Genomic DNA, 65,949 nt, shown 5'->3' on the forward strand with positions numbered 1-65,949 from the left:
TAGTGCCCGAATCAATTATGATATTACCTTCTTCAACTTGGTTAACATTTTTAAATGGAAATCGCTTGTTATTGTCTCCACCAACACTAATCGATTCCAATGTGAGGTAATAGAAAGTTGACGGGCTCTTTGAGACCATTGGAGTGGTGACCACGTCCGAACCGGATACAATCGCGTTTGAGCCAAAACTAATATTGCTACTCACACCAACTTTATTATCGGACATCAAACAATAAGAGAATTTTCCGGCTATCGATTTTCCAAGTTGCCCAACTAGCGAAAGGGAACCACCTCCAAGCCCTACAATTCCGGCAGCATCTGGCCGAAAGGTGCCTTGGCTGTCGTGTGAGCATCCATAAACCAATTTTGGGATCGATGTTCCCCCCATGGTATAAGTTTCCGTAGCCAAGACTCCAAGGCTTGAGGAACTATCGCCATAACCTAATTGGTATTTACACGTTCCACTTGTACCCGAGCATGCACTCGAGTCTTCTAGGGCTTGACATAAACTTGAACCGCAAGTCAATGGACGAAAAGTTGACGAATTCTCCGAATTAAAAATTGGTTGATTCTGCTTGAAGCAACTTACGCATGGAAGGCACTGAGTCCATGTAATATCGCTTCCAGTGTCAGCGATCGCTAGTTGCTTGAAGGGTGGGGTGCCCACGTAAAACTCCATGAGATACTCTCCACTACCCGAAACGATTTTGGTGTCCACATCTTCGGTTTCCTTGACATCGTCGTTTAGGAGGTTAAGGGCCGACTTGAAACGAGACAAGCGAGAGATAGAACGACGAATGGCTTCAGTGGTTCGATCGCCTTGACTTAAGGAGGGGTCGTAAAATGGAGATGCTGGTGAATCTCTATGAATGAAAGGGGTGGTAAAACCACGTAATGCGTCTGTAGGTGATGTGGCCGAAAGTTGTAACAAGATGTATAAGACTAGGGTTGCATGGTAAAAAGAAATGTTAGCCATATTGAAACTAACCAAAGGATGAGGAATGGTGGATGTAAAAACTATGGGTAATTGTGATATTTATAGTGAAGGAAATGAACAGTCAATAAAATGTGAAAGGAATGATTTCAAATCAATTCGTTTGAATATTACAGCCGTTTAATTTGCATAAAATAAAATATAGATCATTAAATTAGGAAAGAGATCAGATTTACTTAATTCATTATGATTCATAGGTTCATTACAAAATTTATAAAATATTGACTATACATTTAATTATATATTTTCCATAAAACTTAATTAGTCTGATTCAGTGTTTTTGGACAGTGAATCTCTTCAATATTCATTTAGATTCAAATACTAATTTAATTTATTGGACCATTTAAATAAATGTTTTGGAATAGTTTTATTTAATAGAAAAACATTATGAATTAAAAAGGATCACTCCTAAATCCTAAGAATAAATATGCATAAAATTTTATTTCAATTAATATATTTTTTCAATTTTATTTTTAATATGTATATCTATATATTTATTCATTGTTTATAAAAAAATTATTTGCAAAATAATAATAATGATAAAAAAAATGAGTAATATTTTTCAAGTTCCAAAATATTGAATCTTAATTTCTAAATTCTAAGGATTAAGGAAAATAATTGGTCAATGTAATTAATAGTTAAATTCGTTAATCAATAATCAAGCAATTAAGTAAGTAAATTGCATATGTTTAAAGAAGTTATTGTTTCGGGATTTGCTCAATATTAGATGTTTAACTCCTAATTACAATTTAATTTAATTCATTTTCCAATGCTGTTTAGGATCCGTATACACCATAATTCAAAGAATCTAAAATTTGATTTTATATTAATAACCATAATAATCTATTCAAATAATCTAAATTTTGATTTTATATTAATAACCATACTAATATTATAATATTATATTAATAACCATACTTATAATATTATAATATTAGTATGGTTATTAATATAAAATCAAATTTTAGATTCTTTGAATTATATACAATATATTATTATTTATTATTTTATAATAATAATTTATTATGTTAAAAAATATTGACTTTTCATTTATGTATCTGATAAAACTTATGAATTTTTAACTGTAAATTTATAAATATATAATAACGTTTAAATCTTAAGTCTCAACCAGTCTAGATAGCGGGTTCTTGTTCAGCAGACCAGCACACCGCCCAACTTGTGAGTCAAAACAAATCGAATTAAGGAATCGGTTAACGGCAAAACAAATAAGTTTAAAAAAATTAAATTAAATTAAATTATATGAAAGAGTCTCTAAGGAAAATAAAATTAAATTAAAAGAAATAAAAATTTCATATCAAATTTATCTTTTAAATTATTAATCTCCATATTTATTAAATTGAACATTAAATATTTTTTATTTTGATTAAAATATATTTTCTTACTTTATTATATACACTATTATTTTAATTCTTTTTTTATTTCATTTTTTCACTATAATTTTATTTTAATAAATAATTTTATATATACATCAATAATTATATTGTATTAATTATTTTATAATATATAATTATATATTAAATTTTAAAATTATTTTCATCTTATTCTTAAATTTTTCAAATAATTTAATAAAAATTATTTTTATATATTCTCTTTACATATTAATTAATCTTATTTTATTCATTATATCTTTTATCTATTATTCACTAACAATAATTATATATATATATATATATAAATAAAATTATAAATTGAATTCAATAATAAGTCTAGTGGCAAAATGTTACATTTGGTTCGATCGTCAGTTGGTATGAATTTATAAATTATATGTGAGGATGAATGTATTGAATGCGTATTTGAAAGGATAAAAATTTTTGCAACCTTGTATTTTTGAAATATATGGTTTATCTTTCCTGTCTAAAGTTAGAGAATAAATAAAATTATTCATGAATTAAGTACATGTTTTAATATGTCAATTTAGACATGCTTTACTATTAATTTGAAAAATATTTAAGATAATTTGAAAATGTCAGTTATAAGATTATACAATGAAAATGTTGCGATGTAAGGATAACTTTCCAATATATTTTATCATTTTTTAATATGTTTTTATATATCTGTTTTACTATTATTTTGTCAAATATGTAGATAACTTGAAAGTGTCAATTAGAATATTATATTGATAAATTAATAAAATCATCCTAACAGGTAAACTAGATGTACGTCCATGTACTTTAAAATTTTAATATGCTTAATTTATCTAACAAAACAATATAAATTTAATGTATGTGACTATAAAAATTTTTTGTCTAAAGACAAACAGAAAATTAGATAATAAATATTAAAATGCATCTAAAATGAGATAAAATATTTGTTTATTTACTATAAACTTTGATATATTTATTTTTTCAAATAAAATAATATAGTTTTAATTTATTTATATATATTTATTTTTGTTCATTTTACATATTTTTATGTAAGTTTTTTCTATTTTACTATCATTTTTACCATATAATACTTATTAATTTAGTTAAATATTTATTAAATGATTTTTTTGAAACATGTGATCTTATTATTAAATCGAAAATATATTTTTTTAAATTATAATATAAAATACTGATGTTCAAAATTTATTTGATTAATCTTTCCAACGCAAGAAAACTATTCTAGTTAGAATAAGTTTTAAATATTTTATTTATTTACAAAATATAACACTAGTGAAAAAAGACTTTTACCGACAGAATTTATCGAGGGTTTTATAAAACTCTCGGTAATGGTCCCGAGAGGAATAAATCTTTCGTTATTAAAAATAAATTTCGAGAGGTGTATAAAACCTTCGGTGATATGAGTTTTCACCGAAAGTTTTTCACAAAACCCTCGGTTTTGACTCTTCTCAAAAAATCTGAAAATTATTCTAAGTGTTGGGAAGGGGTAATTGCGAAGGTTTTTCAAAAAACCCTCGGTTTTAACTCTTCTCAAAAAATCTGAAAATTATTCTAAGTGTTGGGAAGGGGTAATTGCGAAGGTTTTTCAAAAAACCCTCGGTTTTGACTCTTCTCAAAAAATCTGAAAATTATTCTAAGTGTTGGGAAGGGGTAATTGCGAAGGTTTTTCAAAAAACCCTCGGTTTTGACTCTTCTCAAAAAATCTGAAAATTATTCTAAGTGTTGGGAAGGGGGTAATTGCGAAGGTTTTTTCAAAAAACTCTCGGTTTTGACTCTTCTCAAAAAATCTGAAAATTATTCTAAGTGTTGGGAAGGGGTAATTGTGAAGGTTTTTCAAAAAACCCTCGGTTTTGACTCTTCTCAAAAAATCTGAAAATTATTCTAAGTGTTGGGAAGGGGTAATTGCGAAGGTTTTTCAAAAAACCATCGGTTTTGACTCTTCTCAAAAAATCTGAAAATTATTCTAAGTGTTGGGAAGGGGTAATTGCGAAGGTTTTTCAAAAAACCCTCGGTTTTGACTCTTCTCAAAAAATCTGAAAATTATTCTAAGTGTTGGGAAGGGGTAATTGCGAAGGTTTTTCAAAAAACCCTCGGTTTTGACTCTTCTCAAAAAATCTGAAAATTATTATAAGTGTTGGGAAGGGGTAATTGCGAAGGTTTTTCAAAAAACCCTCGGTTTTGACTCTTCTCAAAAAATCTGAAAATTATTCTAAGTGTTGGGAAGGGGTAATTGCGAAGGTTTTTCAAAAAACCCTCGGTTTTGACTCTTCTCAAAAAATCTGAAAATTATTCTAAGTGTTGGGAAGGGGGTAATTGCGAAGGTTTTTCAAAAAACCCTCGATTTTGACTCTTCTCAAAAAATCTGAAAATTATTCTAAGTATTGGAAAGGGGGTAATTGCGAAGGTTTTTCAAAAAACCCTCGGTTTTGACTCTTTCCAAAAAAACTGAAAATAATTTTAAGTGTTGGGAAATGGGTAATTGCGAAGGTTTTTCAAAAAACCCTCGGTTTTGACTCTTCTCAAAAAATCTGAAAATTATTCTAAGTGTTGGGAAGGGGGTAATTGCGAAGGTTTTTCAAAAAACCCTCGGTTTTGACTCTTTCCAAAAAACTTGAAAATAATTCTAAGTATTGGAAAGGGGGTAATTGCGAAGGTTTTTCAAAAAACCCTCGGTTTTGACTCTTTCCAAAAAAACTGAAAATAATTCTAAGTGTTGGGAAATGGGTAATTGCGAAAAATTTCTATGTATTTTTCGGTTTTGACATCTCAAAACCGAAAGATATTTAGAATACTTTCGGTATTTCACTTCTCCATTTGTTAATTTAATTGGTGTTTTACTTTCTAATTAGCTTGTTTAAACTTCTAACTAAGCTAATAAAGTGTGTGTTATTTTTGAAGAGTAGAGATTGTAATTAATTATATAAATGTATATAATTGTGTATGATTATATAAACAAGTGTATGTTTTGTGTTTGATTATATTAAGGATGTGTGTAAAATTTGATTATTAGATGTGCGGGGATTGTGTAAGGATATGAAATGTGTTAAATTAATGTTGTTCAAGCTAATTAGAAAGGTAAACACCAATTAAATTAAAAAAATGAAGAAGTCAAATGCCGAAAGATATTCAAATATCTTTCGGTTTTGAATGGTAATACCGAGAGTTATAGGTATACCTCTCAGTATTTGACTTCTTCATTTTTTGATTTCTTCATTTATTTTAATTTACTTGGTGTTTAATTAGCTTGTCTAAACTCTTAACTAAGATAATAAAGTGTGTGTTATTTTTGAAGTGTATGGATTGTGATTAATTTTATAAATGTATATGATTGTGTTTGATTATATAAAGGAATGTATATGTTTGTGTTTGATGATAATAAGAATATGTGTAGAGTTTGATTATAAAAAGGATGTGTTTAATGCTAATTAGGTTGTGTTTTAAATAGATGAATGTGTGTTGTTGATGTTTTAAGTTAAAAAATCTAAGGTCAAAACCGAGAGATATACACAATTCTCTCGGTTTTTTTTTTATTAAAATTTGTGTGAGATCCATCAAAACCGAGAGATTTACTCATATCTCTCGGAAAAAATAACCAAAACCGAGAGTTATATATAAAACTCTCGGAAATATTAAAAATCAAAACCGAGAGTTATACCTAAAACTCTCGGAAATATGAAAGGGTCAAAACCGAGAGTTATACCTAAAACTCTCGGAAATATGAAAGGGTCAAAACCGAGAGTTATACCTAAAACTCTCGGAAATATGAAAGGGTCAAAACCGAGAGTTATACCTAAAACTCTCGGTAAAACCCCTTTTTAATTAAAAAAACATCTTTCCCTTTCCAGATCACTATCGCTCGCTTCTTCCCTCTCCCCTTCTCCCGATCGACAGTCGCGCTCACCCGAAAGACGATCCACGCCGATAACGACCAACGCCGCCCATGTCCACGTCGCCGATTGATCCTTCCGCCGTTTGTAGCTCTCCGTCGATCTATCTACCGCTGTGTCTCTAGCTCGTCGTCGATCTTCCTGCCGCCGTGCTTCTTCTCTTCAACTTCTAGGTTAGTTTATATTATATGGTTAGATTTAGGTTTGATGTTGGTTAGTTTTAGGTTTGATTTAGGTTACAGTTTCTTGGGTTTAAGTTTGATTTATGTTAGATTTAGGTTTGAATGATATTAGTTTTATGTTTTATTTATGTTAGATTTTGTTAGATTTAAGTTTGATTGATGTTAGTTTTATGTTTGATTTATGTTTGATTTGGTTAGGTTTATGATTTATGTTAGATTTAGGTTTGAATGATGTTAGTTTTATGTTTGATTTATGTTTGATTTTGTTAGATTTAGGTTTGATTTAAGTTTGTGAATGAATTGATTAATATTGATGTTAGTTTTAGGTTTGATTATTATTGATGTTAGATTTATGTTTGATTTAAGTTTGTGAATGAATTGATTATTATTGATGTTAGTTTTAGGTTTGATTATTATTGATGTTAGATTTAGGTTTGATTTAAGTTTGTGAATGAATTGATTATTATTGATGTTAGTTTTAGGTTTGATTATTATTGATGTTAGATTTAGTTTGATTTAAGTTTGTGAATGAATTGATTATTATTGATGTTAGTTTTAGGTTTGATTATTATTGATGTTAGATTTAGTTTGATTTAAGTTTGTGAATGAATTGATTATTATTGATGTTACTAATTTCATAAATCATTTATTTCAGAAGGCGGGTGAAATAAGACGAACCCCCTCTATCGTTGAAGTTTTCAAGGGGACCTGTACCCCAAAAGCTACAAAAGAAAACCTCAACCCGATCCCAGACAAACGAGCGCAAAAGAAGATGGTAAGTTAATTGAATTTAATAAAATTATATATAACTTATTTATATAAATGAAAATTAATTTCAAATGTGTAGGCAGAGATGGAGGAAGTAAGAAGCAATGAACCAGATATCTTTGACTTCGACTTGACGAAGAAAGTGTACGGACGCCAAATGCATGGGACAGTGATCGGTATGGGATCCGACGTCCGACCCACACAAGAGGATCGTCAGAGTGGAAACAATTCTCAACGATCCACTGATCGGTTGTTGGAGGAGAATGAATAGCTAAAGGCGGATGTGAGACACATGGCGTTGACAATGGAGGAAATTCAAATGAGGAATATAGAAAGAGCGGAAATGATTAGTGAAATGGAAAAGAGTGATAGAGAAAGATCGCAAAGGAAGAGTCAAATGGAAGCGGAGAGGATGCAAATGACGCAAAGAATGGAGAAATATGAACAACAAATTGAATTCTTAATGACAAACCCTCCCCCAGCTAGTTAGTACATTATAATTTTTGAACAATTGTAAATGTTTTGGTTCGACTAATGACAAGTTGTTTGGATGATTGGGTTTGGTTTAGAATTTTGGAATTATAACGATCTTTTGGTTTATGAATATTATTGTATATGTATTGGTTTGGTTGAACAGGTTTTGGTTACGCACAAAACGATCACCCTATTTGAGACATTTATAGAGACAATACCGAGAGTTATTTAAAAAACTCTCGGATTTTTCCTCGCAAGAAAAACCGAGAGTTATTTGAAAACTCTCGGTTCTTCCTTAAAAGAAAACCCGAGAGTTATTTGAAAAACTCTCGGTTTTTCCTTACAAGAAAACCCGAGAGTTATTTGAAAAACTCTCGGTATTTCTTGTGAGGGAAATCCAAGAGTTTTTCAAATAACTCTCGGGTTTTCTTTTAACGAAAAATCGAGAGTTATTCAAATAACTCTCGGTTTTTCTTGCGAAGAAAAATTCGAGAGTTTTTCAAATAACTCTCGGGTTTTCTTGTAAGGAAAAACCGAGAATTTTTAAATAACTTTCGTTTTTTTCTCTGGTATCTAAACCGAGAGATTTATGAAATTTCTCGGTAAACACCTAATTAGATTTACCGAAAATGGCAATACCGACGAATGCCGAGAGTTACCCAAACTCTCGGTATTATATCTATACCGACAGATATAGGGCCATTACCGAGAGTTTATACTCTCGGTAATGACCCTTTTTTCACCGGTGTAATGATAAATATAAAAAAATAAAAACAAAACTTACTAAGCTAAAATTTGATTTCACATTGAAAACACCCACACAATTATAACTAATACCGACTACCTTTTAAACTGTTATAATATAAAATAAATTTAAAAAAATATTAAATGACATTTCCTACATTGAAATTGCGCAACTATTCTTCAGAGTAACTTATAATAGTTTATTTTATATAATTAATAAAAATAATATTGAAAGATGGAAAAGAAATTTTTGTTGACTTTTATATTTATTGGGTTATTGGGTTGATGTCGATGCTCAGTAAGTTCGTTCTAACTTATTAAATAAAATAAATATAAGAGATGAAACATAGGTTGAATTAAAGATGATAAATTTATTATTCAAATACTTAGTTTATTCTATAATTTTTTACATTGTCAAATCTAAATATTTCATTCCACACATCCTAGAATATATCTTGGTACCATATTCATTTAAATAAATTGATGGATTAATTAGTTTTATTCTATATTTGAATAGAATAAATATATGATATATATCTCAAAATTCATCATATATTATATGGTAACTTGTTACAAATGGACATGATTTTAATATGATCTTGAGAATTGTCTCCTTGTCCTTGATGGACATATGATCTTTGCACCATTTCTCTATACATTCCAATCCTTTCAAATTAAATTTTAAATGATTTATGTATATTAAAAATAGAGATTCTTAATTACTTTATATTTAACTAAAATATATTATAAAAAAAACTTAATTTTTTTTTTTATATTAATTCACTCCTAATATAAACATTAAAAACAATAATATTTATCTAATTTAAATTTCCTCATATTTTTTATAATGAACCATTGGAAGTCTAAATTTTCATATCAACAAATTATATATATATATATGGTCAAAAAACAAGACATTATATTTCCCATATATCTATTTTAGTTGTTTAAGCATGGTGATCTTCGTTAGAGAGTAATGAAGATAATTCTTTTTCGGGATGAACAAAACATGATTATGTTCAATAATAAATTCTATAACTTAAAACTTTTCTTTTCTTGATCGAGATTTTATTATCATCCATGCAAGACAACTTAATTTTGTTTGTGCATGGTGAGATTTCACTGTTTATAAGGTCTATACGTATATGTTTTGACTAAAAACAAAATGTACCATCAATTTTTTTTTATCATCTCCTTTATGTCTAGTTTTCTTTAATTTGAATTGCTAAAACTTGTTAAAATCATAATTGTTTTCTATTTCAAATTTAATTTCAACAAATTTAACTTATCATGAGATATAGTTTTAACTTCGCTTATTTTAATTTTTTACATCAAAATTCACTTTCTTTTATAAATTTGTAACTTCTACTTATCTTCAATATTCAAATAAAGTACTATAAAGATAATAATCCATGAAATTAGATTATATTATTTACTTTATTATAATATAAAATTAATTTTGTATATTTTTATTTTATAAAAAGTTTGTAAGATATTATATAGTTGACGTGGTTTAAAAACTAACGTTTACACATTATAATTTGTTATTTTATAATAATAATGAATTTTATAGTAATTAATTTTAAAAATAATTAGTATAAAATATTTTTTTTAAAACAAAATTATAAATAATATTTATAGAGAGAATTTTAGAAAATAAAAAGATATTTTATATAATTAATAAGAATATAAAATATTAGAGCTTGTTCGGTTTGAGTTATTTTAAAAATCTAGAGGGAGAAAAAAATAATTATTGGTGATGATTATTTTTGGTAAAAAGACTTAAAAGGTATTTATATATATAAATAAAATATAAAATAATAATTTAAAATAAAGGGTACTTTAGTATTTTGTTTAAAGATTTGAGTGATGTGATAGATAAAAATGAGTGATGTGATGGATAAAAAGGAGTGATGTGATAGATAAAAATGAATGAAGTGATATTTGATTTTGTATGGGTATTTTAAAAAACTCATACCGAACAAGCCTAAATATTTAATATTTTAACAATTAATTAGTAAAAAGAGATGAATGTAAGAATAGTGATGGTGTTAACCATAACAAAATAATATTTTAATTAAATATAATGTGGTTTGAGATTTAAAAGCTCTTGTTGATAGTTAGTTAAAAAGAATTGACTCATAAAGATTGAACAAGATTATAATAACATTATTATAGTAATTATTTAACTAAATTAATTATAATACAAAATTATATATATATTTAATATAAGTTAAATAAGAAATAAGCTTTAGGACATTCTAAAATTCGAACTGAAATTAATTACCTAAATAACTTAGCGTTTGATACGTGGTACAAATTATATATATATATATATATAGTATAAGTTGTATAAATGTATAAAGTATAACGAGGTATAAATAATATAGGGTAGTATAATTTATTAATGTTTTTGATAAGAATTATAAGAAACGGTATAAATTGTATATGGTTTATAATTTGGTGTTTGATATATAGTATAAAAATGTAATATAAGTTGTGTATAAAATTATTATTATTATTATTATTTTTTATATTTATTTATATTATAAATAATATTGTTTATTATTATAAATTATTGTATTGTCGTTATTATTTAATAATTAATGTAATTTTAATTAAAATATAAAAAAAATAATTATAATAAAAATGATAAATTATATTTATTTAATTTAAATATTATTAATAATTGTAATAAAATAAACTAAAATAAAATTATCTTTATAAAAATAAATAAATATTTTTTAATTAAAATATTGAACTATTTAAAAATAGAGGAATAATAGAGAGCGGCTGTGAGACAGCGACTGGGAGAGCGATGCCTACGTGGGTTGACAAGTGAAATTAATAAATAAATAAAAATATAATAATAATTAAAACACGTTTTGTAGAATATTCTCTCCTCTTATTAATTAATTTCAATCTCCTTTTGTTAAATAATTTATCTCTCTTATTAAACCATAAATCCTAAACTCTAAACCCTAAATCCTAAACTCTAAACCTTAAACCATAAACCCTAAACTCTAAACTTTAAAACCTAAATCCTAAATACTAAATTCTAAACTCTAATTAATATAACTGATTATTTAAATTATGAATTTATTTCTTTTATTTTTATTTTATTTTTATGACTTTTATCAATTCCTTTATTTATCAAATATTTTTTATGGTTTATTTTTTCTTTTTTTTTATTATTTTTTTCTATTGACTTATTAATATTTTTTTAATTTTATTACTTATAAATAATTATAAATAAATGTTTATCTAATATTTTTATTCTCACGATTAATAAGAAAAGAGATAAAATAATTAATAATAAGAGAGAGAAAAATAATAGGAGAAAAAATATTCCACCTGTCAACCCACGTAGGCATCGTTCTCCCAGTCGTTGTCTCAAATCGCGCTCTCTGTCATTTTTTCTTAAAAATATATGTATTAAATATATTATATATAATAATAAAACTAAATAAAATATATTTAATATATTATATAATAATAATAATATATACATATTTATATAGTATTAATAAAAGGTATAATGAGAAATTAAAAATTAAATAATATAAAAATAATATTATCCAAGACTAGTTACTATTTGGTAATAAATTATATAAGTTATAAATTTATATTAAAACACTATTGGTATATTTATACTATACCAATAGTCTAGTATTCTTTGTACAACCAAACATTGCCCTTATAATATACTAATAGTGCCCTTATTAAAATTATATTTAAGAAGGATGCAATTACAATAGGAAAATAGTTCTTAAAATACCTATAATCTAAAAACAAGTTTTGTGTAGGAGATTAAATATTTCGAATTTGATATTCAGTAAAAGAAAACATTTTAAATTTAGTTGTAATAGTTTTCTAATTAAAAAAAAAAATATTACAAAAGTACTATTTTATGTAGTTTTAAGTACAAGGACATATTTCATTGTGTCTAATCACTATCCAAAAACATTGAATCTTTCTAATTAATGTAATTAATTAATATTTAAATTAGTAATGTATCAAGTATCTGATCTCATTCTTAATTCAAAGAATCAAACTTTGAATTTTATGTAAATAGTATTTAATATACAAATGAATTTATTTGAAATCATCCCTTTCACATTTAATGACTTTTCATTTCCTTAACTATAAATTTCACCATTACCTATACCTTTTATATCCACCATTCCTCACCCTTTGATTAGTTTCAATATGACTAACATTTCTTTTTACCATGCAACCCTAGCTTTATACATATTGTTACAACTTTCGGCAACATCACCTGCAGATGCATTACGCGGTTTTACCACCAGTTTCATTCATAGAGATTCACCCGCATCGCCATTTTACGACCCCTCGTTAAGTCAAGCCGATCGAACAACTGGAGCCATTCGTCGTTCTATCTCACGCTTGTCTCGTTTCAAGTCGGCCCTTAACCTCCCCAACAACGATGTCAAACAAACCGAAGACGTGAACTCGAAAATCGTGTGGGCTAGTGGAGATTACCTCATGGAGTTTTACGTGGGCACACCGCCCTTCAAGCAACTAGCGATAGCTGATACCGGTAGCGATATTACATGGACTCAGTGTCTTCCATGCGAAAACTGCTTCAAGCAAGATCAACCTATTTTTAATTCAGAAAACTCGTCAACTTTTCGACCATTGACTTGTGGTTCAAGTTTATGCCAAGCCCTAGGAGATTCGAATGCATGCAAGGAGACAAACGGAACTTGTCAATACCAATTAGGGTACGGCGACTTTTCCTCCAGCGTTGGTGTCTTAGCTATGGAAACTTATACCATAGGGGGAACATCAATACCGAAATTGGCTTATGGTTGTTCTCATGAAAGCCAAGGTACGTTCCAACCAGATACTGCCGGAATTGTAGGGCTTGGAGGTGGATCCTTTTCGCTAATCGGCCAGCTTGGAAAATCGATAGCCGGGAAATTCTCTTATTGCTTGGCGTCTTATCATAAAAATCGTGTGAGCCAGAAAAGCAGCAATATTAGTTTTGGCTCAAATGCGATTGTGTCCGGGTCGGGCGTGGTCACAACTTCATTGGTCTCAAAGAGTCCGAAAACTTTCTATTACCTCACCTTGGAAGCGCTTAGTGTTGGAGGAGACAATAAAACGAGATTTCCATTTAAAGGAGTTAATGCTGTTGAAAAGGGTAATATCATAATTGATTCAGGCACGACACTAACTATTTTACCCTCGAATATGTACCAAAGTTTGGAGGATTCAATGAAAAGAGCAATTCGGGCCGACCCGGTTCAAGATCCACAAGGACTTTTGAATCTTTGTTATAAAAATGTCGAGGGATTTACTGCCCCAACAATCACTGCCCATTTTGCTGGTGGTGCTGATTTGGTGTTGCCGGATACGAGCACTTTCGTTTTGAATGGAGATTTATTGTGTTTGGCGATCGTTCCTAACGATGGGGTGGCCATATATGGAAATTTATCGCAAGTCGATTTCTTGATTGGGTATGATCTTGAGAACCGTACTGTCTCTTTTAAGCCAACTGATTGTTCAAAGGAGTAGAGCAATCTAATCTACTTGAATGTAACAAATGATGAACGGTAGAATAATTTATATGTTTCTTGATTGAACAAAGCTTTAGAATTTTATTTATTTATAAAAAAAAACATAATAGTAAAACTATTATCTTTAATTATCACTAAAAAAAAATAGAAGAGTAATAGGAGGAGAGAAATTGAGAGAAGAAATGATGTGTCACTATATAAATTTGAAAAACGATAAAGGATGAATAGAGAGAAGAGTGAGAAATTTTGTTATTTTTTTCGCAAAATCAAATTGCTCATTTTCTTTAAAATTCTCTCACCCAAATTCCTTTTTACAATCATTTCTAAAAAAATATGATTTGTAGGAATAGTGTTATTTTTCTAAAATATATAAAATAAAATAAAAAAGAAGAAGAATAAGAAAATGGGTTAATATATATAAGGATAAATTTGTCATTAAAATACTTAATTTTAATATAGAATTCATTACCTTCAAAAATAAAATCTAAATATTTTATCCCACAAACCTACACTCTATCTTGTTACAACATTTGTATAAATAAATTGGGAATTAAACTTTATATTAATAGAATACAAGAAGTATTACTATATAAATAATTCAACAAAAATATCTCAAAATTGATCTGAAAGAAAAAAAAATTCTTAACACATAATTTGTTATAACCACTGATTTCATTGCACTTTAATTCTCAATTCTCAATTGTCATATTTTTCTCTCTTTTTTTTTATCTTATTCAGTTTGAATTTACTCGATTTCCTTTGAACTCATCTAACTTCTTTGCCTTTTTATAGATTTTATTATATTGACGCTACGTCGTCTTTCAAAACAAATCTTAATATTTTAGTGGTCGGGACGGATAATTTAGTGTTACGTAGAATAGAGCATATTAACTTAATATTTTAGTGGTCGGGACGGATAATTTAGAGTTACGTAGAATAGAGCATATGAACTTATATTTTTAATTTTATGGGTTCAAATTTTAACTCTAGATAGTTTTAAAAGAATAATATTTCTCGTATCTTAGAAAAATACACATCCCTAAACTTGGGTTTTATTTTACTATTCAAACCCGATCTCAACGGGTATCTCTATTTTTAATTCTATTCCCGATTCGTTGGGTACCAAATCTTTGAAGAATACCTAATTTCCCGATTAAATAATTATAAAATTAAAGAGAGTAAAAAAAACATAATTTTATTAATTTTTAAAATTAATAATATCAAAATGTCAAAAATACAAATAATTTTTTTTACTTACTTACATCCTTCTAACGTTGAAAAAGATAATAATTTTATTGAATAAAAAGTTAAAAGAATAAATTTGAAGAGTGAGATAAATAATATTTTTTTATTAAAAAAAATGTTTAATATTTAGATTAATGAAGAGAAAAATAATTTTGGGGGAATATTAAAAAATAAAGTTAAAGACTAGATTATGAATAAGAGCAAAATAAATATTGTAGTCATGATGATGTTTGTAATGATGTGACATTTGAAATGTCAAATTAAACTTTAATTTTAAAAAATGTATTTTATTTTTTAATATTAATATAGTCGGGTATCAGATTTGAGTTTTGCGTGTCGATATAAAGAGTCATAAAAATAGTAATGCGGAAATGATTATTTTTATTTTAGCATCACGTTTATAAACATATCAATATTCAATCGAGTAAAACCCTTTCAACAAAAGTAAAAATTACGGGACCCTTTCAATAAAATTACGTTTATAAAGTAATGATAATTGTCATTTAATGTGATCGTTTAATGTATGTGACAATTCTTTTATCATTGATATATTAGTTTGGCTGAACAGGTTTTGGTTGCGAGTAAAATAATCCGCACATTTTTAAAAATTTACGGGAAAAAACCGAAAGTAATATTGAAGTCTCTCAGTTTTTCTTCAAATGGAAAAACCGAGAGATATTAGAAAACTCTCGGTTTTCTCCATTTGAAGATAACCGAGAGTTATTAGAAAACTCTTAGTTTTTACACTAAGAGAAAAACCGAGAGTTATATGAAAACTTTCGGTTTTCCTCTTCGTGGAAAAACCGAGAGTTTTCAATATTACTTTCGGTTTTCTCCATTACAAGAAAACCGAGAGTTTTAACTCTCGGTTTTCTTCAAATGGAGAAAACCGAGAGTTATATGAAAACTCTCGGTTTTTCCACGAAGAGGAAAACCGAAAGTTTTCATATAACTCTCGGTTTTCTCCATTTGAAGAAAACCGAGAGTTAAATGAAAACTCTCGGTTTTTCCACGAAGAGGAAAATCGAAAGTTTTTCAATTACCTTTCGGTTTTACTCTAGGGTATCTAAACCGAAAACTCTACGATATCTCTCGGTAAATGCCCAATTGTTTTTAACGAAAGATTCAATACCGAGGGATGGCGAGAGTTACCAAAACCTTCGGTAATGTGTCTATACCGAAGGTTATATGGTCAAAACCGAGAGTTTTTACTCTCGGTTTTGACCCTTTTTTCACCAGTGTCTAGACCACTTAAACCATCCACTATATCACTTATAATGACTTACACGATGTTCTTACAAATTGAGGCATACAATCTAATAGATAACCTAAACATTCAAGAACAATATCATTAAAGATGGTACATACATATATAATTTATTTTCATGAATAATAGAAATACCTAAACCTAGGTATCTAAGGAGATAAGATAAAGTAGTCGTCTCACCAAATCGAAGATGATCTGAAGTGTTTTCTCGTTGTTGAAGGAAAAAACACTTTTTTTATTGACGACTGCTTACATCTTGATTTATCTCCATCTTCCTGTCTTGTTTCATGTCTATCTATTTATTATATAATATATAAAATATTATTAGTCGAAGCCCAATGGGCCGAAAAACACCTCAACATTGCACACTCCCCATCTCACTCTGTACCTAATAGGGTACATTCTCCCCTCTCCATACCTGATCCTAACTTCAAACTCGATTTAAAATAGCCAGAACTCAACCATCGAGTACCCCACAAGTATTGGTATTAGGAAACCCATGCCTACCTAGGAGCCTTTATTGGTATACTCACTAAACACTATCATAAAATTGTGATTCATAAATATATCGAGACTCCATTAGTGTCTAAAATCTAATTACATTCATTATATATATATAAAATATAATATCATAATACAAAACTCGTAAAATGTTTGAATTCGTCGACTAAAAATATGGGTATCCCCTTTGTTACGCCCTCATTTCCTACTTTCATGCACCTAAATCAACGTGATTTCGAACATAAATGCGGAAGCTCTAGAGTGCCTATTTGACACGATCATTGAAAAGGTTGATATAAAAGTCGGTCATACGGTATCGATCCCTCCTCCCACACACATCTCCGGCACCATGCTCCACTCCAAATTTTCCTTCACCTGTTATGAAATCTGTACGGCTGGGTTCCTACACCACACAAGTATAGTGAGTCTAGAGACCCAACAAGCATTATATAAGAAGACATTTTAAGACATTGCATACATGCGTGTTTTTAAGGGTATCTCATCAGTCAATCATGTATAGTTGCATACTTGAGCCATATTTGGGACCCTTAGCCCGAAGAGTTGATCCTCTAGGGAAGACATCCATTCGTCAATTCCTCCAGTCATATTTTGGGAGCATCGGACCACCAGAGCTCATCCTGGTAGCCATCCTCCCGTATCCATCAATTCCTTCATGATTATCTCTTAGATTCCATAGCCCTTAACTTAAAACATCCTTCTTTAGAAAACCATGGACTTGCAATGAAAACGTGCTTTGAAAACCATATGCATCGTTTATATAAAATACATGAATAAATAACATTGTGTGGGTTTATAAAACGTATAGAAAAGTACTTGTCAGATAATTCCTTGTTTGCAGAATCATCGGTCGGACCACTCGGTCCTGGGTGCCATCATCCATGGTCCTAGATCTCTGTCAGGGTCGTAGATTCCTCGGTCTAGAAATGCTAATTTTGGGACGTGACAAACTACCCCCTTATAAAGAATTTCTTCCCCGAAATTCGATCATAAGGGTAGTACTACTAGTGTATTTATGAAAAATGGTTTTATGAAAAACATTATTTCCAATCATTATGAAAAATTGTTTCATGTCATGCAAAACATCATTTTAAAACAATTTACAGACATGAAGGCCTTGGATGTGCATCTGCAGGAGCATATGTGTGAAAGTGTTAAGGTTCGGAACCGTTGCTCTGATACCAAATTGTTACGCCCTCATTTCCTACTTTCATGCACCTAAATCAATGTGATTTCGAACATAAATTCGGAAGCTCTAGGGTGCCTATTTGACACGATCATTGAAAAGGTTGATATAAAAGTCGGTCATACGGTCTCGGTCCCTCCTCACACACACATCTCCGGCACCATGCTCCACTCCAAATCTTCCTTCACCTGTTATGAAATTTGTGCGGCTGGGTATCTACACAACACAAGCATAGTGAGTCTAGAGACCCATCAATCATTATATAAGAAAACATTTTAAGACATTGCATCCATGCGTGTTTTTAAGAATATCTCATTAGTTAATCATGTATAGTTACATACTTGAGCCATATTTGGGACCCTTAGCCCGGAAGGCATCCATTCGTCAATTCCTCTAGCCATATTTTGGGAGCATCGGACCACCAGAGCTCATCCTGGTAGCCATCATCCTGTATTCGTCAACTCCTTCATGATTATCTCTTAGATTCCATAGCCCTTAACTTAAAACATCCTTCTTTAGAAAACCATGGACTTGCAATGAAAACATGCTTTGAAAACCATATGCATCGTTTATATAAAACACATGAATAAATAGCATTGTGTGGGTTTATAAGACGTATAAAAAAATACTTGCCAGATAATTCCTTGTTTGTAGAATCATTGGTCGGACCACTCGATCCTGGGTGCCATCATCCACGGTCCTAGATCTCTATTAGAGGCCGTAGATTCCTCGATTTAGAAAAGCTAATTTTGGGACGTGACACCCTAAGTGAGAATGAATGTAATTTTATTTGAAAAATAAATGAATGTATTAGTCACAATTTTAATATAATATATATATTAGGGTGTAAGTAAAATCGAAAAAAAAACGAAAACCCGAACCGTAAAAAAATCGATCAAAATAATTATAAACTGACCGAAACAAATTTTGATCGGTTTATAATTTCCTATACCGACCATGGCTGATTTAGTTGGCGGTTTAGATAATAAAAAACTGACGGATAAACCGACTGACCGTATATATATGTGTTTTGATATGTTTTAAGTATGTGTTTTTCTAGCCTGGTGATAAAGATAAAGATGTTACTTATTTTTGGTTAAGTGTTCCAATCTTGGCAGACATATCTTTATTATTTTATATATTTGATTCTTTTTAAACTTATTTTGATTTAATTAATATTTTAATATATTTTCTTTCAAGTTAAATTAATTTGTTACTTAATTTATTAAACTTTTATTCATAAGAATTTTTTGAATTATTCTTTTAGTTTATTATATTATAAATTTATTATTTTATTTATTTTCTACTTTAATATATTATAAATTTATAAATGTTATTTTTTTAACGATTAAACTAGTAAATCGACCGAACCGATTTTATAACTGATCAAACCGAATCGACATTCAATCGCCAACCGACGGATGAAGATTTTGAAAAAACGACACTAACAAATTGAATGATTTATTTTGTGAAAAAATCGACCGAACCGAACCTCTTACACTCCTAATATATATATATATATATATATATATATATATATATATATATATATATATATATATATATATTATATTGTTATAAAAAATACTTTATATTTATATTTTAATATACATTTAATATTTAAGTTATTATTTTATTATAGAATAAAAACTAATAGAATATTTCCGAGTCATTAAAATAATTATCTATAATTATAGACTTATAGAGGGATAAAAATAAGATTAAATAATTATTTTAGATAAATATTTTATTCATTTAAAAAATAATTAAAATTAAACCAAAAATAATTTAAATAATTATCTTAAATGAACAATGAGTTGATTTAATCTAAAATAATTAGAATTAAGGTCCTAAAATATACAAAATAATAAATAAAATAGGCATAAATAAATAAATTTTGTGTATTTAATTAATTTTGTGTTGTTTTAGGAAAATAAAAATAAAAAGTGGCAAAAAAAAGGCCAAAGATGTTTGACCTAAATCAAACAAGGCATAAAGCCATCCAGACCAATTAGTGCGCGCTAGGAAGGCTAACGTCCATGCTAACATCTAGGCTAATGATCAAGGCTCGCATCACCCAACACTGACGAAACCAAAGTCAGTGTGCATTTACAACCTGGCTTCTTCTTCATCAGTGTCGGCCCCGAGTTTTGGGATGCCCTAGTCCCGATAAATAAAAGTTTTTTTTTTTGTTGCCCTAGATTTATTAATAAAAATTGTTAAAAAAAATATTGTTTTTTGGGGATTTGAACTCCTAACTTAAGCAAAAATTTAAGTTTGCATCTTGGACCACTCTGTTACAATATTATATTCTTAAAGATCATATATTTATCTATATATCTTATATATTTATCTATATATAAATTATATATTTTATTAAATGGGCTGCCCTGGGGAGTGGGCTACCTAGCCCGAGGGCTTATCGGGCTTACCCCTGTTCTTCATCACGAGAGGCGGATAAAAACAACAGATTTATTTGAAAATAGTCCATGTCTATCTTGGCCATTTCTCAACCAAATGAGAAAGTTCAAGAAATGTGTAATCATTCCTCCTACAACCCTAAGTCTTCTTAGTACTTATGTGGATTGAATTGGGTCAAGCAAGTGACCGATCATTAATGACTTTTGTCTAAAATTCAACCGACTTAAGTCAGTTATTGGCTCAAATTGGTTATAAAAGGGATGTCCCGGTGAAGACGAACACGAAGAACCCAACCTCAAGCAATCAATCAACCTCTATCAAAATCCTCCATTAAGAAAATTTCAAGCTTTTTTTTTGGTAAGTTTGTAGAAAATCTTGTACAGAGTTTCTAAGGTTGGTTCAGGTTCAAATTCATTCAAATGCTTCAAAAAAGAGTTTAGAATGTTCTCCAACACACTATAAGTTGTCATTTTTATTCTAGTTCATGTCATGAATAAAACTTGAAATTTTTATATTTCAATTCATATGTTCTTCAATATCGTGTGATTACTCAATTTTTTGATTTAAATTTGATCATAAGATTTCTTGCAAACTTTCTATCGAAATTAGTTGGATCAATTCACTCTAAATAAAAAAAATATCAAATTAAATTTTAAATGTTTAACAACACAGTTATTGTTCTTGAGTTCTAGCTCAAGAATGGCCGTTTAAAAGTTTCCCAACAAATCTTAAGCGACGTTAGAAATGTTTTCCAATCAATCTCGATGGATTCAAAGCATGTTTGTGTACAATAATTTTTTCTAAAAATGTCATATTTCTGATGAGGCTTTAATGAGGTCCTTATCGATTGAATAACGACCCTAGAGTTTGATAAAAAAAAATGTTCTAAACGGGGAGACGAAGCTCCTCATATCTTTGGATTCTTGATCAATGCTAGTTTTGATCTTGTTGGAGGTTGAAGATGAAGATAATTTGGCCAAAACTTGGTGCATGTGCTTGAGTCTCGTTCGCATCTCGCCTCGTCCACTCGCACGCACTCATCCTGCGTTGACTAAAGCCTAGACAAAATGACTTCGGCCCAGAACGCGTCAAAGACCAGTCTAGACCACACTTGAACCGCGTTCCTAGAACTGACGATCCACCTCACATCCGATCTAAGGCCTTCTTAGACCTTTTTGTTTTCAAACGTTTTTCTTTCTATTTTGAGGCTTTAAACTATTTTTAAAAAATTCAAAAAATATATAATGTCTGTAAAATATTTTTAGAATATTTACAATTTAAAAAAAAGACTCGTTTAGCTTTTTTTAATGGAAGCTATTTGATAGCTCCATACACTTCAAAACATCTTTAAAATTAAAAACCCGTTTTTTTTTTATCACAAAGTGTTTTGAACAAATTGATAATCATCCAGATCGATTGATACCTTGAGATGATTATTACTATGAGCTTTGTGAAGCTACCCAAACTCTTAGATCAAAGAATCAAGGATAAAAAATGATTTTAAAAACCTGCACTTTTGTGTTCTTGAGGACCAAGGCTTGTTAGCCTAGGAACGAGAGGTCCGGCCGTGGATCCTCGGTCTAGACCAAAACCTAGGACCGATAAATTATAACATAGGACCGAGACATGAACCGAGAGGTCTGACCGATGCTCTTGAACTAGGACTGAGAGGTCCGACCGGTGCTCTTGAGCTAGGACCGAGACCTAAGATCGATGGTTTTTATCCAAGACCAAGAGGTTCAACATGGGACCGAGAATCTCAAACCTAGGATCGAGAGGTCTAACCTGGTACCGAGAATCCCAACAACTATGACCAAGAGGTCTAACCTTGGGACCGAGAATATCAAGCTTGAGACCGAGATCTCCCGAACCCATGACCAAGGGACTTAGCCCAAAGCTAGCCCATGTCCGAGAAGTTTATATACCTCGATCGAAGAACTTATCTCTAAGCTAACCTATGACTGATAGGTTTATACACCAAGACCGGTAAGACTAGCCAAGGACCGAGAGTCTTTCGCCTCCCGATTGAGGGACTTTGGCACTTAGACCGAAGATCCCGAGCCTCGACCGAGAGCTCCCCGAACTTAGACCGAGGGTCTTTTGACCTCGACCGATAAAAATGAACCTATGGCCTAGGATTCCGGTTAGAGGCTTGTTTGGTTCCAATTTTCAAAATCCAAAATTAATTTTGTAATTTTAGGACGCCAAATCATTTTCTAAAAATCGCTAATGCCTAATGCCTTTAAAAATGACTAATATTCTTCAGATATGTCCTCTTTAATCAACGTCATCAATAATATGTACCAACATTTAAGTATTGGTGTTTCAAAACTTTAAATAACGCTAAACCTATAAGCATGATTGCATGATTAGGACGGGAAGAATAATCGATTAAAACTTAAACGTTATACAACCGATTTTCAAAAGTCAACTTTATAAGTAGAGACCGTTTTAAAAACGAGTATAAGGAATGAAGCGTGAAAGCCTTTCCTGAGTATCACCAAACTATGAACTAAAGAAAAATTATAGTTCACGTATGCCAACTTTTATTGATTTTCAAAAATCAATTAGCTGTTTCAAAATAAATAATCTTCTAAATTAATGTTTAATTAATTTAAACTAAAAGATTTTCTAAAAAATTAAATTGTGATTTAATTATCATAAATCTCCGAATTATTTAAAATTGAACCCCGAAGTTAATTATTTTTAATTAATTTCAAAATCGGTTAAAAATCAATGAAATCTTTTAAATAATATTTTATTTTAAAAGAAAATTCTTAACACGCAAATCGAGATTGAATTATCAAACCTCGAGCTTTTATGGAACCCGATACAAATGGGTTTTTATGGGGTTACAATTATAAAAACATATTTTTTAAATAATTGTTTTTAAGATTTATTAGAATAAGTTTATAATTTAAATTAGTATTGTTAATCTTATTAAAATATTTCAAAATAAAATTATTATGTTAAAATATTTTATTCTAAATTATAATTATAACTTATGTGATTAGATATTTATTTAGTAAATATTTAGATAGTTATTCTAAATGAGATGCATTATAAATAGAATTATATGTAAATTAGAATTAATTTTAATAATATATATACAAATAAAAAATATTAATCTTATTCAAATTTTCCAAAAATAATAATAATTTTATTACCTTTTATTTTATAATAAAAAATATATATTTTAAAAAGATCTTATATTAACAAAAAAAAAAAAATTAGTTGTATAGATGGATGATAATTCTATTTTTGGCTATTAACTTCTCCGTTACTATGTTTTCATAAGCTTAGTCGGCTTTTGTAATAAATTATATTTGTTTTTCTCCGTTTTGTGTTGTAGGGACTTAGTTCATAGACTTAGTGGAAGTAGTGACTAGCGTTATAGTTCGTTGGACTACCGAAAAGTTACCACAACTAAGTCAATGCATAGATGGTTGATCTAACAATGGTAAAAAAAAGTTAGGAAAAAAAATCCAATTCATTGTTACCTACAAAAGTTATAAGTCACATATTTGACTTTAATTTTAAGTGAAGTCACAAATTTAAATTTCGTTTTAAATGTTTTAAGTTGAAGTTAAAATTATAAAATGTTAAAAAATAATAAAAATAAAATAATTAATTGTGGGACTTAACTCAATCGGTAAGATTTCCATCCATAAAAAATACTTCAGATAATATTAGATATAAAAATATATCAATTGTCAACATGTATCATTTATTACATTTATTTAAAAATATAAGCTCACACTATAAATAGTTGTTTATTCCATCTCATTTATTTCAATTTAAAATATAAGTCCACATTATAAATATGTGTCTATTCCTGTGAACAATCAGTTGGCTTGAAAGACACAGTCCTATTCTCAAGATCATAACCAATCAAGAAGTCCATTTGTGACATATTCCCATATATGTTGAATTCATCACTATCACTAGAGGAGAATGCCAAACACCCAACATTCTCATACACATAAAATGTGCTAGTCCAAGGCAACACCAAGTCAGCCCCACCTGCGAAATGTGCCGTGATCGTCGGAGCAGTAAAACTTTCGTCAATGTTGTAACAAAGACTAAAGTATCCTTCTGGATCGGGAACTGGATCGGCCTTAATAGCGCTCTTCATTGTGTCCTCCAAGTTTTGGTACATATCAGGAGGTATATAAGTAAGTGTAGTGCCTGAATCAATTATGATATTACCTTCCACAGCTGCGAAAGGTTTTCTTGATTTGAAGGGAATACTTGTATTGCCATCAACACTAATCGATTCCAAGGTTAGGTAATAGAAAGTGTCGGGGCTCTTTGAGACCATTGGGGTTGAGACCACGTTAGGTCCAGACACGATCGCGTTCGAACCAAAGTTGATCTTGCTACTCTCACCCGATGAATGATCAGATAACAAACAATATGAGAACTTTCCTGCGATGGAACTTCCAAGCTGGCCAACTAGCGAGAGTGGACCACCTCCAAGACCGACAATGCCTGCCGCGTCAGCCTCGAATGTACCTTGGCTATCGTGAGAGCACCCGTAGACCAATTTAGGGATTGATGTTCCTCCCAAGGTATAAGTATCGAGAGCTAGAACTCCAGTGCTGGTGGAACCGTCTCCGTATTGCAATTGGTATTCGCATGTTCCGGTGGTCCCGGAACATGCATCCGAATACCCTAAGGATTCACATAAATTAGAACCACATGTTAGTGTTCGAAAAGTTGATGAATTCTCCGAATTAAAAACGGGTTGATCCTGCTGGTAGCATCTGTCGCATGGTTGACATTGGGTCCATGTAACATCGCTGCCAGTGTCGGCTATCGCCACTTGCTTGAAGGGTGGTGTCCCTATGGAAAACTCGATGAGGTATTCTCCATCACCTGGTAAGATTGTCGAGTTCGTGTTTGAAGTTTTCTTCACCTTATGGTTCTTAAGATGATTGAGGGTTGACTTGAAACGAGACAAGCGAGTCATTGATCGGTGAATGGCTTTGGCGGTTCGATCGGCTTGGGTGATAGAGGGGTCATAAAGTGGTGATGCGGGGGAATCTCGATGAATGAAATCGGTGGTAAAACCGCGTAGCGCGCTTGTAGATGACATTGCCGAAAGTTGTAACAAGACATATAAGGCTAAGGTTGCATGGTAAAAGGAAATGTTAGCCATATTGAATTTAACTATGGAAGATGGATGTAATTGCTATTGGTAATGGTGGGATTTATAGAGGAAGAAAAAAATAGAGTACCAAATGTGAAAGGGATGATTTCAATACATTCATTGTATACATAAATCATTCTAATAAGAGATAGATGTAAACAAAGTTGAAATAAACTAATAAAAATGCAATATTTACATATTTCTCCTTAAAAATGTTATATTATTTTGAATGAAATAAATTATAAAATAAATCATAAACCCCATTCATGACCCGACCCTACTTCAAGATGAAATCGAACTCGTGATATTTTAATCTCTTAAACCGATTTTTATCACTAAACTATCTTAGTCGGTTAGAATTTATACTAATTAATTAATTAATTGTTTGAGTATAAAATATAATCTTAAAATATGCCGTCTGATCCCACTACAAAACAACAATAAGAAGATTACTTTGTATAATGTGTGAACTCTTCAATTGCAGCTGGATATATATATGAAGTGATAACTTTTATGTAAGATAGCTTGGTTTAAATGGGATATATATAAATATATTTATTTAAAATTAGACAAATTTTGTACTATAGCAGTTGTTTTAAATTACCCAAAGTTGGATATTAAAACTTGTGATTTGTCATTTGATTACACAACCAACAAACAAAAATTTAACAATCAAAATCCAAATTGCACTTACACAAGAGCTGCATAGACAGACTCCTCAAACCAACATATAAACAAATTTTTGAAATTAGAGTACTTCTTAGATATCAAAATACTTAGTGTTTTGTCTAGTGAATTAAGTTATTCCAGAGAAACAAAAACTTAAGACATCAAGAATAATTAACAATTGGTTGTGATGTTAGTCGGCCGGATGATAAAAGCAATTCAATAGGACTTTGACTTTTGAAGAGCCTTAAATTTTTCAAATTTCTAAAAATATAGTATTATTAATTATTTAATAATTATATTTTATATTTTTTTTATATAGTGAATATTATAATTATATGTTTAATATATGTATATATTTTAAAAGTAATGATTATTGAAAATATTTATAAGAAATGATGTGAAAAGATGATTAAGACTTCTTAACTAATAATATTTGTGTGTTTTAACCTTATGGTCACATTTTAAAATTTTTATTAGCCTAGTTAGTTAAATGATAGTATTTGTTTTCGTGTTTACTGTCTATATATTTAACTCTTTGTGGCCTCATTCTTTTTCTAAAAAATTTAAAAAATTGATTTCTCTCTTCTCTATTAATAATATATTTATTTTCTCCAACTTAATAATTTCTCTCATTACCTATTAATTTGTAAATAAATATTTATATATTTGATCAATTAACTTTTATATATATATATATATATATATATATATATATATAAATAAAATAATAAAATATATATTTTCTAGAGTAATAAAATGAACAATGAATAAATCAAATAAAATATATTGAAACAATTTGTTATAATATGATTATGTTTTGAAAAAAAAATTAAAATTAAAATTGGATTTCATTTATTTTTTAAATAGTTATTTATTGAAACAATTTCAAAATGAGTACACTGATACTATATATGAAATTGTTTCAAGATAAAAAAAAAAAAAAAAAGTTTATATTTTGTCAATGCCTCAAAAGTAAAAAAAAATATGAAAAACTTTGATATTTGAAATATCATTTTTTAAATATTGTGGGTCACAATTTCTTTTTTCATGGGCCTTAATTCTCAAGGCCGGTCTCGTCTTCACAAAAAATACTAAATGAGTTTCACATTTCCCAAGAATCAACCAGCCCTTTTCGAACCATAATGTTAAGAAATCAATCAACAAATCTATAAATTGTGTTTGGATGAGAGAAAAACTAGTTAGAATTCTAATTTAGAATTCAATTTATATGTTTGGAAAGATAATACAATTATAGCTCTTATGATTTGTTGAGGTGATTTTTAATCTTATCAGGTTTTGTTCTTTCTTGAATCTTGATGTTGTATTGTTTGGATGTATTTTGGGTAACTTGCAAGAACAATTGTCATAGTTAGTGCACATAATTGGAATTGCACCTTCAAATCCAATGTCGATTCACCTCTAAACAACCAGCTTAAGGCTTTATTGACTAAACCACTTCAATATTCATAAGGTCTAGGGGCATTGAGGGAGATCTTTCCATTATCCACATTTCCAAGGCATCGAATGATCTATCCTTATTAAATTCTACTTCTATTTTAAAATTATTGCTTCTAATTGAAAGATAAATTGTTATTATGATGACATGGGGAACTTTTCATTGCAGGCTGTCACGGAGAATATTGAAACTTCCTAACCAACAACAAGTGCAATATAGATCATCATCTTCTTTGTATATAGAAACTTCGACGACTGAATGCATGTATCTATTATGTAAAGAAATGATTATAGAAGGAAGCTTATGTATCCTATTCCTCCTCCATAGAAAACAAAACTAATTTTCACAATTTTTTCATATAGTGGCTGCAATCTAAACATGCTAATAATATTTGCCTCAAACTACTATTATCATTGTGTAAAGGCTTTAGAGAAATGGTCCTAGTTAGAGATCAATCGAGTACGAGCGACCAGAAGTGTTATGCATAGATGACATTGTTGGCAAAGTCACACACCATTCATACCAAACCTGTCTCAGAAAATTTATTTATTTACTTAAGAAAATAAAGCATAGATCTTATTATTATAATAGCTAATGCTAGATTACCTTGGTAGGTTCACAGCGACGCCAGAATTGAACTTCTAAAGGGGACCCCAGAGCTACATAAACAGGTTTCCTCAGAGGAAAAAATGCCGGGTACCTCATTACAACCAAAATGCCAATAACACTTTCTAAAAGAACTGTATAATAATAATAATTATTATTATTATTAAGAGAGAATATGTAGTAGATGTCATACCAACTACTCAGGTCAGGTGTGGCTCTTGAAGGTTCAGTACTAAGATGAATGTTTTTGTAAAGTACTGCATCAAAATAACCCGCCAAACCTGTTTCAGATGCAATCGAATCAATTTAATATGTTTGTTTCACTATATATGACAAGAACAAGAGATCTACTTTTTCTTATTTCATTTTCCATTGAATCATTTCTGAATTTTCATACTGTGAATAAATTGATGGCAGCTACATACATACCATGAACTAAAACTGAACCATTATCATGTGGTATCTTGAACTGAATCTTTGCGTGCCTCTCATTGTTTGTTGTAGTCTTTGGATGACAAAACGTAAAGACCTAATTGGAATACAAGAAAATAGATAAAAATAAAAAGTTGTAGCAAGGAAAAAATTGGACCTGCCTGGGGAAATATAACTTACAGGTTCTGAAGGAGCAAGACTTGCAACCCGATAAAGTTTGACAGAATATCTAGTTTCCAAATGAGCAAGATTGTTTAGGGACCTGGCCTGCAAGCAAATAAAGAAAGTTGGTTAAATCAAATATCAGACTAAAATATGTTTTCATTCTAATATAACATGAGGATTACATCGTTGAACAGCTTCGTTGATGTTACTGGTTCGATAAAACTTGTATACCTACACAAAAATTACAGTGCAGTAATAATATGTAAGAAAAAGTGGGTCATATAAGAAAGTTTATATGAATAATGAAAATGTGAGAAAGTGCTTGAGATGTCTTATTCACCACTAGCAATATAATGATATAATACTTACGATGAAGGAATTGATATCCCATCATCCTTCAGTAATTCTTCTGCCCCATTAAGGTACTCTGGTGATAATAGATCATCACCAAAAGGTCCCAGCAAATCGCTAACCTACATGGATTTTGAACCGAAACAGATAAAACAAAAAATGCAAACCAGGGTTATGAACGAGCCTACCAAAATATCAGCTTTCTCTGGTGCTTCCCAGACTCGGATGTCACTATAAACTACAGTTACGATGTCTTCCAAATTCTCCGACAGGACCCAATTCTGGAATAATTTAATACGTGTCAATTCAAATACAAATGGGAGCAACATTGTAATCTAACCCAGAAAAGGAATTTAGATATACAATTATGCAGAATGCAATGATCATCTAAAAGGAATTTAGAAGGTACAACTTACATGCCAATAGACAAATGTATTTGGATTTTTTTCCACAGCATAAACTTTCACCTTCCGGTCTGATAATACAGCAGCCTAATATGAATATTGAGAGATCAACCAGAAAACAAAAGTCATTAGATTTGCAGTAGCAAAGAAATTAACTTCCTTAAAAAATATAATAACAAACAAACCTAAAAATTACATAAAAATAGATAAGAGGACATTCCTCATAATCTGATAATGTGTTTGTAATATTGACACCGGAACCATACCTCTAATGTTGTCGTAAGAATAGGCCCTCTTCCAGGACCAACAATCACTATTACCTGTCAAATAAGACTGGACAGTGAAGGCAGTAATAATGTGCAAGATATGCTCTATCAAAGAACACACCATATGACATCCAAAATTTGACTCCTGAAAAGTATAAAAGTTATAGCTGGTAGAAATTGTAAGTTGTCACAGTTATAGCATCTTACTAATGTAACAGTTGATGCTTCTTCATTACTGATCCTTTCACTTAAAGCCTTTAAAATTGCTCTTCGGTACTGCCATGACACAAGAACATCAAACTTGATGAGAGAAAATTATTGTTGGGAAGAAAAAACTGCCTTCTTAAATAATTAGACTCTACAAAATAAACATGACACTTGTGATAACCAAATGCAATTTTGACATTCCACCTAATTCGTTGGTTATTTGAATTTTATAATAAATATTTTACAATCCTAATTCTACAGAGAAACTATAGGCAGAGTAATAAAAAACAAACAACAATACTAGAATAATGTTGATGATGTTCGAAGTGGGTGGTTTGAGCAAAAATTAGAGCTGACAAAAAGAGTGGAAAAAGGATTGTGGATTTAAGAGGATCCTTTTCTTTTTTTTTAACCAGGGATTAAAGCCCGGAGGATGCTATCACAATATCCCACAACCATGACCTCCAACTTTAACTAAGGTGCTATGGTAAGAAACGAATCTCTCCAAGGGTTGCTTTCAAGGTTGACATAAAAAAGGCGTTTCATTCCATTAGATGGGACACTGTCCAAGAGTTCCTAATAGTTTCTGGATCCCCTAGCGTATTTGTGGAATGGGTTATGCAGTGCGTAACTACCACGCATTTCATTGTTTGTGTGAATGGCACTCATGGTGTTACTTCAAAGGTGAAAATGGGATTAGGCAGAGATTCACTCTCATCCTATATATTTGTTTTAATCATAGAGCTCTTCAATTGTATCTTAAAGAGATAATGAAGAGTAAACCATTCATCCACCACCCTTTCTGTAAGGAGGAAGACATTACTCACGTGTATTTTACGAATGATCTCTTTATAGTTGCGGACGTGAATTCTAATAAAACTGTTAAAGGATGTGCTAATTTTATTTTCTGAAATACAGGTCTTTATATAAATCAGAATAAAAGGATGACGTTTTATGGCGATGTTGATGAGGTTGCTAAGGCAGATATATTTAACATACTGGGCATCAAGGAAGAAACTTTACCAGTTCGTTACCTAAGAGTCCCCTATCTTCTAGACAGCTGCAGGTCTCCTATTGAGAAAGTTAAAAATACGATTAATGGCTGGGCAACTAAAAGTCTATAATATGCTGGGAGAATAGAGCTTATTACTAAGGTGACAATGGGCAGTATTAATTTCTGGGCGCAGCAGATTGTGATCCCTAAGAAAGTAATGAAAGATCTCTATCGTAACCATGGAAGAGGTGGGAAGAAGGTTAGGTGGGAAGATGTGTGTAAGGCAAAAGATGAAGGTGGGCTGGGAATTAAAAACTGCATAGAATAAAATAAGGCACTCACATACAAGCATTTCTGGGAGATAGAGAGCAAACAAGACTCTTTGGGTGAAGTGAGTCCATTTCAGGTTTATGAAGAATGAAAAGAGTATATGGATGTGCAGAATTAAAGATGAAATTTCATGGTCATAAGATCCTCAAATTGAATCAGTATGCAGGGTCTATGTTTCAAGTTCGATTTGGAGATGGGAAAAAGATAAAATTCTGGTATGATCCATGGTATGAAGGAGCATCAATCCTTAAAAGGTATAAAACTGAAAATGTTAGAATTAAAAGAGAATGTCTTGATGTAACTGTTAATAGGGTGAAGGATGGTGAATGTAATGACCTTTTGAGGCTTATTTCAGAAGGAGTAGGCTTATTCTAGAAGGGGTGAGGATACTTAATGAAATCAATCGAATCACGTTTAATGATCGGATTGATTTGCATGTGTGGAAGGTGGTTGTTAATAGCAGGTTCATTACTGGGCTAGCATGGCAGCGTATACGCAGCAGAGGACAATTAGTGGAGTGGGCTCATTGTGTTTGATCTCCTAAAATTATACCTCGGCATCGAATTGTTCCTTGGCTGACGTTTAGACAAAGACTCGTGACAAGGGATAGGATCAGCAAGTTTATGACCATTCCATGTACAAGATGTGTACTCTGTTCGAACAGCGAGGAAACAATGGCTCATATCCTCGGGGAATGTATATATACTAAGGTACTTCGGAAGAAATTTGCTAATAACTTCAATTTCTATAGCTTTTCCGAGGATTGAAATCTTATTAAGGAGGTTGTGCTAAGGAAGACTGAAGGAGGTAAAAGCTAATGTATTCAAATGTTTCTATGGAGCAATAGTGTATGAAATTTGGGCTGAAAGAAACTCTAGAATATTTTCAAGGGCTAGAGAAGGAATGAAGAACAGATCTGAAATGATGTTGTCTTTGATGACCTAGCCCCTATGTTGCACGGATACGGATACGGGTATCGTATCGAATACGATACGGATACGGATACGGGGATACGGCAAATTTTAAAAATATAGGATACGATACAATACGTTTATGATATACAAATTATATATATAATATTTATTTAAATTTAATATTGAAATAAATAAAACTAAAAACTCATATTCATTTTTCATAATATCCATTCCAGTGGATGTTTACGACAGGGAGAAAGTAAGAAATGGATTACGGTTTAACTTACAGCGACAGAAAAGGGTAAAAGGTTTTAATTAGGTCAAATATTGAAGTCTTTCAAATTCTCTATTTTATTCATTTTGATGCTTGACTTTTTTTTTTTTAATTTTTACCAAAACGTATCAAAAAACGTATCCAAACCGTATCGGATTGGTCGACCCTACGAAAAGTCAACGATATGTGTTTTTCCGTATCCAATACATGTATTGCCATATCGTATCCGCTACTCCAAATTATTTTTTAAAGTATCCGTGCAACACAGGGCTAGCCCTAATTCACACATGACGAAGCATACCAATAACTTCGACTAATTGGGAACTATGTCAAAATGGAAAATCACATTCGAGGAAGTCATAAAAACTCAAACGTATAGAGCGAGATGAATTGAAATTGCTTGCTAATTATGTTTCATGCTACTGTAATGTTGTTTCAGTTTGCTGGTTTTTTTTTGTTATTCATATTTGCTGCTGTATTGTTTGATTCAAAATTAGGATAAAAGTCTATTTTTGTCCTAATAAAAAACTCTTTTATTCACTTTCTCCCCTTAAGTTTTAATAATCTCTAAAAAAATAAAAACTTTAATTAAGGTGCTCTATGTGGGATTTGAACTTGAGACCTCATCCTCTCAATGTACACACTTTCTACTTAGCTACAATGGGTGGGTTAAGACCTCAGTGGAATTTGAACTTGAAACCTCTAAGAGTCCACACTTTCTACTTGAGCTACCATGGGTGGGTTAAGAGTCATCTTCAGTTAGCACAACTTACAAAGTTAAGATATAAATGCATCAAACGAATAAATCAATACTCCTATTAAAGGTTTTCTCTTTAGATTTCATTTCTCCTATTTCTTCTCCACATCATGTATGATGATTCTAATTTGAGAATAGCCAACCATTACTGACAATAAATCCTTTGTCTCTTCCAAACTATAGATTAGCATGATAATAGACAACAAAAAACATATAATATTTATTTGTATGCAGAATTCAAGATGAACACCTGAGTATATCTTGCTGTATCTATTTCAGATGTTTTAAGTATATCTGTATCCACGTTATCCATGAAAGGCTGCAATGAAAAAATTAAGCATGTCAGCATAATAACGAATGCCTATAAATCAGTGCAAGCTCTAAAATTATTAAAATGGTATAGAAATAACATACTTGCATTGGTCCGTGCAAGACATCTCTGAAACCTATCTAATTACATGAATGAGAAAGTGAACAAACTAATTAAGATAGAAAGAATCATATAAAAGTATTTGTATTAATGCAATAATAGAATACTTTAACCTTTCAAAATAATAGAGTACCTTAGATAATTCAAGCCCAGAAAGAGGAACCATCCTTCTATATATATAAGCAAAATAATCCAAATATGATCGTAGAGGATGTCTTAGAGGATCTGGAGCACAAAAAGTACAATTTTACAGACACATTTAATATGATGGCTCACAAAGAATAACAAAGGTTATTCAATATCTAACTATAAAATCTTGAGATACCAATAGAAATCACTATTCTTTTCCCACTCTGTACAATACATTAATGAAGAACTTACCATGGTCAAAGTTATTAGTCTCATTTGCACATAAATCAGAAGCTGTCTTTTTTCGATCATTTAGGCCAGAGATTATAAACTGCAAAAAAAAACAAAAATGGTATCTTATATAAGATGAAGGTTAAAAATTAGTAACTAAAGTGCTCGTATATGTAGAGTGATGATTTACCTGAATAGAATGGTGGAAAAAGCTAGTGACTAGTATTTGGAGTTTCCTAGATAGGAATGGACCCTTAGCATTGGTTTTAAAGGACTGAAAATTGGATAGTGATACATGTGAATGTCTTTCCCTTGTACACTCAAAAAAACATAAATGTACAGTAAGAATTCAAGTTGTACTTACATCAGTATGAATGATGGCTGCACAAACAGGCTCCCCAAACCAACGGTCAATTGAATTTATTGAGGGTAGATTATTCCTTAGAAATCAAAGACCTAATTAGAAGTCTCGTAAATTAAGTTATTCAAAAGAAAATGCATGAGAACCATAAACTCACGAGACATCCAGAACAATTGACAACTGATTGTGATGTTCACAAATAAGACGAAAGGAGTTCCACATTTCCCATGAATCAACCAGTCCTTCGGCCTGGTTCGAACCACAGTGTTAAGAAATCAATCAACAAATATAAGGTTGTGTTTGGATGACTTGAACAGAATAAGAACTAGAGTTAGAATTCTAATTCCAATTCTATAAGAATTTCCATTGAATTACAATTCAATTTATATGTTTGGAAACATCATAAAATTGTAATTCCTAAGAGACTTATTTGATTTTCTTTTTTTATACTTAGTTTAAGTGGAATTCAAAGTAAAAAAATCAATATACTTAGTTTAAATCTATTAGAATTCAAATTCGAAATCTAATTATGTGAGCATGTTAGCAAAGAAGCGGTGATCCAGGTAGACACGAGATCTTATGATTTGTTGAGTTGATTTTTAATCTTGTCAGTCTTGTGTCCTTTCTTGATGTTGTATTGTTTGGATGTATTTTGAGTAACTTATGACAACATTGTCATAACTAGTGCTAATTTGGTTTGGCTTTACAGGTGCGCAATTAGGGAATAATGAAAAAGCGTCTCACTTACAAAAAAAAAACAATCCACATAATTGGGATTACCCCTCCAATTCCAATGTCAATTCACCTCTAACCAACCGCACCTTAAGGCTTTATTGATTAAACCACATCAATATTCCTAAGAACTAGGGGCATTGGGCATATGGAGATCTTTCAATTAACGACATTTCCAATGACTGAACAAGATAAAAGAATAATCCTGCAATCTACTAACGGAAGACATACAACTTTCAACCTTCTCATACTAAGACATTGAGCACCATGGGACATAAGCATTTCAATGATAGTATAAAGCAGTTGGCTTAGAGTTACCTACCATCTGATTGGAGTTTACATCCCTAGCGTCCTCGTCAAATTTCACAAGCGGAATCCTGAGCCACAACTTTAAAATAGAAGTAGAATCTAATTAATAGATCACCCAACAGCGAAATGAAAAATTGCTTTTATGAGGAAAATGGAGGTTGAGGTTTTTTTTTTTGGAGTTTGTTACCTGCATTCCTTTTAGATTATGTAGAATCTCTTTAACAAATCTTGCATAATTAGCACATGATACTCTTTTGGGGGTAGGAAGAACACATGCCTGTGAGAAAATTGTAACAAGGACCTCAATCAATGCAGTCAACTATTTTTGTGTTCTATAAGTTGCAGAACATGTAAAAGAACTGGAACCAAAACTAAAATGGACTGGAAAATGATCCCGGTTGCTCTTTGGTGGATTACACGTGGTGAAAGAAACAAACAAACATTTTCTAAACAAGGATAGAATTAAATGAACATTTTCCCCTCCTTCTCTTCTTTTCAAAAGGGAGGAAACATTCACGTTGGAGATTTTTAATATTGTGGGTTTTGATTGTCCCCGAGTATGAGAGCAGCCCATTGTTGCTCCCAATTTTTGAGGCATTATAGTAGCCTCTTTGTGCTCTCAAATTCTTTTTCTATGTAATAAAATTTACCTTTTAAAAACATAGTTACAGATCAATGAACAAAAATCTCACTTCTAAAACCAAATAGTTGCAGAACATGTAAAGTTTGATTTTCATGTATTCCACCAGCATGCATACAGGATATACATTGAATTGTAGTGCCTCATGAATACAACTAATGAAGATTGAAATGAACTTGAAAGGAACGAAGTAACCACACGTGTACATCTTGCTACATTGGCAACAAATTCTTATATGGTATTTAGCTAGAGCCAGGAAAAACAATTGTTTCACCCTAGGTAACTAGAATCTCATTAAGCTTCACAGATTATCTACAAAACAAGCTTATTATTAAAGACACATCAAAATTGTACCTTCAAAGACAAATGAGAAGCCCATGCTATTTCCTGTCTAAGAGTGATTTCTGAGTTATATCGAAGTTTATCGCCTTCTGAATCCAGATCAATCCAAGTGCTAAGTTTTCCTAGACCAAGGAAAAAGGGAGGAGAGTAAATAGCTTTAGTTTCAATTCACGTCAAGTCAATAAAAAAAAGTAGCAACTTATAACCACCTGCAGTCTAACAAATTAACAAAAAAATATAACACTTGTATTATTGTTGCTTGGTGAGTGAAAAAAGCTAGCAAAAAACTACAAAGATGTCAAATAGGGAATACCTATAACTTGTTTGCTCCACTGAGAAGGACTCAAAAGAAATTCTGAACCAACAAATGGTAGAACAACAGGTCTGTCATTGCTAATTTCCATTAAGCTAGGCCTATAGCTCGGATCCATCTGAACAGAAGTATAAAAGTAGATATAACGAATTCATGTAAGAATAACCTAAATTGTACCTTATTTCTTAGCAAATATACACATAGGCACCAACTAAATCTATGTTTTGCATATGAAAGCAGAAATCCAGCTTACAACAACAAATATGAAACTAAAAATATATTTATAGAGCATTTCATCTGATAGTGCAAGAAATGAGGAATGAAAATATGCGTAGAAATCGACTGAATGACAATATTATTGAAATAAAAGCAGAGATCCGGTTATCATTTTCCTAACAGAACGTGATACTAACCAATGGAGCAAGAACAAAGTCGAATCCTTCATGTATATGACGAGAGAAAAGATGAGGCATGTCAGCCATGAAATCCGTCTCCACTCCACATAATCGCGAGATGTTGAAACTGTCATCGTCTCCTGATGTTTCTGCGAGCGGCATTTTTCAAGAAGATTTCTCTAGCGTCAAAGGATAGAGAAGAAGGGAAAGAAAGGGGGTTTAAACTGTACAGAAAATGGGTTTTACTTTTACAAGTCGTTTCATCAATGCAATATATTTGGGCGGGAAAATATTATCGCAGTATAACTGAACTGACAGTTATGACGTCATTTATCATATTCCTTTTTATATATATAATATTTTTTTGTTTAGGAATATAATTTCACTATTTATTTTAAAATATTATTTATAAATTTTTAAAATCTTATTATCGTAATTTTAAAATCGTAAAAATTTATTTAGTTTAAGAGTTTACATAAATCAAACTTGTTAGATTCGTCATAAAATTTTAAGAATGAATTCGATATTTTAATCATCTTAATACAAATAAATACAGTTTTTTATATCTTTTGTTTAATCTGATATGGGTATTCTAACATTTTTGTCATACTTCAAATATCTTTTTTTGTCTTCACACTCTTAGAGTACTATTTTGACTAAAAACATGTATGATATATTTTAAGTTTTGTAGCACAATTCATTTATGTAGCATGAATAGCAAAAATAGGACTAGAGTAAAAATATTCAGAATATGGGTCATATTTCCAATAAGGGTGGGAAAATGAAGACAATTAGAAGGTGTAAACATATCCTAAGATGATGATTCTGGTTTAAAATGTAACCAGCAAATGCAATATAGAACTTTTTATTATTTAAGTCTCTCAAAGCAACTAATTCTATCAGAGTATGTATACACAAATGTATGTTTATAGAATGAATAAGGTCATGCATGACCAATCATAAAGCAATAACCTCCTTCAGAACTCATGAATTCCATCTTTTTCCACCTAACAAATTGTTTGAATCTAGAGATTAACCGAGTATGAATCACCACAGCTATTATGCACATGTGATAATGTTGGAGAAGTCACACTCCATTCATACCAAACCTATATCACATCAAAAATAAAGCATTTTCATCTTTTTTCGTATTTTACTGGATAATTTTAGGTATTTTGGATTATAAATCGAAATAAACTATATATATATATATATCGAACAAAGCCCTTTTACCTTAGTCTGATCACAACATCGCCAGAAGTCAAGTTCTAAAGGGACTCCCGAAGCTACATAAACAGGTTCAGTCAACGGAAAATATAAGGGAAACCTGATTACAAATGCAAAATACAGTTGTTGTTATTATTGCTGCTGCAATAGTTCATATACAATATAGTAAGGTATAAAATGACATACCAACCGAGGATTCTAGGTGTGATTCTTGAAGGTTCGGTACAAATACGGATGTCCTGATAAAGTATTGCCTCAAAATAACCGGCAAATCCTGTTTCCAGATGCCAACAATATTCAATATGATAATTTGTAGCTAAACTTCATATGCATGAAAGTAGTAAAAAAAATGATACCGTGAACTAAAGCTGCTCCAGTTTCAGGAGGTATCTTGAACTGGATTTTTGTGTACCTCTCATTGGTTTTTGAAGTTGATAAGTTGTTTGGATGTATAAATGTAAAGACCTACTTGAAATAATACAATAAAAAGAGATATAATGTTTGTAGAAGCTATGGTCAAATAAAAATAGGACTTTCTTCGGGGAAATAACTTACGCGTTTTGAAGGAGCCACCCTTGCAACAGTGTAAAGTTTGACATTATATGGAGTTTCAAACTGAGATTTTTTATCCAACTTTATCTGTAAGCAGCAACTCAAGAAGTTGGTTAAATCAAATCTAATTATTAAAAATATGTTGGCATGTTACTATAGCATGGCAACAAATTGATTACTCGATTGTACACCCTTGATGTTGTTACTGGTTGGAGATAACTTGTACACCTAAAACCAGCACAATCATTATTTAGTAAAAAAAATAAAAACAGTGACAGATAAGAAAGTTATATAAATTAAATGTTAGAAAGAACTTGAGATGTCTTATTGGCTATTGCAGGTTTTAAGAGTGATCTACATATTTCAGATTAAATTAAATATCCTTAGAATAATGAAGCTTGTGCATAGAAATAACTTCATGTTAGGGGCCATTTCATCTGAATAGTTTCAAACAAGGTAAGCACCAAAAGTCAAAACAAACAAGAAAAGGATTTATCATCATCTAGGCTATTAACTAAAAAGTATGCAATCAGTAACTTACGCGCAAGGAATTAGCATCCCATCATCCTTTAGGAATTTCTGTGCTGCATCAAGGCACTCCGGTGATAATTCATCATCACCAAAAGATCCCAGAAAATCGCTAACCTACATTAATTTCGGAGTGAAATAGTAATTAGATAATGCAATCAGAGAAAAATTTGTAAGTCAGGATTATGGGCATGCCTACCAAAATGTCAGCTTTATCATCTGTCGACCAGCTTCGAATGTCACAACAAACTACATGAACATAGTTTTCCAAATCCTCGTTCTTGATCATGTTCTGGACAAATTTAATTTTTTGTCAATTCAAATACAATGGGTACAATATTGCCATCCAAACCAAATAAAGCAAAAGAAAAAAAAATGAAGGCCTGAGGATAATTAACTTCTTTGTAAAGAATGTGGCCTGGATTGCACACACTCCCTTTTGTTTAACCCACATTCTTGATGGACATTCATGAAATGTATCTTGCCATATGGGCACTTTTGATTTCCATTTTGTTGATAGCTTATAGTTTTCTTTGCCTTTTGGATCGTTACCCGCTTTTACTTTCAGTATAGTGTCATTTGGTTGTTCATTTATTAAAGGAAGGCATTCATTGCCTTTAAAAAAAATAAAAGGATATGAGGATAAGATTAGATAGAACAATCTTGCAGCCTGCAATGACCATCTCACCTCCACAAAAAGGAACTATTCCTAAAATATGTAAAGTATCAATTAGAAGGTACAAAAAAATATACAACTTACATCCAATGAGATAACTGCATTTGGATTTTTTTCGACTGCATATATTCTCACCCTTCGTCGTGTTTCTCTAGCTGCCTAAATATGAAAATGGAGATAAAATCAAGAAGACACCCATTACATTTGCAATACAAAAGTAACTAACCTTCTTAACAATCAACAGTATAAAAACATAAGAATAATAAGTGAAAGAATATTCCTCATAATCTGATAATGTGTTTTGTGATTTATTCCAATTACTTTAGCGAATTCTCATACAATTTACAAAATATAACAACGTGGTTTATCATGCATCATCCATTTGAAAACTGTCATCTAGTTAAATAGTTGGTAATATCCAACATGCACACAAGAAACCATACCTTAAATGCTGCCCTAACAAGAAGCCCTCTTCCAGCTCCAACAACAATGACTACCTGCAAGACAGGACAGTGAAGGCAGAAATAATATGTAAGGTTTTCTCTGCAGCATATTACAACATCTTTGACAGATGCCATCTAGAGTTTGATTCCTCAAAAGTACAAAAGTTATAGGTAGATAACATGCATCTTACAGCTACATTAACTGGTGCGTCTTTATCAGAGATCCTATTAATTAAAGCCTGGGATATTGCTAGTCGATACTGCCATGACACATGTACATCAAACCTGATAAGAGAAAATCATTGTTGGCAAAAAAAAAATATATTTGCCTTCTGCAATAATTAGAGTCTACAAAAATAAACATGAACCCTGTGATAACCAAATGCACTTGACATTCCATTCAATTCACCTATAGATAATAAGCAAACACAGAATTCCTAATAAATACTAGTTGGTCATTTGAATTTTATAATTAAATAGTTGTACATTCCTAATTCTACAGGGGAATTTGTTGAAATTATTATATAATATTAATATTATATGATTGAGAATTTTTTTAGTTAAAATTAAATGGGTTGGATAAGTTAATTTATCATACACACCCTTAACTTAATTTATGTAATGAGTAGAATGGGTTGGGTTATTTCTTCTCCACGTCATGCATGGAGATTCTATAAGAATAGAAGGCCAATTAATGAAAATGAGTAATTTGCCTCGTCCAAATCATAGATTAACATGAAAATAAATAACAAAGAACCTATAAATAAAATATTTATAGATGAACACCTGATTATATTTGGCTTCATTTTTTTCTAACTCTTCGTATGCCAGTGATTGTAAATTATCCAGGAGAGGCTGAAATGAAAAATCCAGCATATTAGAAAATAACAATTGTCTTTCAGTTAGAATCAATCTCTAAAATTCTTAAGAGGGTATACAAGTAACATACTTGAGAATGTTCCTGCAAGTAATCTTTCTCACCAAACTAATCACATGAATGAGAAGGTGAACAAATTAATAAACATAGAAATGAATCAAATGATCATATAAAATTATCTTGTTTGAATGCAATAAAAGTTACCTCACATAATTCAATCCCAGCGTGAGGATCCATCCTTTGATATAATAAACTCAAAGAATCCAGATATGACTTAAAAGGATGTTTTGGAATATCTGGAGTAAAAACATTAAATTTTTAAAGATGCATATAATACTAGGCAAAAATAATAAAAACAAATCACCTTAAATAATATGAAGACTCGCAGAGAATAACAAAGGTCATTCAATATCTAACCATAATTTTTTTCCCCCACACTGTACAGTATATCAATGAGGAACTCACCATTGGCCGAGGTTTTATTATAAGTTTCACTTAAAGCTTTGAGGTCAAGTTTCCCAGAAATTATAACCTAGAAGAAATTGAAATCAGGAAAAGATCAGCACACATTTATGTTCGTCAAAAAACTATGATTAAACCAAAAATTATATAAAAGAGTGATGATTTACCTGCATAGAATGGCTGAACATGTCAATGGCCAGATTTTGGCGTCGCCTAGAAAGGTATGGACCCTTATTATTGGTTGTAAAGGTCTGAAAATTGGATTGTGATACTTGTGAATGTATTTCCCTTGGATACCATCAACCAGAAATGTACAGTTACAATCCAAGTTGTACTTACATTGGTATGTATAATGGCTGCTTTGACAGGCTCACCAATCCAACGCCCAATTGAATTTGCTGAAGGTAAAGTACCCCTTAGAAAGCAAAATAGAAGACCTAGTGGTTAGTCTTGTAATGTAAGTCAATTTAGGGGGAAAAACACAAGAACCAGAAGCTCACGTGGCATCCAGAACAATTGCCAACTTATTGTGATATTCACAAAGACGACGAAAGGAGTTCCACATTTCCCAGGAATCAGCCATTCCTTCAGCCTGATTAGAACAACAATGTTAAAAATTAAATCAGCAAATCTACTATAATGCTTTATTGATTAAACCACACATCAATTACCCTAAAAACTAGGGACTCTTTCAATCAATGGCACATTTCACATGAGAACATAATCATTTTAATGAAAACTATAAAGCAGTTGGCATAGGGATACCCACCATCTGATTGGAGTTTGCATCCTTAGGGTCATCATCAAATTTCTTAAGCGGAATTCTGAGCCACAACTTTAAAATAGAAGTAGAATCTAATAAATACATCATCCAGCAGAGAAATAAAAAGTTGCTTTTGTGAGGAAAAAAGGAGGACAAGATTTTTGAGATGTTTACCTTCATGTGTTTGAGATTCTGTAGAATCTCATTAACACATCTTGCATAATTAGCACAGGATGCTCTTTTGGGGGTCGGAAGTACACATGCCTGTGAGAAAATTGCAACAACGTCGTTATTGTGCCTTATGAGTACAACTAAAGAACAGTGAACAAAACGAATCATGAGCTTGAAACGTGCCAAATTACCATAAATGTACATCTTTCGCTACATGCCAAAAAAAGTATACGGTATTTAGCTATAAACAGTACAAACAATTGTTTCACCATTGGTAAACTGGATTCTCATCAAGTAAATACATTCAAGCTTCACAAATTTTACAAAATAATATTAGTAAAATGTACACAACAAAGTGATACCCGCAAAGACAGATAAGAACCCCGTTCTATTTCCTGTTTAAGAGCGAATTCAGAAGCTTTTCGAAGTATCTCGTCTTCTGAATCCAGATCAATCCAAGAGCTAATTTTTCCTAAACCAACAAAAAAAATGGAAGGACAATAAACGATACATGTTAAACAACCTACTGCAGCTTCACAAATGAAAGATTATGGACATGATGTAATAAGCAAAATATAACATCTCTAATATTATGGTTGCAGGATCTGTTAAAGATTTATAAAGATGTCAAAAAATGAATATGGAATATGAAACTCTTTAGTCTTTACCAACAACATGGAGGTTCCACTGGGAAAGAGTCAAAACTTTGTCTGAACCAGCAAATGGAAGAATAACACGAGAATTAGTGCGACATATCATTGAGCTAGGTCTATAGCTGGGATCTATCTGCACAAAATTATAAAAAGAGATATGACAAGTTTGGCTAAATTGAATATTGTGATTCATGTAAAAAAGTTTGCAAATAAGAGCTAACTGCTTGGCTAGATTGCATATCGTTTTTCATGTAGGAATGGCCTTTCCTAGCATTGTTAACAGATGCATCTGGATAAACCCATCCATTTTGTTTTTGTTGTGCCCACCCCCTTTTGTAATATACATATGTTACTTCAGATTTTAATGGCTTGGCTATGTTAAACTGTCCTTGCCCTAGTGAACTTTCTATAACATATGGTGTCATTATAAAAAAAACACTTGTGTAATAGCCTCAAAGGCAGAACCAAAGTTTCAGATACCAAGAAGGCAATGACCATTCACACAGAACCATAGTCATAGTTAATCGCCATGTTAGATTAATTATTTTTTGTGGTTAACAAAGTGATTGTCATTTGATGTTTTTGCTTCAAAAGTCCTAGTGACTAAAGGTTTAGTCGACACATTGATTATTCAACACACTTCCATTCTTATAAGAAGTCTTCTAACGAATTACTCTAGGCGACACACTAATTATTAATACAGACACAACACACCAGCTGATATGTGACTGGCTAAAATAGCCACCAGAAAATCCAAGTAATTTCAGTTGATATTCATTATTTAAAAGAAGTTACATACACGTACATGCAAATCAAAGATGAAAACCAGTTAGCAAGAACAAGAATCAAACTAACAGAAGGATGTACCTCAAATTAAAAACATATAAAATATTAAACATCTCTTAGATCTTGATAACGAACATCCATATCATGCTTCATATTACTAAACAAAGTAGCAGCAAAAAATCGAAGTCTCCAATTGTATTGAGATAGAGAAATCAAGGCATGTCATCCATTAATTTTGTACTAAAGGTTTTGCGGACTATAGAATACAGTTTACCTAACAAGTGATTCAACACAATATCTCACTCTTAGCAGAAATCTTCTAGTTGACACAAACACAGCATTTCAGTTGAAATTCATTCTTTGTAAGAAACTAAGAAATGAAACTATATACAATCATACTGCAGGTAGCAAAAAACTTCTGGATCATATGAATTGTTATTCAAATCAAAGAAGAAATTCAGTTCGCGACAACAAGAACATGCATATCATGCGTAATACTTACCAATGGAGTCAAAAGATAATCGAAACCGCCTTTAGTTACATTGAGATTGATAAGTTGAGGCATATCAGACATGAAATCCGTCTCCAATCCGCATAATCTCGACTTTGTATCGTCCCCCAATCTACTTCCCATCGGCATTTTCCCTGTGAAAGAGATAGAGAGAGAAAGATTTCGTTATGGTTTTAGTTAACAAGAAATGTTGAGGGTTTTAGAGTTAGTTGATTAGTTGCATAATAACTGAACTCACGAGTGATGACGCAATTTATCTTAGGCCTTGTTTGATTCCATATCAGTTGCTTCTTTCAGTTAAATAAATTTTTTAATCATCCAACAAAAATATTGATATGCATTCATTTTTAGTGTAGTCATAGGGTGACGTGGTCTGTCACTTGAGCAAGATAGAAATAAAAAAAAATCATACTAAAACAAATAATAAATTTTAAAAAATGATCATATTCGGGAAAGTGATCCTGTTCTGAAAATAAACTTGTTAAGTTGAAAAAAGTCCATAAAAATATCTGGAATATAGCCATGTTCGAAAAAATAACCTTATTATATTAAAAGAATTCATAAAAAATGTAAAATTATATCTAAAAACACTTTTAGTTTAAACGAGTTAGTTATGCTTAACTAATTTCTTTTAAAAAAAATTTCCATCCAAACGTCTAAAAATTATCATTTTTTTAATTTATTATTTTTTTTAGATATGATTTTTTTTTCTCTCACATGCAAAAATGTGATAGACATGTAAGATTTGTAGTATTGTTTTTGTTATATTTTTGTTATCTAAATTCTCTTACTTTATTTTAGTATTTTATCTGTATAATTACCTTTTTCATTAATACTATTTTATTTAAAGGAGAAATTGATTTATTTTAAAATGAACTCAAACAAACAAGACTTTAAGTGTTAAGTGTTGCTGAATTATGTTATTAGTTTGATTCACTAATAATGGCTAATTATTAAAGGAAGTTTCATAACATACAGCTAGGTTATTCCGTGCTCTTATGGATTAAAGAGAAGAAATAAGAGGGAAAATATATTTTAAATAAAATTATATAATAATTTTATATTAGAATTATTAAAAGTAATTTAATTAACTAAATGTTATTGTATATTATGATGAGTGAAACTGTGAAAGCTGAATAGCACCCGAAAATTAGTTATTTGACTATTTTGATAAATTAAAGTTAACTAATTTTAATAATTTATGTCACAATATATATATATCCATTCAAACAAAAATTAGTTATTTAATTTTGACTTATTATTTAATATTTTATAAAATACAATACAATATTGATTTTTCTTTGACTGAAATGATTTTATTATTTAAAAATAAAACACAAATCATATTTTTTCTTCTTATGAAAATGTTCCATTATATACTAGAAACATTTCCAATCACGAAGACAATAAGAATGATTTATTTTCTTACAAAAATACATAGCATATGTTAATTAAAGCAAATAAGTATATCTCTTCATCAATTCTTCCTTCTGAGTAACCGATCAAAGTCTGCAATTATACACAAAAATTAATTATAAATAAACATAAGTGACCATGCATACATAAATAGTAATAATTAAATAATTAGTTACACCATATTAACAACTCACTCTTCATAATCTATCTTGATAATGCCAGCAACAGGATTCGCAATTTTGGCAAAAGCCTCTTGCGAAAGGTCTAGGGTTCCACCACAACCTGGGCAGTGATCGACGATCTTAACCGTCACACTTTCACCTGTGCATGGGTGAGGCACAGGATTTGTCGGTCCTGTGCAATTAACTCTAAACATCTTCCCGCATATTGCACCATTATTCCATAACGGATCACTAGCCGCGGCTATCATCACCCCTTGTTGTTGGTTTTTATAGCAAGCAGATGCTATTCGAAAAAAGGAAAATTAAATCGGGAATATATATAAGTATGTGTAACATAAGGTGGGTGGGTAAAGAAAAAAAAATCGATTGACATTAAAAACATTCATATTTAAAGAAGTAAAATGTTATACTAGTCGCCCCCAACAAATAAACCGATTAAAAATATATATACTCACGAGTATATTGTCTGTAGAAAGTGGCTGTGCCTGATGTGGAGTAACCAGTAGTGACTAGGGTCAAGATAAGAATGAAAACAAAGATTGAATGACAACTTATGGTATACATCTTGTTGTTTATTTGATATGCAAATAAAGAATGATATGATAATATGAAATAAAGAATTATATGATTTGTGAGGTTTGTAACTAGTTTTTATAGTGTATGAGAACATGTAATAATCAATTTTATTAGGGTAGTTTTGTATTATTTCATACACTTTTTATTTATTTCATCACACCCTAAAAGATATATAGTGTCTAACTTTAACATATTACTATATTAAATGAGTTTAAACTACATTATATATTACATTTGGCAATATATGAATTTTTTTTAAATGGATCATTATCTATTGAGATAAGTATCACAATGGATCAGGTTTTATATTTTAATAATACTAATGATCTATTTTGCAGATAGTTATATTTATTTAGAATTAGTTATTTCATTATTATAAATTAGATGGTGATTTTAAACATTATAAGATAGTTTAAGGGTTAAAGTGATATTTGTATATCAAACTTTGTTTATCGGATATATCACTCGTTGTAATCTCTCTTGTTTGACAACTAAGCATCAATAATACAAGAGTTCAGTTTTTCCTTCTTGTTCTTGAGTTCTTGACGATTTTATTTAATTTTTAAGAGATTTTATATGAGAGTACCATATCTCTATATGGTATCACTTCGATTTTAAAGGAGACGATCTACTTGATGACACAGAAGAGGAGGACAAATACACATATTAAGGTAATCTTACCGAATTTGGAGAAAACTTTCTTGAAAACCCTAATTGCGAAGAAACTTCTTATTTGAATCATTCTTCTCTGGATTCATCAAGAATGACAACCAAGAAGATACATTGTACAAATCCACTCTACATGCATAGTGGAGAGATTCCATGTGCAACCCTAACTTCTATAGTACTAACTAGAGCGAACTATTTGTTGGAATTTAGACTATGTAGATTATTTCCATTATATGAATGGAAATGAGAATTCAAAAACAATTCTGAGAATGGGTGAGTCCCAAGAATAAAATCGAGTTAGTGGATTTGTCCACATTGGTAAAATAGCAAAATGTAGCATTTTTCCATTAATCCAAGTGGGGTTTAATTTATTTGCATAATGCATTTTATTGCATAAAAATAAATAATATATTTGGATTAAATATTAATTGAATGAGTCAGTTAAATGGGTATTAATATCAATGTGCAAATGAGAAATTTTCAATTAAATGCAATGATAAATGCATACGTTTGAAACCTTTCACATGCAATTGATGAGAATGCAATTGATTGCATTAATTGATTTTATTCCTACGTTAAAAAATTAGTCATTATGTTGATTGGCTAATTTATCTTTATATATCTCAATTGATAATACGTTGTTAAGGAGATATATAACAATTACGGAATTACATAGCTTTTTATCCTTCAATCACCCTAAATGAACTTTATTGGTTTTTATTTTCAACATCATAAGAAGCTAGCTACTTCTTAGTTTTTAGAAAAAATCTTCCATTGATCATTTTAATTGTGGGTTCACACAATTCTGCTTTGATCCCGGTGATAGTTCAGGTATGTTGGTCAAGTTCGTTGTGTAGTGATTCTGGTGCTGAATCACTACTAGATTCGTTGTACCCTGGGAGACAGCCATCTACGATAAGCTCCAGCACAAACGGGAGACGATGAAACTGTTTTAAGGGAAATGTGTCTAACACATGCCTCGAATCAACATTTTATTTGGTGATTTCGTTCTTTGTAATATTGTATTTATTTAATTTGTTTGTAACATCATTTATATATATATTTCTGTTATTTTTCAAGACAAGAATACTAACACTATTTTGAATGGATCACAAGTGTTGAACTGTCATTGACGGCAAAGATGAAGATGGGCTTCGTTGATGGGTCTTGCACTAAACTTAAATATCCACAAGATGCGATACTTTGGAAGATGATTGATGCCATGGTCAAATCTTGATCATGCATACAATTGAAAAGAAAGCAAGAATTCATTTCCAAAGTGCAACCACATCAAATGAATTATGGGATGAAATCAAGTCTAGGTATGAGACAGATAACTGATCAACTCTATACAAGTTAAAGAAGGATATTTGTACAGCTAAACAAGATAATCTTGATCTTGAAGATTATTATTCTAAAGTTAGATTGTTCTGAGATAAGTAGTTACATTTACAACCACGTCGAAGCTGTACATGTGATAGGAGTCAACAAGATTGTGTTGGCTATAAACTAGAAAAAGAAGTCATAATGGATTATAAAAAGAGCAATCTACTCATTTTCCTTATGGGTTTAAATGATTCTTATAAGAATTTGATAGATTCAATATTGGCCATGAAATCAAACCCAACTGTGTAGAAGACATTTACAATGCTTCTTAATGTTGAGAAGAAGAGAAACATTAATATGGAACAGGACACATATACTTCATCCATGTTTGTGAAAGAAAATTCCTACAATAATTCTAGAAGAAACCAAACTGAAGATGTGAGGCAAAAAAATAAAACGCATAAATGCACACATTACAACATGAATGGTCATCTTAAGGAAAGATGTTACATGATCGTGGGCTACCCTAAATGGTGGACAAACAAGAGAAGGAAGAAGGCAGGTTCATATACAACTAATGCAGCACATTTTGATGAAGAAAAAAGGAATCAATATAAATTTCAAAATCTCAATACAAAGAAATTCAAAACTTTATGAAGTCTGTCAAAGAGAGAAATGACAAAACAACAAATAAATCTAAAGGAAAAGGAAGCTGCATTGATTTTGACTTCGTTGCAGGTAAGTCTTCGAACTCAAAATTTTTCATATCAACTATTTATGAATTAAGCATGAGTTTGAATGATCTGAAAAACAAAAAACATGTTTGACTAATTGATTCAAGGGCAAGTAGTCATATACGTAACAATATGAACCTTCTAACTTAAATTAGACAAACTGAAAAAGATTTTTTTTTTTAACTAGCAGATGGTTCAAATAAGATTATAAATGAAGTTGATAATTTGGTATTAAGTGACAAAATTACTTTAGAGGATGTGTTATATTCACCTGATTTTAAATAAAATTTATTATGTCTTGCTAAACTAATTAGAGATGAGAAAATGAATTATATTCTTTTTGAAAATAATTGTGTAATGTAGGACCTTAACAAGAACATCTCATTTGAACTTGAAAAAAGGATTGAGAATCTATTTTTTTTTCTTCTACAAATGAATTTGATGTAAAAGAAATAGTATATAGTACTTTTAAAATTTTTTTGTTAATGATTGTGTTACGACTTGTTTCGTAAGTTGTGTTTATGGTTCTTGATTCCAAGAATCGAGTTCTTGATCTCTAGGACCGGGTGGAAATATATAATCAAAGGGCAGCAGAAGAATTTTGTAATAGAGAATTTGGGATGAGGGGATAGAAGAACCAAGGGTGAGAAGAGAAATATTGTTGGTCTATACCAAACAGTTCAAAATAAATAATCAAAACATAATAGACAAATGGGGGGGTGAAGAAGTAAAGAAATTTCACAAGTAATTTTATATATTCATTATTTCATTCATGGGTCCTTGGGGAAGAGTGATCAGTCTTTTATAGGTGATGTCTTGCCCAAAAATATTCGGTTACAACTACTTAGAAAATAACAGAATTTGGTTTGTAAAATAAAAAGGCAAAGCAAAACAAAATATTAAAACAACAAGCAGAAATCTAGCCCAAGTGCACACTAGGATCGATGGAGGGTGCTGAAATTGTATTAGAACCGTGACATTTATTTATGTACCGTATCATTATCTCCCCCTTCAAAATTTGTCACCCTCGATGAAAAGACCGTGGTTTGGTTAGCCTCTAATGCGCATGCCCCTATCTTCAAAGAGAACTCTTTTCTCTTGCTGACCGGTCGGATTTTCAGTAGGTCCAGCAAGTGTTGGAGTGTAGGACCGCATTTCTTTAAAAGCCTTAGGTAACACCTTTTCAATAGTGGAACTGGCTGGGACCTTGTGCTCGTTAGCTTTGTCGGGTCATTAGTCTCCACTTCGCCCATGTGAGAAATTTGTGTGTACCCAAAGTCGAGTTTTTTGTTGCTGAAAGATAACCTTTGTTGTTGCAATGTCTCCAGCACCTGGTGCAAAAAAATAATTTCTTCCAGCTCCGATCAAGCACTAGGGTGTTATCAAAAATTTAGATCAATTCCTTCCTTCGGCCCAGCACCCCAGGTGCAACAAAAGGCCATTTTTCTTCCGATTATACTCTAGAGTGTCTTCAAACAATCAAGCCCAGTCCTTTTTCCAGACCAGCAACACAGGTGCAACAAAATAGTCATGTCTTCTAATTAACTTCCTGGCTAGTGGTCGGTTGTTGGGTTGCTGGAAATTTTCAGGACTGTCTTCCAAAACAAGTGAAACAAATTGGCTTTCGTGCTTACTCTTTATTTGCATCATCGCAACAACATTATAACTTTCCAAGGTCTTTTCCAGTTGGTTGCCTTGTATTATGTTGACCTGCGACCGAGGAGTACCCTGCTGGACCATGAATGTGTGCAAAGAAATGGCATGTTCATCCCCTATCTCAAGCAACAAAGGTGGGTCATCAAAACCTGATTCTTGGACGGGTTCTTAGACTTCTTGGACTTCTTGTTGATTAGCCGAGGCCATGAATATTTTGGATTTGCACCTATGATTGGGCTCCCATTTTTCATTGCAAGTATAACATAGGTCTTTCTTGGGGTCGGTTGTCTAGTTTGTGCTCGGTCAGGCCGTGTTAACATTGCATGGTTTGGGCAGCAGCGGCGGTTCAGCGTTGTACAAGGGGTCTGCTGCTCATTAGGGACCCGTAAGTTGCTTCTTGGGCAGTACTGACCTGTTTCAAGTTCATGCGTTGTCTAATGGGGGTGTTGTGTATAGGAGGACCAAATCGTAGCAAGAGAGCTCTCTTGAATACATCCCACGACAATGCTTCCATATGGTTGCGGTTCTGCAAATATGAGCCATGCCACATTCTTGCCTCTTTTGAAAAGTGAATGCGGACAATGTCCAGTTTCGTGGCATCATTCGTCTTGCCCACCCTAAAGAATTGCTCAGCAAATATGAGCCGGGTTGGAAGAAGGTAGTGTTGGCCATATTGGAAGGACCTCTTCGTAGGAGGACTATAGCAAGAAGCATTAACATAGGGTCGGGTGCGAGGATCTTGGCCATTTCCAAACGCCCCACTTTCAATGGATGTCATTCTTTCTTCAGCAGCATCAAATCTTCGGTCCATTGCAGCTTGCATATCATTTGTTTGTTGGGACAGGCCTTCGAGTAAGGTCTTAAGAGCATCCATCTTTGTTTTCTATTGGGTTTCTTTCATTTGAGGATCGTCTTGCTCTGATACCAAGATGGTACGACTTGTTTCGTAAGCTGTGTTTATGGTTCTTGATTCCAAGAATCGAGTTCTTGATCTCTAGGACCGGGTGGAAATATATAATCAAAGGGCAGCGGAAGGATTTTTGTAATAGAGAATTTGGGATGATGGGATAGAAGAACCAAGGGTGAGAAGAGAAATATTGTTGGTCTATACCAAACAGCCCAAAATAAATAATCAAAACATAATAGACAAATGGGGGGTGAAGAAGTGAAGAACTTTCACAAGTAATTTCATATATTCATTATTTCATTCATGAATCCTTGGGGAAGAATGATCAGCCTTTTATATGTGATGTCTTGTCCTAGAATATTCGGTTACAACTACTTAGAAAATAACATAATTCGGTTTGTAAAATAGAAAGGGAAAACAAAAACAAAATATTAAAACAACAAACAGAAATCTAGTCCAAGTGCACACTAGGACCGATGGAGGGTGCTGAAATTGTATTGGGACCGTGACATTTATTTCTGTACCGTAGCAGATTGTTACAAGATGCACCTAAGATGTGGGCATCCTTCAAATAAAGTACTCAATTTCATTTGTTTAAATTCTACAAATAAAGTTTCTCATTGTGAGGCATGTTTGCTTTCAAAATCTCATCGTTTACCTTTCCCTACTAGCACAACTATGACAAAAAGATGTTTTTGATTTAATTCATATTGATCTTTGGGGTCCCCATAAAAAGAAATATTTCACTAAAACACCTTATATATTAACTATTGTTGATGATTATTCAAGATGCATTTGGATTTGTCTTTTAATTGATAAAACTTTTGTTTTCAACAAAATTCAAAATTTCTTTTTTCTAGTTAAAAATCAGTAGAACAAAACTATTAAGAAAGTTAAAAGTGATAATGGAATTGAGTTTGTAAATTTGAAATGCAAAACTTTTTTTGAACAAATGGAAATAATTCATCAAAAAACATGTGTTTATACACCACAATAAAATAGTGTTGTAGAGCGAAAACATAGATATCTTTTTAAAGTAGCTAGATCATTAATGAATTATTCCGGTTTGCCTATAAAGTTTTGGCCCTTTTCACTTTTAACAACTACTTATTTGATAAATAGAATGCCCACATCAACATTAAATTAGAAAATACATTTTTATGTGTTACATGAAACTGAAATTGATTACACTATGTTGAAAATTTTTGGATGTCTATGCTATATGACTAATACATGTCCACACAAATCAAAGTTTGAAAATAGAAAGATTAAGTGTGTTTTCATTGGATATCCTTCAAACAAAAAGGTTATATTTTATATATAACTTTGATTTAGATAGAATAGTTATATCTAGATATTTGTATTCTATGAAGAGATATTTACTTTTAAAGAAGTCACAACCATTACAAATCAATACAAAAATTATGATCACATTACTTTGTTTTCTGATCCCAATTATATTTCTAATGAAGAAACATCACAAACAATTGATAAATCTACTTCTGATGTGTTCAATTTATAAAACTCTAGATTCATGTGAAGTCCGGTGGACAAAGATTCGTGTGGGTCCGGTAGAACGAATATCGAATACTATTTCCCTAGAACATGGTATGATTATGTATAAGGTTGTGATGTGTCCTAAATGACCTTTGAGTGTGTCAATGCTAAGTTCTAATTTATGCTTGGATTGTGGGGAGAAAGATGTACCGATTCAGACTTCCCCTACATGAAATCAGAAGAGAAATATATATTGGGGTCAACATCATTACCAATTTATGTGGATATTTGTTCAAAGTATGGAATTAATTTCAGTGAGGGTGTGGTGGGTGTGGCAGATATTCACCAAAACGATGAACCATTAGAGGCGGCGATTACAGATGAAACTAGTGCCATGAAGAAGGAAGGTCGGGATTGCGAAATCGAAAGTAAGTCATCGGGATTGACCTCTAGGTTGGTACATAAATCATCACCTCCATCCTATAATTCTGAATTCGGTTTGCGAGTGACATCTAATATTCTGAATAATATGCTCCAGGTAGTTTTGTATCAAGCCCCAATGAAATTTTTCGTCCATCCGATATTAGATTTGGTGGCTGATTGTGAGCCAATTGATGCAGCAGAATGTGAGATATGGTCACCCATAGAAAATGTAGTTCAAGTAAATTCCAATAGATCTTTGTATCTTGAGAAAGTGAGTGATTTCCCTATTATTGTACATGAGTTATTAGAGGAATAGTCGATTGAGACACATGAAAAATATGATGATGAGGAGGAGGTATGTGTGGCGTTTTTTACTCATAACATGACGTTGAATAAAAGAAAATCTTTTGTCAGATAAATTCTTATTGAAGAGTTAGAAGTGTGGCCCAAAATTCGTGTAATCCCCACATTAATAAGAGGTGTCAACCAAGAAGATTTGTGATCTACCCCTTGGGTTCTTGTCAATAGGAAAACGTGTATCGAAGCTGAATCGAATTTACTTCGAGTAAGCCTATTTTAATGATTGATAAATATTAGCTTGGAATGTTTGTGGGATTAATGATAGCGAGAAGCGTTATATTCTTAAACCTCTTGCGGGATCTATTGGAAGTAGAATATATTATTTTTATGAGACAGAGATTTGTTAGATGGATCAATGGATTGTTAGGGAGCTGTGTAATTAGTGATTGTGTAAATGGGTAACACTTGACTCTATCGGGGAGTCGATTGGGATTTTAGTTGCTTGGAATGATGACGTATTTGAGAATATAAATGTTGATGTTGGAAGATTTTTAGTTAGCATGTAACTTAGGAATTGAGGAGATAACTTTCGGTGGTTGATGTCGGCTACGGAGAGGTGCTCCACGAACTTAAAGAGGAGTTTTTTAATGAGTTGACAATAGTGGCTAATTTATGGAATTTGCCGATCATCTTTGATGGTGATATGAAGAAAGTGAGGGACCCATCTAAAAGAAAGGGTGTTACCGAACTCGTAAATTCTCGAGAAGAACGATCAATTCTTCAACTGACTCTACCGACTTTCCGAAAATCTCAAAAAACGTCGTAATAATAACATTAATATTAGAGTAGCCTAGTTGGTTTATCTTTTCATTACTAAGATTTTAAATGATTTTATATTTTATCCATGTAATATCTTATTTAGTAAAATCAGATTTTTTTCCGTCTCTAATCTTTAAAATTAGGAGAATATTTTAGTCAAGTCATCAGTATGCTCATACACAAATATGTATCTCCATTCCCTTCTAAGATAATTTTCATTTCACTCAAAATATTTGATAACGATTCTTTTGATATCCTTTTATTTTATTTTGTTTGGCTTTCTTCAACACTAATATTTTAAGAATATAAATGAGTTCGTCTTTAATACGACCTTCAATAATGTGAGAAGTTAGATCTTTTTCATTATAAATTTTAATTTGATAAATTGTTTATATGATTTAACTAATACTATATACTCATTCTATTTTTTTTTAATATTAAGTAAAAAAAATTGTGAAAAAGATGCATATAATTGAAGGGGATATGTAAAATGGAATCAAAAGTAGAGTTTGAAAGAGATAAGGAGAGATACTTGAATTCCAATCAATCATTATTCATTCATCCGTGTAAAGCTTCTTGTCTACTATTAAAAGCAAACAAACAGTCCTAAGTGCTTCACTAAAGATGGCCGATCCAAGCGCCAACACTTTACAAATTGCACCTGGTTTTGTATTTTACCCCCATTTTCATTGCATTATTGTTTCGTGTCAATTATTTGATACTAGTTTTAAATTATTTAGTATTAAAAGTGAAAAATAAATAAATTCTAATCTATCATATCTAATTTATATTAAAGTTCAATAAAAGTGGTTTATAAGAGATAAAAATTTTATGGATTCGATTCTTACTTAAAACGTCTTAAATTAAAGTTGTGCCGACCACGAAGTTTTGAGGTATAATCGAAAAAAAGTATTATTATTTTTTATTTAAGTATGTTATATTGAAACATATACAATAATTTTGTATTTAAATTAATAAAAATAATTTAATTTAATTCTTAAATGTTTTAGTAAATTATTATGGTTATGTAAGTTAAGACCATCTTCTAACGGGCACACATGCCATTTTCTCCTCCAACGGGACTCTATTCGCAAACTCATTTTACGTTTAGATGACTCTTTTTCTTTCTGCATATCATTCTTTTGGTCATTTTTATAAAATGGCTTAATCTATTTTTTTTTTAATTTTTATATAATTTTAAATATTTATAATGTAAATTTATCCTCTAATTTTTTTATTTTATTTTTAAAATAAAAATTATAATATTTTTTGAATATATAATTAAATCAATAAATTATATAATTTATCTAATTTATTTTATATTTTATAAATTTATATTTTTACGTTACAAATAAACATAGAAATTTTAACTTTTAATTATTAATATTTGTTTATTTAAATGTATTATTGAATTATTTGATTAATTATGAATTATTGATATATAATTAATTTTATATTTATTTTATTAAATTAATAAGAAAATATTGTAGTTAAATACGTAAATTAATAAATATACAAATAATATTAATAAGGTTAAAAAGTGAGTGTAAGAAATAAATATTTTAATAATATTTTTTTGAGTTTTAGAAATGAGTTTTTAGATTGAAAAGAATTACCATTTATTTGTTATGCATTTATATTGAAAATGGATTTATAGGTTGGAGATGGTATAAATTATTATATAAAGTAGTTTTTTTTATATTAGACTCGGAGTAGTGGGGTTTAGCTCATCAAATCCCAGTCCCAACCTAATTATGGTTCATACTAATTTTCTATGTTAAAAAAATTATCTAATTTATATTAACCTAAACTAGTTTTTATCTAACTTAGTACATTATATATCTTTACTCAATAAAAAAGACTTCATTAACTCATTCTAACAATCTATAAATATTACTTCTTTAAAAAAGTTACTTTGCATTTATAAACTATTCTATTTTTTTTTTGTCATTTCATATAGTCTAGTTATACTTTTCTATCTTTATTTTCTTATTATTATTTTTTTAATACAAAACTCAACAAACTTCAAAATAATATACTAATATTATTCTCTTGTATTGTAAGATTCAGAATGGGCTAATATATAATAATTTGAAGTTCCACATATAAAGTTAATTATCTCTTACACTTTTTAAATTTAAGATAAAAAATGAGATTTAAATAATATTTATTATTAAAGAAAATATTATATTTTTCTTGTATTTAATTAATTATTTTTATTTTTATAATATATATTGATCATTTAAAAGATATATTTTATAAATAATAATAAAATATTATTTTAAAAAGTAATTATATGAATTATATATATATATATATATATATATTTAAATAAATCAGTTTTGAAGATCATACATACATAAATACACAAAAATAATAGTTAATGGAACACCAAATATGTTGCTTTAAAATAAAATAAAAGATTTTTTTAACTATCAATTATGAGTTTATTATTTATATATTATTATATTTTATAGAATAACATGAAAATTCTTTAAAAGTAATTACATAAATATTATATGAATTTATATATTTAGAAAATAATTAAATTCTACCATATTATTTTAATCTTTTAAAATTTCTAATATACTTTATTAAAAAACCAAAAAATATATTAAATACCAAATTAGTAGTAAAGAATTGAAATAAAAGTTTTTTTTTAAAATTAAAGATAAAAAAAAGTGGAACCATGTCATGTGTTACACTCTTATTAAGTTTATATTTTGTAGATAAACTTTAAATTATATTTATATTATAAATTATTAATATATATAGTAAAATAAAATAAAGTTGCTATGCCTTTTAGATAAAGTTATATTTATTATAAATCAACTCAAAATTATTATTTATTTGATAATGTAACTACATAAAAAATTGTTTTAAAAATAATATATTTATGTGTAAAAATATTATTTTACTATATTTATTGCATAATTTGTTGTAAATAGATAATAATAATTTTTGTTTATTTCTATTAATAAAGATTAAATTTTGTTTATTTCTTATAAAAAAATGCTTAAAAAACAACCCAAAAAAGCACAATAACATATTTCCTTTATCTACCATTTCAAATTTCAAATTCACAATCTCATTTTTTTCCATCTTAATCTTGATTTCAATTTTCAAATTCAAAATCATCCATGAAAATTTTCAATTTTATTAATTACCTGATTTGAATTCTTTAGGTTACCTTCCTTGATGGGTAAACTCTCAAAGAAGACACCTTTTTTCTATCTTTATTTTCATTACCCACTTTCATCTTTCATCCATCCCCACATAAATTAGGTAAATTTGCTTTTATATCTCACTCTCTCTCTCTAGACTTCCCCTGTTTCAGTAATCCTTCTAAAGAAGTAAAGAACTTATTGCTTTTTTCCAATTTCTATACCTACTCCATTCATAAATTGAAATCCCAATCTCTCTTTCTTGTCAACAATTTGAGCTAAAGATGAGATCTTTAATCGGAATCCTCACATTATTCATGATGGGTGTTGATTTAGTGAATGGAATTGGAGCAAACTGGGGAAATCAAGCAACTCATCCTCTGCCGCCGGCGACTGTCGTGAAGCTGTTGAAAGATAATGGATTTGATAAAGTCAAACTATTTGATGCTGATTCAACCACTTTGAAAGCTTTAAGTGGTTCAGGAATTCAAGTTATGGTTGGAATTCCTAATGAAATGTTAAACAATCTTGCTAATAATCTTAATGATGCTGAAAAATGGGTTCAGAAAAACGTTTCTGTTCATATCTCATCAAATAAAGTTGATATCAGGTATGTTTTTGATTTCATCTTATAATCATGTCTTTTTTTGAAAAAAAATTGAATTTTTTTTACATTGTAGACACGTAGCCGTGGGTAATGAACCGTTCTTATCAACATACAACGGTAGCTATCTCGACATAACATTACCGGCAATGCAAAACATTCAAGCGGCGTTAATAAAAGCCGGTTTATCAAATCAAGTGAAAGTAACGGTACCCTTAAACGCCGACGTTTATCAATCGTCGACAACTCTACCTTCCACCGGCGATTTCCGCGCCGACATTCGTACCCGTATGCTTGAAATCGTCAAGTTTTTATCCGACAATGGAGGTTCCTTTACCGTCAACATCTACCCATTCATTAGTCTCTACAACGACCCCAATTTCCCGATGGAATACGCGTTTTTCGGGGACTATTCATCTCCAATCAACGACAACGGTAGGGTATACCAAAATGTTTTCGACGCCAATTACGATACTTTAGTATGGGCACTTCAGAAAAACGGGTTTGGAAATTTATCGATAATAGTTGGCGAGATAGGTTGGCCGACGGATGGTGATCGGAGTGCGAATCTACAATTTGCTGAAAAATTCAACCAGGGGTTAATCACACATATAACAGCAGGAACCCCGATGAGACCAGGTCTGGTTGATGCTTATTTATTCAGCTTAATTGATGAGGATGCGAAGAGTATTCAACCCGGGAATTTCGAAAGACATTGGGGGGTTTTCTATTACGATGGTTTGCCGAAGTATAATTTGAGTATTAGTAACGGAGGAGGTGGATTGGTGGCGGCGAGTGGAGTTGAGTATTTGAGTAAGAAATGGTGTGTTTTAGCGAGTTGGGGAAGTTTGGATAATCCAAAATTGGCTGATAGTGTTGATTATGCTTGTAGTAAAGCTGATTGTACTAGTCTTGGTTATACTTGTGGGAATCTTGATTCGAGAGGGAATGTTTCTTATGCGTTTAATAGTTATTATCAACAGAATAATCAGTTGGCGAGTGCTTGTCAATTTCCGAATTTGTCGGTCGTGACTACTAGTGATCCGTCTAGTGGTGGTTGTAAGTTTAGTCTTATGATTAAGACGGTGGATGATTCTGAGTCGAGTACTAGCGGTGGTGGTGGTGGCGGTGGTGGTGATGGAAGTGGTGGTGTTGGGTTGGAGAAGCCGGTGGTTATGGTTTTGAGTATTTTGATGTTGTTTGTGACATTTGTGTGATGATGTTGTTTTTGGAAGAAAATATGTTTATTTGAGAATTTTAAGATAGTGTTTAGATTATGTATTTGTTTAGACAATAATAGTAATGATATCTTTTTAAATTAGCATGGGATAGTTTAATTTAGTTTATAAAATTAAATAAATAGCGATTAGGTAATAAGATGTTATAGGAATGTTTGCAAATAAATAATGTGAGCGTTTAACGAATAAGTTGAATAATAAATGTTGGTCTTTGGAACAACCAACCTCATAGTTGAATTTTAACTTGCCCAAAATAAAGGAGATGGAGATTCTCGAATATGAAAAATGATACTCGATATCTATTAAACAACACCAAAAACTCGTATCGGAGAAACTAGTGATGATTGATACCCTACGCGTGTTATGCGAAAGAAAGTTTGGTGCACCTTCTAATTAGAGGGGACGTGAAAAGTTGAAATTTTAACTAAGACATTTTGATTGAGGGAGGGAATTTAAGATGAACGATTTTTAATTCATTATTTGCTGAGTAGATGCGTACTCATGTGATAAATCAACGAGAAATTGCGTGAATAACAAAAGACTGACCGGAGCAAATAAAAATGATAAAGTTTAAAGCTTTCTAATAAGTTGTATCATTAAATGTATCTCATCTTTTTTATAATAAGCTGTATTACCAATAGTTTGTTAATAAGCTGAATCAAATTAATCCTAAATAAAAACATTACATATTAATTTGTCCTAATAAAATTTTAATTTAAAATGGGGATGTAAGGAATGATGATTACAATTAAATTCATGATAAATTATTTGAGAGTGAATTTTTAATTTTTATAAGATAATAATAGATAATGAGTTTTTATTTATTTTTTAGATAGTTTATGTATAATGAAAAATAATAAAAATCAGCAGTAAACACTTGGTCAAAATAAAATTATAATAAATTTGTTTAATAGAAAATCTAAATTTTAAAAAGCACATGAAAATGAATGGGGGTATATTTTGGGAAATGTAGCTAATTGCTTTAGTTTCATTTTCGAAGTGTTTCAAAATTAGTTTCTATGTTCACTTTAAGAAAAGGATTCACTTTATTTTCAAACCACTTATTTATTAGTGCACTATCCTTACTAGCTAAGTATTTTTAGAAATCTTAATAGCTAAGCATTGGACCTTATTTTCAGTTACCAAAATGGAGAGTTTAATTAAAATTATTATAATATGTAACTCATAAAATCAAGAATTTAAAGGATTTATTTATTATTATTATTATTTATATATAATTAAGTATACAATTAATTAATTAATAGTTTACCTAAATGTAACTAGTTAGTTCTTTTAACTCTATATTTTAATTGAGGGTGGGATTGTAATTGTTTAATAGTTTATCTAAATTTAAGGTGCAAGTTTATTTTAAAATTGTAAAATTTTAAAATAATTTCATATTAGGAATTTTGTTTGAAAATATCAAAAAAAAATTGTTTACAAATATGATGTTATAATTAAATCAAATAAAGTATAATGCAAATAAAAGGATGAACCAAAAAAATGGCCAGTTTCATTATCTTGAAAAAAAATAATTTTTTGATTTATTCATATATTTCATGACTGGAATAGGAGAGATACACGTTACATCACAATTTTGAATCTAAAGAGACACCTTACTTTATGGCTTTGCACAAGTCGCCTCATTTTACTTAACTTATTTTCATTTATCTTGTACAGCATTCCAAGGTAAGTTTGCCTGAACTAGTAATTTCTCGAATGTCTCTTTCCTTTATTATAGTTTATACATCATTCCTTGCAAATCAGGTACATAAGTTTAACACATTTTTCTTGATTGTTCTCTCTTTTATACTAAATAGCTATATCAAATGGTACAACGAATTTAATATTGATGTGTGTTGTAATTACTATGTAACAAACTCTCCTCTTCTAGCCTAGTGGCAACAAGAGGTGGATATTCTTCAGGCCTCTATGAGGTCCTGGGTTCGAGTCCGTCAGGCGGTAAGTTCTGCGCCTGGTTAATTGGTTAAGTATGTTTGCGGGCTATGTACTTAACCCGCGGGGATTAGTCGCACTCCATATGAGTAGCGGAACCCAGCGTTCTAAAAAAAAAAACTTGTTGGTAGTTATTAATGACATTCACCCAGTTCAAATAAATTTAAAAAAAATTGAATAGATCAATATGAAAACTTGTTTATTGAAAAGTATATGAATGAAATAATTTTAAAGTAATATAATTCTTTGTTTGAATAATATCATAGGCTCATATATAGCAATGTATTTATAAGCAAGATTAATTTAAGTCTCTATCTTATAATATTGCATTATTTGAAATTCTGTTTGAATATTGGATTTGAATCATTGTATTATCACAAAATATATTTTCCAAGTGAAAAAAATATTTCACTTATGATTTTATTCTTGGGCCACATTCACTTAAATTTTACTATAGTATTCTAATTTTCATTCATTTAATTTTAACAATTTTATCTATTTGTTAGAATCGAATTTAATGTTTTAATTTTTGAAGAAAGACTCTCCACACTTGAATTATTCATTGGTTTTTTATTTGTTGATAATGTGAATGAACATAATTGAAAAATGTTTGATAATAAGTAAAAATCAATAATAAGATTTTTCAAATACTCCATAGATAATGGCTCTAGTTTTTTTTTCTTCTTGCTTTTCATAAGTGTCTTAAGGTTTGTGTTTTATTTTGTTTGGGTTCTAGCTTTGATTTGTAATGCCTTTTGTTTGTGCCTATTTAATTAATTAATTTTTTTGTTTTACAAAATCACAATTCATAATAGAAATACAAACAAACAAAATTCAACACAAATTAGGCTAGATAAGTCTTAGATTTTATTTTTTCCAAAAGAAAATATATAATAGAAATACAAACAAACATAAAAATTCAACACAAATTAAAAATCAATATACATCCAAATAACAGAAATCTACTATTTTTTATTTGTATAGTACTAGTAACTTCACCAAAAGACTACTCCGATTTTGACTAAACACTCATTAATTTTTACTGAATGAATTTTCATCAACCACGACATTCTTTAACGTGCTCCACCGATCTACGAATTTGTGTAAATATCATTGTGTTTCGCTCCATCTAAACATTATACAACAATGCACCAAAGAAACACTTGAATACACTTGAATAGAATCAATTACCTTTTATTTTTGTAATTGTCAAACATCTAATATCATACCATGAATTATGGAAGAAGTTTGAGATATATATTCATATTTTTTGAGATTTTCCCGTAACATAGCAAAGAAAGGGTATTCAAAAAGGTGAATTACTAGAATTCGGCTTTATATAGGGTCTCAAATAAGTAATAATGACAAAGCCATAAACTAGAATCAGAAGGCTGAAACATAATGTATGAAAATTTTGTAGGAGGCTTAAACTTAATGTAAAAAAATTTAAAAAAAAAATTGTATTTAAGAAAAATTGAACCAGAACAAAATAAACAAGGTCGGTCCATTCATTTTTAAATTAAAAAAGAACTAGCATAACACCCACGGTTATTGTCCCTGTTTAAATTCAGAACGTTTTCAGATGGAATCGAACCCGTGATATTTTGGTCTTTTAAGTCGATTCTTACCACTGAGCTATCTTGGTGAGGTTAAAAATATCGCCACAAGGGGTTAAGCACGTACAATCTACAATAATTTCTAAATAATTTTGATATATAAAAATTTAGTAGATTATAATAATTGTAAATAAATTTGATATATAAAAATTTAGTAGATAATAAATTTTTTATGAGCTTAATAGTAGTATTTAGCCAATTTAAAAAATGCATAAATGGGTATCATTGTATTCCTTTAATTGTGCAGTAAAATATTTCAAAATTTTAAAGAACCTTGTAAGGAGGTGTTGCTAAGCTTTGGTGAATGTCTTTAGGTTGAAAACCCAATTCAAAACAATATTCAATTCCTCAAAATATAACTTCTTTCACGAGATAAATCAAATAGAGAATTTTTAAAGAATTGTTAGATATTTTATAGAGTAAAATTGAGAGTTTACTTATAACAGTAAATACATACTTAGAAAGAATAATAGTGATATATTGTTATTAATTATATATATATATATATAATTAATTTAAAAATTAATAATAAATAAAAAACAATTAGCAATAAAAAAAATTAATTAGTACATATATTTGATTAAGTAATAATTTTTCTTTCTGAATTTATAAATAAAATTGTAACATGATTGTATAACTCAGTTATATTCAAAATTATTGAAAATTATCTTTTATAAGAACAAAACTAGTGATCTCGAATTTGTACTTAGAGATCGGAGCTTTTATATTTTAGAATATTAAATAAATTCAAAACTTTCTTTTAAAGAGATCATATTAGCTCATTGATTCAGAATTTTTTTTATTCATCCCTTATACTATTACTTTTAATTGAAAAAAATAATTAATTTTCTAGATTTTTTATTTCTTATTTTTTCAAGTAATTATCAAAACATTTGACTTTTTAGTATGCAAAAGTAAAATTGAAATAATTTATTTTGGAGTTAATCAATCCTTATAACATAATTAACAACTTTGTTCTAGACTTCAAAATTTGGACTTTTCAAACAATATAAAACATTGTTTCCCACTTCACAACTTGTTTTGAATGTCTCATTTTAAACTCGATTTTTGTTTTGAATATGTTTCTCGTTTTTCAAAGCGTATTTTTCTAAACAATGAAAATGGTTATAAACGATATTGTAAATGTTCTGTTACTTTTTACGGTTCAATAACTAAATGTTCCCATTATGTTCCACCATTCAATGACAATTAAAAATGTTCTATACCAAGAAAGATATTAAGGTTAAAAAAAGTCAATTAATCTGGATATACTTAGAATTAGTTTGATTCTGTTTATAAGTACAAACACTAGTAAAAAAAATATTATTATTGACGAAAATTAACCGTAGTTTATACCTCCGCAACTAAGACTATTATCTAAGGTATTTTTTCTCCCTTATTGATCAACATATTTTTAATGGCGGGACTTTTAACTGCGTCTGATTGCGGTAAATACACATTAACGACGAGAAATTATTATTTAATGGCGATAAAACTTATCGCCTTAAAATATTAATTTTTTACTAATGGAATTGCGATTACGTAATAGGTTTCTATTAACCTTAACAAAAAAAAATTATCACGTATAAACAAAATCAAACTACATGTACCGTTTAACGAATAAACTGGATAGGAACGAATAAGAAGATTAAACGGATGTCATTAAATGTATCAAACTCACTCCACCCTTAACTATTCAAATAAATTAAATATTATATATATATA

The 65,949-nt window shown here is 30.4% G+C and overlaps 7 protein-coding genes across 7 annotated transcripts in view; 2 read left to right on the top strand and 5 right to left on the bottom strand.

Moving 5' to 3' along the window:
- The window catches only part of LOC124930540 (aspartic proteinase CDR1-like), a 1,323-nt gene extending 347 nt beyond the window's left edge, over window positions 1-976 (bottom strand). Inside the window, exon 1 of the mRNA XM_047470873.1 lies at window positions 1-976. This exon is cut by the window's left edge and continues 347 nt beyond it. Within this exon, the coding sequence (XP_047326829.1) occupies window positions 1-976 (976 nt within the window).
- An 11,685-nt stretch (window positions 977-12,661) lies between these two features.
- LOC124930541 (aspartic proteinase CDR1-like) lies at window positions 12,662-13,993 on the top strand. Its single transcript, XM_047470874.1, has one exon. The coding sequence runs from the start codon at window positions 12,662-12,664 to the stop codon at window positions 13,991-13,993; it is 1,332 nt and encodes a 443-aa protein (XP_047326830.1).
- Window positions 13,994-24,462: 10,469 nt separating this feature from the next.
- On the bottom strand, window positions 24,463-25,731 carry LOC124930542 (aspartic proteinase CDR1-like). The gene has a single exon (XM_047470875.1). It carries the CDS (start codon window positions 25,729-25,731, stop codon window positions 24,463-24,465), a length of 1,269 nt encoding a protein of 422 aa, XP_047326831.1.
- A 2,376-nt stretch (window positions 25,732-28,107) lies between these two features.
- Window positions 28,108-37,654, bottom strand: LOC124930543 (protein arginine N-methyltransferase 1.5-like). The gene is made up of 23 exons (XM_047470877.1): window positions 37,511-37,654; window positions 37,098-37,215; window positions 36,797-36,906; window positions 35,990-36,079; window positions 35,834-35,881; window positions 34,919-35,010; window positions 34,765-34,840; window positions 34,549-34,674; window positions 34,422-34,500; window positions 34,174-34,265; window positions 34,025-34,060; window positions 33,861-33,929; window positions 30,342-30,410; window positions 30,135-30,188; window positions 29,881-29,955; window positions 29,653-29,745; window positions 29,483-29,586; window positions 29,296-29,344; window positions 29,129-29,215; window positions 28,946-29,045; window positions 28,710-28,797; window positions 28,517-28,610; window positions 28,108-28,438 (listed from the first exon to the last, which is right to left on the bottom strand). The coding sequence occupies exons 1-23, from the start codon at window positions 37,652-37,654 to the stop codon at window positions 28,355-28,357; spliced, it is 1,977 nt and encodes a 658-aa protein (XP_047326833.1). The 3' UTR covers window positions 28,108-28,354.
- Window positions 37,655-38,341: 687 nt separating this feature from the next.
- Window positions 38,342-44,037, bottom strand: LOC124930544 (protein arginine N-methyltransferase 1.5-like). The gene is made up of 22 exons (XM_047470878.1): window positions 43,860-44,037; window positions 43,554-43,663; window positions 43,195-43,284; window positions 43,023-43,092; window positions 42,758-42,842; window positions 42,597-42,672; window positions 42,425-42,508; window positions 42,261-42,327; window positions 42,000-42,091; window positions 41,868-41,903; window positions 41,705-41,773; window positions 41,110-41,178; window positions 40,919-40,972; window positions 40,560-40,634; window positions 39,954-40,091; window positions 39,813-39,916; window positions 39,451-39,499; window positions 39,275-39,358; window positions 39,076-39,184; window positions 38,906-38,993; window positions 38,726-38,819; window positions 38,342-38,601 (listed from the first exon to the last, which is right to left on the bottom strand). Exons 1-22 carry the CDS (start codon window positions 44,035-44,037, stop codon window positions 38,518-38,520), a joined length of 1,905 nt encoding a protein of 634 aa, XP_047326834.1. The 3' UTR covers window positions 38,342-38,517.
- Window positions 44,038-46,747: 2,710 nt separating this feature from the next.
- LOC124930545 (putative EG45-like domain containing protein 1) lies at window positions 46,748-47,303 on the bottom strand. The gene is made up of 2 exons (XM_047470879.1): window positions 47,195-47,303; window positions 46,748-47,022 (listed from the first exon to the last, which is right to left on the bottom strand). The coding sequence occupies exons 1-2, from the start codon at window positions 47,301-47,303 to the stop codon at window positions 46,748-46,750; spliced, it is 384 nt and encodes a 127-aa protein (XP_047326835.1).
- Window positions 47,304-58,922: 11,619 nt separating this feature from the next.
- LOC124931331 (glucan endo-1,3-beta-glucosidase 5-like) lies at window positions 58,923-60,698 on the top strand. The gene is made up of 2 exons (XM_047471771.1): window positions 58,923-59,420; window positions 59,491-60,698. The coding sequence occupies exons 1-2, from the start codon at window positions 59,095-59,097 to the stop codon at window positions 60,629-60,631; spliced, it is 1,467 nt and encodes a 488-aa protein (XP_047327727.1). The 5' UTR covers window positions 58,923-59,094; the 3' UTR covers window positions 60,632-60,698.
- Window positions 60,699-65,949: the final 5,251 nt, after the last annotated feature.

Source organism: Impatiens glandulifera, chromosome 3, assembly GCF_907164915.1.
Source record: "Impatiens glandulifera chromosome 3, dImpGla2.1, whole genome shotgun sequence".
Lineage (NCBI taxonomy): Eukaryota > Viridiplantae > Streptophyta > Magnoliopsida > Ericales > Balsaminaceae > Impatiens > Impatiens glandulifera.

Excerpts from the sequence above, each read along its gene's own strand:
- LOC124930541 (XM_047470874.1), top strand. The coding sequence starts at position 12,662 with ATGACTAACATTTCTTTTTACCATGCAACCCTAGCTTTATACATATTG.
- LOC124930542 (XM_047470875.1), bottom strand. The coding sequence starts at position 25,731 with ATGTCATCTACAAGCGCGCTACGCGGTTTTACCACCGATTTCATTCAT.
- LOC124930543 (XM_047470877.1), bottom strand. The coding sequence starts at position 37,654 with ATGCCGCTCGCAGAAACATCAGGAGACGATGACAGTTTCAACATCTCG. Across the intron at positions 37,216-37,510 it reads ACTTTGTTCTTGCTCCATTG|ATGGATCCGAGCTATAGGCC; the intron begins GTTAGTATCACG and ends ACTTCTGTTCAG. Across the intron at positions 34,266-34,421 it reads GACTAATAACTTTGACCATG|ATCCTCTAAGACATCCTCTA; the intron begins GTAAGTTCTTCA and ends TTTGTGCTCCAG.
- LOC124930544 (XM_047470878.1), bottom strand. The coding sequence starts at position 44,037 with ATGAATCACAATATTCAATTTAGCCAAACTTGTCATATCTCTTTTTAT. Across the intron at positions 42,328-42,424 it reads TGTTCAGCCATTCTATGCAG|GTTATAATTTCTGGGAAACT; the intron begins GTAAATCATCAC and ends AATTTCTTCTAG. Across the intron at positions 41,179-41,704 it reads ATGAAGCCAAATATAATCAG|TATCGACTAGCAATATCCCA; the intron begins GTGTTCATCTAT and ends GTGTCATGGCAG.
- LOC124930545 (XM_047470879.1), bottom strand. The coding sequence starts at position 47,303 with ATGTATACCATAAGTTGTCATTCAATCTTTGTTTTCATTCTTATCTTG. Across the intron at positions 47,023-47,194 it reads TTTCTACAGACAATATACTC|CATCTGCTTGCTATAAAAAC; the intron begins GTGAGTATATAT and ends TTTTTCGAATAG.
- LOC124931331 (XM_047471771.1), top strand. The coding sequence starts at position 59,095 with ATGAGATCTTTAATCGGAATCCTCACATTATTCATGATGGGTGTTGAT. Across the intron at positions 59,421-59,490 it reads TCAAATAAAGTTGATATCAG|ACACGTAGCCGTGGGTAATG; the intron begins GTATGTTTTTGA and ends TTTACATTGTAG.